Here is a 72,089-nt window from a genome sequence, read left to right on the forward strand (position 1 = left end):
TTGTTTGTTCAGAAAAGGCTCTATTTTTGTCTCAAAACACAGTAGGTTGATTTGAAGGAATTTTCCCTTGAAATAACTCATCTAAATCATATGACAAAATACAGTTTGAAACAAACCCTGGTTTTTCAGCCCCCACTGTTCTTCTAAGAACTAGAAACTTGGCCAACATGTCCTGCAAACGTTAGGTTCTGTTCCTACTCCACTGCTAATTTTTCCTCACTGGAATCAAGGGAAGTGCTAAAAACATCTTCAAGCAATACATGGAGTCAACTTCTGCTGAGGATTCTGCAGAAAGCTTTTTGGGCTGGTTTAGAAGTGTCGTAATAAGCTATGGAGTCAGAATTCCTTATAGCATTCATTCTTCAAGCACAGATCCTAAGAATGGCAGGCTGTGATGAAGACTTAAGACTGCTTCACTTCTCTTCCCCATACCACAGGAGCTGCTTTTTCATCAGAGGAAGTTTTGGTCCCTATATCTCTGACTGAAACTGATAGCAATCTCTTATACATGCATGTACTTTTGTACCTATATCCACATACTTGTATAGTGTTTGATCTTGCAAACACTTATCCATCCAAACAGTGCCATTTGCATCCGTAGGGAAACATCTGTAACCAAAAGTAAGCACATTTGCAGGGTCCTATTTGTGTATATATTGTGGTGAGTATATATAGAAGAGAATACAAATAGCTTATTTTTTGTTCTGTTAAGATGTGAAAGATATTTGACAGCATGTATGTAAACAGAGCTTGAGGTGCCTCCTGCATGATAACATATTGAGCATTATTTAAACAGCACAGGTACTTGTGCTGCTACAAAATTATTCTATCTGCTCACACATCAAAAGACCTGAGGCTTTTCCTCAGCAGGAGGAATAGTCAAGGAACAGATTTCCACTTCAAACCCCCAATGCCAGACCTCTCCATTTTCAGCTGCACCAGTGATGCATTACTAATGCTGAACAGCCTCAGAAGACTGTCTGCCATGTTGAAAAGAAATTGTACTAGAAAGAAGTAGAAAGCAGAGGACACTGTTTTCTCTCCAAAGCCAGGGAAGTTTTTAGGTCTGAAATGAAAACTGCAAATTGAAGAAAAATAAAGTCAGCTCGGGTGTATGTCATTTCTTGTCCCAGAGCTTGCTGCTAGCAAAGTTTGCAATACAGAAGTGATGATGTTTTAGCGCTGGATAAGGACAGCTCCTGGAAAACTGCTAATATTGCCTGTGGTCAGGCCTAAGCCATGTCAGGTGAAATCATGACCTTACTGTTCCAGGTGCTCTACAAACCTTTCTTCAAGGACAGTGGCTATCATGGTCCCTACTGACAACCTTGCCCAGTATTAATTCACTGAATTTCATAGTCCTGAAATGACCTTTTTATTGGAAGTGTGGTTTGCTTCAAATTACAGAATCACTGAATTATTGAGGCTGGAAAAGACCTCTGAAATCATCAAGTCCAGCCTATGACCTAATACCATGATATCATCTAAACCAGGCCACCAAGTGCCACATCCAGTCTTTTCTTAAAGACCTCCAGTGATGGTGACTCCACCACCTCCCTGGGCAGTCCATTCATCAGCTTCCTTCACCTCCATTCACCACCTTCCTTCACTCTCCCAACACTAGTCATGAAAATAGACCCCCAAACCCCACCAAACCTGTCACCAACGTTAGTTAGCTCAACCTGGCCAGAGAAAAGCTGGGTTTGAGTAATATTAATAACAACAGTGAAAAGGGCAAGTTCATCTGAGATAGTTCTCAGTATTTTCAAAGAGCAGGACAGGTACTGTGGCTGAAACAATCCTCAAGGCATTCACAGAAGCAATCCTAGCTATTTATTCTGAAGGGCAACCATTTTCTGCTTTCTGCCAGCACACCTCACCCACCTTTACATACTGCCAGTGACAACAGCATCACCTTTAGAATAGGATCTATTATTGGTAACTCCTGAATTTCAGCCCTCTCTGGTATGTGAGCTTACGAAAAGCCAAACAAAGGCATTGGGAGCTTGGATATTACTCTAGCAAGTGTTTACATTACAGCAACACCTGGAACTGTGACCATGACTACACAAAGGTAGGTGCTCCATACACAGTAAAAAGATAGTCTTTGCCAAAACCAATTTAAAACCCTGGGTCCTGGTTAAGCCTATTCATGTACTGCTAACATCTCCAAGGGTCACACACCTGATTCTCCTTCTGCCAAGACTGGCTTCAGTGAACGCAGAGTCCTCTTAAGGGCCAGATTCCTTCACTACACCCAGCTAAGGAGCATGTGAAGGAGGCAGTAGCTGACAACAGGCTGCTACAACTCTTCCTTCTCAAAGCAAAGCCTGAACAGAGTGTAGGAATGGTAGATGCTTTAGCACACTTCCATCACGTTAGAGAGGAAACACTCAAAGTAAAGGCACATCTTTAATACACTTACCCACTTTGAAGACTGCCTGGACAATTCCATAGCTAAACCAGTAGATGTAAAAACTACAGCTACTGTGTAGAGATCTTCTGCATCCAAGGTATCAAGCATGTTTGCAAGGACCAGCTGGTAGCACAGGGATCTCACCAAACAGGAGCCCATCCAAGACACCCAAGCAAAGCAGGCCTTGCAAGTTTCTGCAGCCTCCTCCTTGCTGGTTGCCCATCTTATTAATCAATCCTAGAGAGAAGCTTATGCAGCTGTGGCTTGAACAAGTACGCAGTTGCCTCTGTAAGGTAGTGAAAGCTCAAAGAAATTACTAGAAAGCTCTTTTCCAGTGATTTGAGTGGACTTTGAATCATCACGCAACAACACATCAACACCTATTGTGCTGAAAGCCATAGGAACATCATGTGCTGAAGAAATCATTCCCACCACTCGACTAGGTGCTGGGTTAAAGGTTTAATTCACCCCTGCTTTGCTCTCCAGAGTCCTCACTTCAGTAGTTTCACACATGTTGCCCATTAGCTCCATCACTAGCAATGCTCCAGACATCTCTCAGTTGGTAAACACATGGGAAAACAGCTCTGATTTATTTTGTTTCCAAATCATTTACCTAAAATGGTATACACTTTTTTTCCTGGTTGATTTCAGATGGAATTTGTTTATGCTTTCAAATGCAAAATGAGATTAGATACCAATATCCTGACGTGTTGTTGAAGTGCCATGTAGAGATGTGCTAGGTACAAAGGTCTCCCTGTCTACGCTCCCGTTAGATATTGTGAAATTTGAATTCAGGTGAAGGCAAGGCAAGTTTGCTTTGAAACAAAACAGTGCTCTTGATTCTGGAAATTAAAAATAATGTTGGAACATGAAGGGATAATTTTTGTGATGGCACTGCCAGAGCAAAGCAAAACTGACTCTTCAAGCCAAGAAGAAATTTTTGGCAACACCCTCAGCCTTTGGGGAATTTATGTCACACATCAGCTTTCAAGTGGGAGAGTATATCTATACCTTCACAGGCTTGATACATATAGAGACAGCAGTGACATCTTGTTGGTGTGCTGGCACTGGTATCTCAGTGCCTGCATGTGTGTGTACACAGCAAGTCAGATTTCCATGAGATTCTGATTGTGCTCCTTTTTTTTTTCCAGTGAAACACCTCTCTCTGACATAATCCAAAAGAATTTAGAAAGTGGGAAATGGAGGAGGAGATGTGTGGCAATGCAACTAAAAACCATTTCACCACGAAGATGCAGGGTAGAATGTGGACCTGACTTACAGAGGATTACTACCATTCTTTAATTTTTATTTTCATATTGAAAGAATCACAGAATTTTTGATATGGGTTTTCTTGTTTCCTCTTGGTAAAAATGTTTCTTGCTTCCTCAGTATACCTACAACACCATTTTTTTTTAAATGCTCTAAAGCCAAGTGTGGTGACTTTTACTCAATCCCCTATTATACCAGCCAAAAAAACCAAGTCAGAATTCACAGGATCACAGGATGTCAGGGGCTAGAAGGGACCCAAATAGATCATCAAGTCCAACCCCCCCTGCCAGAGCAGGACCATACAATCTAGCTCAGGTCACAGAGGAATGCATCCAGATGGGCCTTGACAGTCTCCCGAGAAGGAGACTCCAATTCTGTTGCGTTTGATGCAGTATGAACACACTCCAAGAGCTGTAAAAGCTGGAAGAGGTGAGCTACATAAAGGAATGGCTTATAGAATAAATCAGAGGGAAGATGCTGTACAGTGTATTTCCTATTGGCAAAAGTGAGTGTGGTATCCAGCAGTCTGAGGGCTGACAGCTGAATTGCTGGGACCATCTGCTCTCAGAGAGACAGATCCTATTTAATTATATCCCTTTTGTTTCTTGTTTTGTCTGTATTCATCTTCATAGGGCTTCTCCAGGGTGAGTCTTTATGTGAGGTAGTACAGAGTGTTCTTAACAAAATGGAACACAAACGATCAGGGGGTTGGAGCACCTCTGCTGCAAGGACAGGCTGAGGGAGCTGGGCTTGTTCAGCCTGGAGAAGGGGAGGCTCTGGGGAGACCTAATAGCAGCCTTCCAGTACCTGAAGGGGACCTACAAGAAGGATGGAGAGAGACTATTTACAAAGGTCTGTGGTGATATGACAAGTGGCAGTGGCTCCAAACTAGAGAAGAGCAGATTTAGACTGGATGTTAGGAACAGGTTCATTACTATGAGGATGGTGGAACATTGGAACAGGTTGCCAAAGGAGGTGGGTGGGGCCCCACCCTTGGAGATATTCAAGATGAGGCTCGGCAGGGGTCTGGGCAACCTGATCTAGTTGAGGATGTCCCTGCTGACTGCAGAGGGGGTTGGACTAGATGATCTTCAGAGGTCCTTTCCTATCCAGACCATTCTATGATTCTCAGAGAGGCTTCAGTCTGCCTGCCTAAGCACATCATCCTGCTCATAGCAGTGGTCACCACTCTTCATCATTAGCAAAAGAAAGCGTGTGGGAGCAATGCTGTGGAGAACCTAGGGTCAGAGAAGGAAAGCCATTCTTAAAAGCATTTGGAGAATGAGGACATGGAAAATAGCCATGAACAATTTCCAGAAATGTCTCAGGAGATCCTTGCCTTTTTCAATGCCTCTCATTTCTGCCAGCCTATTTTTGCCTCAGCCCTGTATGTGTCCATCTCAGTTCTATGTAGCTAACTTGGTAATTTTTAACTCATGGCACTAATTGAATTGTTATTGAATGTGATTAATTAGAACTGGAACAAGCCTTTAACAAAGAATTTATCAGATCCCTTTCTGCTCCCTCCAATGACTCACTGCTTCTCAATGGCTTCGAAACTTGCAAATTGGACATGCTTATACAATCCTTGGCAGGTTCCAGGTACCTGAGCTCCACTGGAACCTGCTGCCTCGTGGGCCTGATGCCACTGTAGGCAGCCTGGTCCTCCTCCACCCACATATGAGCCACCTGGTGAGCAAGGTTTTTAGCTTATGCATTTTCATCTCCAAGAGCACCAAGACTGGCTCAGCAGACCTCTACTGGGAGCTGCAGCACTCAGGTCAGATTAAGTGAGCTGGAACAATACACACATCATAGCACCAAGACTGGCTCAGCAGACCACTACTGGGAGCTGCAGCACTCAGGTCAGATTAAGTGAGCTGGAACAATACACACATCATAGCAGAGGGATTTGGAAAACACCCTATCTAGGCTCCTAGGTTTCAATGAGAACATAGACCCTAAAGACAAAATAGGGTCTGAATATCTTTGTGGCACAAACCTAGTAGCAGAAGGTCTAATATTAATTACAAATATATTAGAATGACATCAAAACTCTGGAGATATGTGTGCATTCACATAGAGAGATACATACACCATCTCAGGTTCAAGATTTTTTTATGCTTCTTGTGATATTCTTCATCAGATCACATCATATAACACTGAATGCCTGTTGTGGTGGTTTTTTTCTTCACAAAGTTTGAGCAGAGACAGAGAAAGAGAAAGAATGTAAATAAATCACTACTGGGTGTAAGAAAGCAAAATAATGATTGTTCTAAACAATTCCATTGGAGAGAGAGAAATGTTTAAGAATCTCTACTCAGATCAAGGTTGGGGAGTTGGGCGGTCTGGGACTTGGTTTCTGTCTGCCTGCTTCTTCTTTTCTGGCTGAAGATAATACACTGATCGTGACAAGCTAAGTCTAAGAACCTCTCTGGTTCTTGACTCTCTGCCTTCTGCCAGGGGGGCCTGGGGGGATTCCTTCTGGCTGAGGAGAGAGGCCCCTTGGGGAAAGCAAAGGGGGCTTGGTTGTGCTTTGCTGTTGATTGTATATATTTGTAAATGTTGTGAATTGTGTCTATTTGTACATATCCATTGCATTTCATCACAGATTGTAGATCTGCTTGTAAATACAGCTTGCATTTGCTTTCCAGACTGAGCTAGCCTGGTTATTGTCGGTGTGGGACAGGGATTTCAGCTCCCACCCTTAAAAACATCACTCTCAGACAGATTGCACTTAGAATAGTGAATGGAACTTTAATGGGTTTTGAACTTGGCATTTTTTATTTTGTTTGCCATCTCTTCCTCTATCTATTCTCTACGAAAGCAAGCAATGAATACTTTATCTCAGAAATCCCTGGAAAACTTCTATCCTTGTCTCAGCCAGCAGCTCTTGGTAATGGGTGCCAAAGAAAGGAATAATTTGATGCCAGAAGCTGCACATCTCTTGGAATATGAACCCAGGATACAGGGTCTGCCTGCTCAGATCAAGATGATGGTTTTGATCTTGTTCCTGTAACTTCTGCTGAACATTTCTTGTACAGGAGAGGAACATGAAGGCAGATAGAAGGGAGATTTTAACTGAATTACTTGTCAACCAAAAGAGTGTTTTCATCTAGATCAAAAAACAGTGCAGCAAAGCCAAAAATAGACTGATTCTTTCCTAAACCGTTAAAACACTTTTAAAAAGTGTAATGCTTCTGTTTTTTATTTCAAAATTATCTTTCAAAATGAAATAATAATTGTTTTTTTTCCACTTGTTTCAAGGGAAGTCAAAATCTGCTTTTATTCTGGAATTCAAAATATACCAAAATTATGACTTCTCCTGAAATGTTTCATTCTGATGTGTGACAGCTTCAGGCCAAAATCAGTCACAAATTAGAGAATTTTCAGACTGTTCTACACTGGAAGTCACACAAATCATGAGAAATTAGCATTCCATAGAAATTATTTCAAGTATTAATTGAGCTATCTCTTCTGCATGTATAAAATTAAGTTTTCTTTTAGAGGTCTGCATGAAACTGAGGCTCCAAATAAACCTAGTTAGGAAAATTCTTCCATCTTCTCTGAATGCAGATGGAAGAATTCAGGTCCTGCTTCCAGCAAAACCAAATTTATTAAGCTAACTCCAAAATATTCCCAGGCAGTTGCTAACTCACAGGGAATTACAGCAGTCTTGAAATAAATTAAAACAAAACAAAACAAAAACAAGCACAAACTCATGGCACAGCTTTTCTGTCAGTTTAGTGCCCAAGCAAGACACTAAATCCAGATATGTTCTAGCCCTGGCTCAGCCATGAAGAGGCAGAGTGCTGGGTGAAGGGTGGTGCAATGGAAGCTTTGGATAACACCAGACTTAAACTCCCATCCTGTTTCTCTTAGCTGAGTACACGCTGCATAGGTATCTTGAGTGAAGAGAGATGCAGCACGGCATCAGCTCTACTTAAGTATTATTTTAAAACAAGAGGCATAGTACACTTAGACAATTGGCCTGGAAAACCAAACAGCAGTAGTTTGATAGCTGTTTACACTAGACTTAGCCTTCCCTTTTATATAATGTGTCAACTCCAGAATAAAATACACATATTTAATTCTAATTTTCCAAGACCTTCATGTATTCATCATCACAGTAACGTGCTTTGGCACCTGAGGACAAAAGAAAAGAAAGGAGGACAGAACAAATATATACTAAGAAAGCTCAGTCCTACCCACTTATTTGAGGTAATCATCCCATCTGTACACTGCTCAGCAAACAAAAGGCAATCCAAACCTGCTGTCCTCCCTGATTTGCCTGGGGAATGTAGAGCAGCTAGAGCATGTCACCTGGCTGGTAAACTCATTGCTACTTCTCCTGCCAGAAGTTCTTCTCACCAGAAGTCCTATTTTGGAAATGTTGGGATCAAATGTGGATCCAAGGGGGGAAAAGGAAAGACAGGCAGACAAGAAAGGCAGAAAGGCAGAGAGAGAGAAAGGCAGAAAGGCAGAGAGAGAGCAGAAAGACAGAGAGAGAGAAAGGCAGAAAGACAGAGAGAAAGAGCAGAAAGGCAGACAGAGAGAAAGACAGAGAGACAGAGAGAAAGACAGAGAGAGAGAAAGCCAGAGAGAAAGAGAGAAAGCCAGAAAGAAAGCAAGCCAGAAAGACAGAGAGAAAGACAGACAGACAGACGGGCAGACAGAGAGAGAGAGAGAAAGGCAGAGAGAGAGAGAAAGGCGAAAGGCAGAGAGAGAGAGCAGAAAGGCAGAGAGAGAAAGCAGAAAGGCAGAGAGAGAGAGGCAGAAAGGCAGAGAGAGAGAAGCAGAAAGGCAGAGAGAGAGAGAAAGGCAGAGAGAGAGAGAAAGGCAGAGAGAGAGAGAAAGGCAGAGAGAAAGAGAAAGGCAGAGAGAGAGAGAAAGGCAGAGAGAGAGAGAGAAAGGCAGAGAGAGAGAGAGAAAGGCAGAGAGAGAGAGAAAGGCAGAGAGAGAGAGAAAGGCAGAGAGAGAGAGAAAGGCAGAGAGAGAGAGAAAGGCAGAGAGAGAGAGAAAGGCAGAGAGAAAGGCAGAAAGGCAGAGAGAAAGGCAGAAAGGCAGAGAGAAAGGCAGAAAGGCAGAAAGACAGAGAGAAAGGCAGAAAGACAGAGAGAAAGGCAGAAAGAAAGCCAGAAAGACAGAAAGAAAGCCAGAAAGACAGAAAGAAACCTAACATTCATTTACCAGGTTTAGAATGGAAAAAAAAAATCCTCCTGGTTTTTCATCAGTGGTAATTTCAGTCAGTGTTGTGGAGCAACTTGTAACACAAACTGGCAGCAATATTTGAGCTGTCTCCAGTTCTCTCATTCTGAGCTTCAGGTCCCCATCTGTACACAGGAAATATTAGCATTTTCTCTGAACCAAACAGGTTTTGAGAAGAAAAAGAGGTCAAAGCAGGGGAAATAGGAAGGGGATTTTATCAGATTAAACAATTTTCACTGCTGCTCCACACGTAGATACAGCACACTTCAAACAGCTAGGAATTGCCTTGCCTTGCAGACCTCTGTGCCACAAGAAGCTCAGGTTCCTGCCCAGGCATGGGGACAGATGCTGAGTCAGCCAGCCCTCACCATCATCTCTGTGGCATTGTCACATTCTCAAGTGTGAACTTACCCATCTCTGGATGTGTGTCTGAAAGTTTTTGGGGGTGTTTGATTTTGCAATGCTCTGCCAAAAGCCTTAGCTCTCTTCTAAGGTTGCAAGATACAACTCCTGTCCAGCATGGTCAAGATCTGCCATTATGCTCAACACATTTTGACCAGGCAGGGGTGAAACTTTTGCTTTCTACCAACTACTTAAATTCCCTTTTTCTTTCCACCCAACAAATATTTCCTGATTCCAAACACAAAGAGTTATGTTGTACACAGTCTTTGAAATGTACACTTAAATTTTCAAGGAGGTTGCTTCAAGCAGGGCAGCATACTTGTAGGTGTTTTGAACTAGTAAAAGAAAAGGAAAAGGGTAATGCAGTGGTGGGGAATTGAAGCATGACTTTTCTGATGTTTGTTTTGTTGGTTGTTTTTTTCTTTTTCTTTTTTTTTTTTCTTTCTGTGTCCGCAAAGATTCAATAGTTGGCAGGATTTGCCTGCAAAGTCATTCTTTGCCTTCCCTCCCTTTCCATTTCACCCTCTCTCAGTTGTAGTAGTTCTTTACCCTCATGATAGTTCATGAAATGCCTCATTTGCAAAATAAAGTATCACCAGCACCTGTTAGGTAAAGGCAATCAGGGCCAGCCTGATGCTGTAACCTCTCCACAGGATAAAAAGAGATTAGTGAGGTGCTTAGGTGGAAAAGTACCCAGCCTGCAGGAGCTGGTGGGTGTTGAAAGATGTATTTCTTCTTTCAGTCAATTATAAACCACTATGTTTGCAGAAGCCCTACGTAAGCTGCTGTGGCTATTCACATGCACTGAATTGCTTATTTTTTGCTAAGTTCAAATATGCCTTTAAATCCCAAGGCTGTACACTCAGTTTCAAGGTCTGTGTTTGTAAAGAATTTCCACGTGCAGATCTCATGTCTATAAGGAAGGTTGGCTGCTTAATTCTTGCCCTATCAGTTTTCCTTCCATGAAATCTCTGTCCACAAATGCCTGGGAAAACAATGGGCAAGAAGAGGGCAAGGCTTCTGCTGAGGCTGTCTGAAAAAGGTTAGAACCCCAAAGTCAGATGTCTGCCAAAAACCAACTGCAATTACACGTGCCAGGCTCTGCAGATTACAGAGGGTAGAGGATGGGTTTCCTGGGTGCTGATGGCACACCACTTCAAGGTATCACACCTCACGGATTTAAAAATGGGATAGAACAAGGTAGATCAAATAAATTACTACATTCTCAGAGTCACTTACAGTCTTCTGTATTTTCATTACCAATAATTTCCTTAAAAGTCTTACAAAACGAACATAGAAAACATTGGGTTATTGAAGAACTAACATGTCTTAGCTGAAAGCAAACTTTCAGCCAAAGAGGTTTTTGGCTAAAGATTAGAACTATTGACCCTTTTCAGACAGAATTTACTTACTCTATTTTATTTTTAATGATAAAATATTTTAATAAAAAATATGTAGCAGAGCTAGACATAAAATTTTGTTCTCATTTTCAGCACCATCAAGAATCCCCTTTTTAAATATTCATGGTGGCTTACAAGTAAAAAGTTGAGGATAAAGTGATTCTCTCTTATTACTGAAATGGTGGTTGATACCAGATGGGTACCTCTGTGTGTGTGTACAAGAGAGAGACGTAGAGGAAGGTGTTTGCATTCAATAATTTTATGGAAAGTCCCAAGGAAGAAATCAAGAAATCTTTCACAATCTGCCATTGTAAACTCGGAATCACAGAACAGTCTGGGTTGGAAGGGACCTCCAAAGATCATCTAGTCCAGCTCCCTGTGCAGTAAGCAGGGGCATGATCTTGCCAATGCTTGCAAAAAAGAATGATCCCCCAGCTCCCTTCTGGAGGATATTAACTTCTTGGGAGTAGTGAGGTGATAGAAATAGTACCTGCCTTTTTACCTCCACATCCTCTGACTCAGCTCAGAGGACATGCTGCCTGGCAGTCACTACCTCTCTACCAGCCTGCACAGCAGTTTTGGGAGGATCAGACGTATGTCAGCCTATCTCTTCTCTCCCTCTCAAAAGAATCAGTCTCAGTTGATTGGGCTTGATCTCTTTGTCACCACAAAAAAGGCAAAGTGTGTACATCAGATCAGAGCGTGGGACTGGTGCGCAGGCATCCAGATGCAACGGTGAGGAACACTTAATCCCGCTCCCAACAGCACAGCCTCCCTCACAATACACCCCTCGGCCCCTGTAATGCTACAGTTGCTGTACCTTAGACAGCTCTGACAAATGAAGGATTTCATCACAGTCCTCTGAAGGAACAGTGGAGGTGAAGGGAACGGCAGATGAGGAGATGTAGGGATTCGCACTCATGCGATGCTCAGTGGGTTGTTGTCCCCGAGGCTGAAGGACAAGTCATCATCAGTGCTGGGATGCTGGTGCTACAGGTGGGCAGGATCACACCCCAAAGGTGAAATGCCTTCATGATAAATGGTTTTACGTATGTGTAGAAAATGTTCTGGCATGAAATTTTATACAATGCAAAGCTGCTCTTCAACTCCCATGGCACACAGAGGTCTATCAGAAGAAACACAGGTTTGCTTCCCAGGGTTTCCCAACCCCAACAATTCAACATACTGTACAAATGAGAATTTTCCTTACACAGAAATAAAAAAGACCACTCATATTTTAAACAATTCCTATCTGTCACAACATGAAAAGTTGCATTTCAAATGACTTGTGGGCACATGGGTGACAGACAGCACACACCTGGCCTCTGGCTCATTTCATTTCTTATGGTTATTTTGTGTTTTATGCTGGAATTGCATAGCCATGAAGCCTTCAAATTCACTGAGCATAATCTGTGGATTTTCTAAGATTATGTCTGCATCACCAAGTAGGATGGACTAAGAGAGAAGCAGAGCCACGGACCAGGAAAATCTTTGCTGAGAGCTTGACATCCACAATAAAGGCATTTCATGGCTGAATCATTTCAGGATTTAGTTGTTGATTTTTTTTCCCCCTCTCTTTTTACTTGCTGCTATCCACAGTCTGGAACTAGAGATTGACTTCCCCGTACTGACTCAAAAGCATTAGGGGAACATTTATTCCAGATAAATGGAATCTAAAGGGACACTGATCCAAGCATCCTTAAGATGGCACCACAATGCAAACCAACCTTCCAAGGAGAGCTTCTGATCTGAACTGGAACACTAATGCAGACATATACTCAGGTCTTCCCAGTTTTTATTAATGGATCTATAATCTCAGTCCAGACTTAGTAAGAAAATCACAGGCAGCAATGCTAAGAGAAGGACTCAGTATTCATTGAATATTTGTGTTCTCTGGGACCACAGCAGATGAGGTGGTATGGCTACTAACAATATGAGACAAATAATGTTTGCTTTGCCTTGATCTCCAAGGTCATTGATTTCTGACTTTTATCAGCCCTCCAGGCATATGTAAATCTAATGTAAGAAACATCCCATCTTGTTGATGGGCCTGTTTCTCTTTCAGTTAATCTCACCTGACTTTGGAAAGAGTAGAGGTGGGGAAAAAGGCAGGGGGGAAGAGAGGGAAACGACTCAGAAATGACAAAAATAAACAAGAAATTAAGCATGGGATAAGATCAACACAACTATTCATTTGTCTTAAGTGCAGGAGATAAATTAAAGAATAGAGATCTCTATCTGGGCAAAATGTGCATCCAGCACCCTTCTTCCCCTCCACTGAAGTAGGAAATATGTAGTTTATGACCAGCTGGGACAATCTCTACTGAATGGCTTTGAGGCAATAAATCACAAAAGCTGGTTTGTCCACATTTCTTTCTTTTCTTCAGACTGTTTGGCTAAATCTCCCACAGAGAAGGTTACGCCATGCAGGGGATTCAGCAAAACACATGAAAAATGTACTCGGGTCACCTACAAATTCTCCAACTCTGGCCAAGGTCCAGTTGTGGCTTTTATACAAGACAATGCCTTTCTGCTCTCCTTCCCCAAATCCTATGAGGGCAGCTGTTTAAACATTTATCATTAAATGTTGCAAAAAAGAGAGCTCACTGTAGCACAATGATGCTATTTGAGCCCTCAGCTTTGTTTCCGGGACCTATAGAACACATGTGGGTTTGGGTGGGGTCATCCCATAGTCCCACAGTTGGCTTATTTTGCTCACATTCATGCTAAATACCTCACTAACACTTTTTCCCCCCCTCCCCCATATGTTCCTGATTCTTCACAAACATTAATCAAATCCAAAGCCACAGCAAAGGCCCACCATGTTGGGAAAGGTCTCCTTCTCCTGCATCAATGAGAAACTGAGTCAGAAAAAAAGCTGATTTGCTTTCTCATGCTGCTTTCCAATTGTTCCTCATATCCATTCTCTCTAATTCCTTTCTTAGATTCATTCACAGAACCACAGAATCACAGAACATCAGAGGCGAGAAGGGACCCCCAGAGATCAGTCTAACCCCCCTGCCAAAGCAGGATCACCTAGGGTAGTCTGCACGGGAGCGCATCCAGGTGGGCTTTGAATGTCTCCAGAAAAGGAGACTCCTCACTGGGCAGCCTGTTCCAATGCTCTGTCACCCTCACAGCCTATCCCTGTCTGAGGGTGCTGTGGATGCTGAAAGTCTGCATGAGACCAAGGACAGAGAGACTTTCTGTAAGTGAAATGCATTGGGTTGCTAAAGACAGAGGAACCTACTTCTGGTTCTTCTGGCAGTTCCTGAGCAGCAAATAGTTGTATTTGAGAGAGTCGCGTGTCCTTGCCAAGGTCTTACATATTTTCCTGTGGATTGCTTTTGTCACTGCTGTAGACAGCACAGGGATAGATGAATCCTTAGGCTGAGGCAGTACAACCATTCTGATGTTCACAGGAGACTGCTTACGTGAGGAATCAGGGTTTTTCACCTGTGGACAGGCAAGCTCCAAAGGGGACAGCAGTCAGCTCATTTCACAGCAGGATACCAAGAACCAGGCATGGATCAATGATCTAAAAATATGAAACTGATTGCCGCTTGCAGAAGACCTCTGGGGCTGTGGATCTCCTCTGTGTTCTGGAAACACAGTTTCATGAAGGTTTTGCCCCCTGAGAAAGTGGATTATTAACTGCCAGTGTGGACTTCTTACTATGCGACTGGAGGCTCTGCTAATTGCCTGCACTGCTGTGGTGCAGCAGGAAACAACAGCATGGGCAGCATTGCTGCACCCAGACCTAATCTGAGTCTCTGCTTGCCTCCCAATAGCCAAATTTCTTCAGCCTGGGTGGCTGAAATGAGGCAGCTAATGCTATACATAATGACCTATTTAATGGCCCATTTTCCAGAAGTGATGAGAATTTACAGTTATCCCTGTGCTCAGTGTGAGCTGTGGCTGCTTAGCAATCAAAAAGTCCAGCCTAGGCATTCAGATGCCTCAATTTAAGTCAGTGAAAGTAAAGAAATGCAGCCTTAGATCCTTGTTCTTCCTGCAGTAAGGTCAAATGTAAATACACCAAAATAAAATACAACCTCCCATTGACTTTCATGGCACTCTCAGTGTGAGTTGAGAGAGTTGGCCGTTCCCAAAAGCAGAGTAGCTCAGCAAATACTGCATGCTCTGGTGCCACTACATCATGTGGGCCATGTGTACTGCCCACAGATAGTTCACCAGGCTCTCCTGAGACTGTCAGTAAGAGCTGATTACCTGCTGATGTAAATCCCTGCACCTTTTGCCTGGAAAGTCCTGGGCTTTCCAGCCTCCTTCACCTTGTGATAGACCTCCCTGACCATTACATGCACTCTGCTCACTTCAGGGATTTCAAGGTAATAAAATCTCAGATAAATGCCTCTATCTGGGACGCTCACACAACTCAAAAAGCAATTATCAATTCTATCAGCAAGGCCTCAGCACAGGTGTTTTTGGCTCAGGGTTTGTTGTCTTAATTTGCCTGAGGTGCTATTTTTGACCTGACTCTCTTACCTCAGAATACAGTTCTATGGACTGAAAAGCTTTTCCCATGCAAGAAAAATATGCTGGCACTTTGGAAAAGGAAACCTTGCTGCTTGTATGAAATTCCTTGTCAGCCCAGTCCAAGCTCTTTCCATCTGGAGCTCAAGCTACCTCCATGGTACCAGGTACACCTACTGACAGACAAACTCTTTCTGCCATGTAAACTGGCCCATAGCGACCACCACTCTCCACATGAGCAGGACTTAGTAAGTAGCAGAATATGGAGTGATGGAGCAGACATTTATTTGAAATTTGTTACTCAAAACCTTCTAGCTGAATTGGCCGAGAAATGAGGTTTTCAGTCTGTGAAGAGCAGTAGAAGTTCTTTTAAATGTTTCACCCAAAATTGGAACACTTTAGATTGAAGTCACTTTTGGTCAGCAGATCCTGAAGCAGAACACCCAAATATTTCTGCTCTTAATTTCAGGAGCTTTAATGTTCACCAAGATGCTGAGAATCAGGTAGCTCAGTAGTTTGAAGAGTCAGGGCTTCTTGTTGCATAAGCACTCTCCAAAGGCATTTTAGTGCATGCCAATATGAAAGAAACTTACTTTTAGAGCAGTATCAACTGATTTCACCACTACACACGAGACACCTAGGATTCTACTGGCAACTTGAGTGGGTTTTCTCAATATGTTAAGGATGCAGCCATGCCAAGAAAAATGTTGTTTTCCTGGATTTGTCATCTGTAGGTTTCACTCTCCCAGTTGTCTCCACTGCCTTCTCATCCAACTTTTCCCTGGCTAGCTTCACACTGACTTTCTCGTCAGCCACACAGGATGAATGACTTAGCAAATTTCCAAACCACTGCATACATTAGGAGTTTTCACTCTGGAAGAGAAAAGAATAGGCAAGAACATGACAGAGCTACTTTAACTCACAATGAACTTGTTGAGGATGAAAAGGTGGCTTCAGCCTCTGTAATCAACATGAGGGGACATTGTGTGAAACAACCAAGCAGTGTGTTCAAGAGAGACAAAAGGAGGTGTTTGCTTTCACACAATGCCCAGGTAAAGTCTGGGCCTTCTGTGCAAGAGCACTGTAGATCCCTAAGGGCTACTGGGGTGCAAAATGCAATGAGAAATCCAAGAAGAAATCTGCATGCTACCTACAAAGGGCCAAGCTCTTCATCCCGAATTATCTGACCATGGTTGGCTGGGAAGATATTCTGGGGAAAACAGCTCAATGTGTTTCTCCCTTGGCATCTCCTAGCAGCAAGACACATGTCTGGATGGATGCTGGACTAGAAGAATCCTTGCCCTGACCTTCTAATGTACTCTTATATAAGCAAAATGAAGTTATAGATGTTAACATCGTGTTTCAAAACCAGAAACACACAAGAATTGCTGCCTCTAGGCAAACTTGACTATGTCCCAAACCAGGTAAATCAGAAGGCAGGCTGGGACTGGTCCAGTTTGAGGCATAGGAAGTTCTATGGAAACAGGAAGAAGAACTATTTCACTGTGAGGGCGACAGAACAAGCTCCCTCTCTGGAGATACTCCAGACCTGCCTGGGTGAGTTCCTGTGTGATCTGGTATTAGGTGATCCTGCTCTGGCAGGGGGGTTGGACTAGATGATCTCTCGAGGTTCCTTCCAGCCCCTAACATTCTGTGAGTCTGTCCCTACAGATAGAAGCCCACACCAGAGTCAAAGGCAACAGCCAGGTGACCTCCCTTTGGGCTGCGGGATTGCCTTATGGAGACCTGCTTCGCCCTCTAGTGAGTGTTAAGCATAAAACAGGGATTTTTGCATAAAAATCGGGTCCTGCTACATCTGCTCGCTGCTAGACAAGCAGTGAGGTTGCTCTGACTTTGTTTGGCCTAATTGAGACTACTCCTCTCCCGAGCTAGCCTGGTCACCGCTGTGCGGAAGGCAGGCAGGATGGAGCAAGGGAAGGAGGTGCTCTTCTGAAAAGCTGAGAACAGACACCCTACATTGGGGAATGAATGCCCAAGTGAATTGTAAAGGAAAATCCTCCAGGGCTGATTCTATTTCGAGTCTGCACGTCTTGGAACTGAAAAGAGGCTATTTGGGGGTAAAAGGAAGGGATGAATAGTGGAAGCAAAAATAGTCGCCCCACATTCCTTTCCAAAGCCGTGTTGCCTACAAACTCTTTGGAAACAACTGACAATTCATCAGAACATGAGCTTGTATTCTGTGCTCTACAGGGTTATAGACTTTGTGATCTATAGTCTGTGTAAGTGACTATTAAAAGAGTACTTAGTTCAAATAACGACACTGATCTTTGCTTAAATGGTAGGAAAGGAAGAGAAGGCGTCTAGAGAGTTGCAATTGCTGAGCTGTATGGAAAGCAAACTCTTTGAAAACACTGTATAGCAAAACATTGTATGGAAAACTATTTTCCTTTAAACTTAAGAATAAATACTAATATTCTAGATTTTGAAAATGCCAGAAAGACTTTTGCTACAATCCAAGATAGTCCAAGAAAGTAAATGGAATTAGATTCCTTACTATCACTGAAATTAAAAGAAATAAAATTTAGATTTGGAAACCTCTCACAGAGCTAACTTCTTGTGGCCAGAAAATAGGGTGTGATCATGTGATGGAAAAAGACTTTTTTGTGTGTCTCTATACATAAACTATCTCATTTATAGCAACTCATACACACTCCAGATGTTTTGATGGGTAAATATTAGTATTTTCTCAAATACTCAATTAGAACATTAAAAAAAGGCACTTTGAGTACTAGTAGTCTATAAAGGAAAACAAACAAACAAAAAATTGGGGAACATAAATGAATTTTAGTGGAAAACCTAAACCCAGAAAATAGTCTTGAGCTTTTATGCAGAGACTGATAGGAATATTCCAGGCAGGCTGGAAGCCATCCTCTCACACCACTAACTGGAACGAATGGAAAAACACAACACACAAACCACCACCACAACAACAAATCCCAAACCAAAACCCCCAGACTTCATCCCAACTAATTTGTGAAAGAAAGAGGAGAGGCTGCATTGGACAACTTCCTCTGTGGCTAATTTCAAAACATCTTGCCTTTGGGTATTAAAATATCTGCAGTTGCACCTAAGAATTCAGTCTTAACTAGAATTTCCTGCAAACCAGTGCCATCAGCTAGGATACTCCTGGAAGCAGAGAAATGCTTGGTTGGCTCTGGGTGTTAAAACACTTAGATCTACAGCAGAAAGATTTGGAAGAAACTGGAAAAGACTCACATGAAATCTGCAACCATGCTTTAAATGGTTGTCTGGCTGTTGGCTCCATACCCATGCTGGATACCCAGAGCCAGGCATTAGCATTTGCTTTTTTAAGGATGCTGTTTTTCTACACAGAATTCACTTTCACAAATTTTTTTTTTTAATGGGCTTTTCTAGGCTGCAGCTGGCCAGACAATGCTGAGCCATGTCTGTGCCGGGCTCTGCCATGGATTTTTGGATTGATTAATGCCAGCAGATGATTAGGAGCGGGCTCATGACTGCAAGAATTCACTTTACAAAACCGGATTGTTCTACAAATGTGCTCTCTTGTCTAAGAGCTCCTAGCTCCAGCAGCCACTAGATGGCATCAAGCAAGGCAAATCGGAAGATGCTCCGTCCCAGCACGTCCCTGATCTTGACAAGTTGGATTTAAGATGAGTAGATAAACTCAGAAGGGAGACAGACATGGGATGATCTTACATGGGAAAACTCTGTTCATCTGCATTCATTGTCAACCACAGTGCGTGTGGACGCCTGTCCAAGCTTAGCTTTACCATCCCCCAGGACTTAATGCAGACTGGCCCTCTTCTAAAATCAGATCAGGCTGAAAATACTGATTGGCTAAAACAATTATTTTGATCCTTTAAAACAATCTCTTTTTGTTATTTGACCCTTTAAAGTCAAATGAGTGACTGCTTGATAACCAAATGTTCACGATCTTGTTTCTGATAATGACAAAGTGCTTCACGGGAAGGGAAACCACAGCAGCAGATGTTTGGTAGGCACTTGTACATCAGTGTGCTACTGATCTTAGTAGCTCATAACTGATTTAGACCTGGAAAGCTAGAACTGAATCACTTGATTTTCACTGTTTGTGGTTTTAGCACTTCTTACAGCTGCAAGAGGTAGAAAAGCATCAGGAAAAGAAATCTGTAGTTCTCTGAACGGTGGCAGCTGGCAGCCATCCCACAGAACAACTCAGGAATGCCAGGAAGCCATAGAAAAGCTTAATCAGAAGTAGTTTTCCTCTGAGTTCCCATATATGTACCTAAATGACTCAGTTTCATGTCCATTTCATGTAGAGATGTGTCCTCAATAGCAAAACACAGGTAGTGCTGGACCAACTCTACAGAGCTACAGGACAGACTTGGACACACAGCTAAGGCAGCATGAAGTTCTTCTGGCTCCTTGGTGGGAGCTCTGAGGATGCCATTCTTCTCAGCCTGGGGAACCCAGATAACACACAGGGACAGGTTCAGTTAAACTGCTCAAATCTACCCAAGGTAGATCTAACAGCACTAAATTTAGCAAATGCCTAAAGGGACACAAACTCCTTCAGAGTTGACCCAGGTGTTTCTGGCAAAGTCCCATGGTTCAATGGAGGCTTTTCCAAGAACAGATAGGTGTTACCAGCATGTACATGCCATTTAATTCACCATCTCTGAAGGTTTCTTTGTGTTCCTTTTTCTTTGAAGAGTCCTGAGAAGGCAACACTTTGGCCTGGCCATCTACAAGAAGGGAGGTGAAGGTGCAAGGGAAAGGGAACAGGCTGCGATAAATGATGCCCAATACTTACTGGGGGAAAAGAGCAGAGAAATAAACAAACCAAACCAACACATCCCCACCTCCCAAAAAACCCAAACAAACAAACAAACAAAAGCCCCCAACAAACCTAAACAACATCAACTGAAGAACTCAAAATATATTTTGTTCTAATTTTCACAAACAAATAAATTCAGGTGGTTAATTGTATTAAGGGAACAGGCTATGCTGAAGGAGCATAGTGGAAGAATGATTTAAAACAATATCCAGACTTAAACCCCCTTGTATTCAAGCAGGAGAATGTTGAAATGCTTTAAGGAATTAGCTAGACTAAACCTCTGAACCATTAGTAATTGCTTTTGAGGAGGCAAAGATGACAACAGAAGCCTCAAAGGAGTGGAAAAGGCCAAGTGTATGTAATACTTATCTGAAAAAGAGGGCAGGGAGGGGCACTGAGGACTAGTCATTCCAGGAGCAGGGGCCTGCAAGTGATTGCTGAGCATCCCATCATTAGTACTGAACAGATAATGAAATGATAATGACCTGTCACCAGGGATCTGATGAAAACAAGTGTGTCGAACCAATCTGAATTCCTTGAGAAGGTGAGTGACCTGATGGGTTCAGAGAAAGCCAATGTGTGTGATCCTAATTTGACAGCAGTAAGGCTTTCAATGACTTTTTCCCCTCTGCCATCTCATAAATTGAGGAATTAAGTTCTACCAGCTACTGATTCATGGGCACTGATACTGAACAGCTGAGCAGGGAAGTGCTAATATTCCTGTCATTCCCCTAGTAGATTTGCATCCCAGCAAGGTCATTATATCTAGTACCTAATGCATTCTTTTCAGCATAAGCTCATTTCCCATGTCCTTACTGCAATAGGTGAGGATGAAAGTTTTATTATAGATCTTTAATAATTTTGTGAGACCACTGCAGATCATAAACGTAATCAAAAAAGCTATATGAAGGTGGAGATAGCCCAGAACAAAAGGCTGGGTCTCCCTTGCAGTTTATGTTGACTAATTTTTATTTTATTTTTTTAATAAGGGGTTTATGAGATCCATGTACTTTTAATAGAGTTTGAGCCAAAAGCCACCTGGACCAGAAATGCATTCAAGCAGTGAAGAGCATTTGTGAGCCAGGACCAATTTTCTGTGCCCAGACCTGTGGGTATGGGCCCAGGATCCGCCAAGGGGTAAACCTCCTTCTCCTTCCACAGGATATTGGAACACTTTCTACAACATATATATAGAGAAAATAATCCTAATTTTGAACTACAACCCAGCTATGCCTGCCCCCAGCTTTTATGCAGAAAGATATCACACCTCAGGGTGGTGCAGTGTTTTCTGATCCTCTCTGCAATAACTCCCTTTGAATAGGGAGGCATGCTTAGCTTGGCAGAGACTGCTTGACAAGATTTGACATCTAAATTGAATGTCCAGGCCTCAAATTCCTAGGATTTTATTGAAAAGTCATTAGGATTGCCCCTTGGTAACTTGTGGGTTGTAGAAGTGCCTGTGTGCTCCTCCAGATAAGGGCTGCTTTGTGCAGCGTCGTGTAACAGCTGCCACAGGGTTGATGTGGGGCAGGCCATAAATAACTTCTGCATGAATTTTTTTAGCAAATACTTTCCACTCTCTTGAGATACACTGGGCAGTTCGAAGTGTGTGCATCTGTGCGTGAAGTAGGTGGGGGGGAAGCTAGAAGGGCTCCCATCACGAACGCAGGAGCAAATATCACAGTGCTCCTGATACACACCTTGAAGCAACAGAAGCTGACACCTCCATGCAAGAGCATCCAGAGCAAGCAAGACATCTCAAAAGAACTGCCTTATTGGAGTGGCAAGAAGGGTTGTCCTGGGGTAAGAAATGTGACTGAACCCAGGGCTTGTGAGAGGTGGATGCCAGCAGGAGAGCTCCAAGCAGGATGATCCACTGCCAGGCCCCCTGCTGCCATCCTGCCCGAGAGGCACCCTGCCAGCCATCTACTGACCTTTCTGGGGTGTGCTTAATGCAGGGGGAAGTGCAAATGGCTGGTTGCATTTCCTTGTGAGGATAACCTGCACCTGAAGGGCACTGTCTAACTCCATCTACAGAAAACACCACTAATCTCTGTAGATGGTTGTCCAACCCTGAAAACACAGCAAGGGTTAATGGGGAAGTGCAGTTGCTAGAAGGCTACAGCTATGACGAAAAAAACAAACCCTTCACCCTCAGATCTGAAGCCATATATCAGGAGCTCAGACATCTCTGAAAATGCAGAACAGGATAAAATAACCTACTCACAATTCCCCCCACATTCCACAGGCACTTCAGAAAGGTGTGATAAACTCCCAGTGTGTTCATCAGCCTGTACTATCCACAGCTGACGGCACGGTGCAAAAGGTACAAACCAGTTATGGATTTCACATGTATTTATCCTTCCTGATTATCTGACTGCTGCTGTGCAGAGCAAGCCATGGACACAATATTGGGCTTTTGCAAGATTCTGTGCGTCTCTTATGAGCCCTATGAGGGGAGGCTGAGGGAGCTGGGACTGTTTAGCCTGGAGAAGAGGAGGCTCAGGGGTGACCTCATTGCTGTCTACAACTACCTGAAGGGAGGTTGTAGCCAGGAGGGGTTTGGTCTCTTCTCCCAGGCAACCAGTGACAGAAGGAGAGGACACAGTCTCAAGCTGCGCCAGGGGAGGTTTAGGCTGGAGGTGAGGAGAAAGTTCTTCACAGAGAGAGTGGTTGGCCATTGGAATGTGCTGCCCAGGGAGGTGGTGGAGTCACCATCCCTGGAGGTGTTCAAGAGGGGATTGGATGTGGCACTTGCCATGGTTTAGATAGTCATGAGGTTTAGGGTGACAGGTTGGACTCGATGATCTTTGAGGTCTCTTCCAGCCTTCTTGATTCTATGATTCTATGATTCTTAAAAACCAAATGAGCCAGCATATAAGGAACAGTAAATAAACAGAAAGAAAGAAAAAATTTTAAAAGGGATTAAAAAAAAAAAAAAAAAAAAAAAAAGAGTAGTTTGGGTTCATCCAAATGGGAATTGTCCAGGCTAGCCTGTGCATTGCCACAGCTAGTCTAGGGGAGCTTCATGAAAATAACAAATTTCACAAAAACATGGAGAAGGAGAGAGAATCACAGAATCATAGAATGTCTTGAGCTGGAAGGGACCTTCAAGATCATCTAGTTCTAACACCCTTGCCATGGGCAGGGACTCCTCCCACTAGAGCAGGGTGCTCAAAGCCACATTCAGCCTGGTCTTAAACACTCCCAGGGATGAGATGTCCACAACTTCTCTGAGCAACATGTTCCAATGTCTCACCACCCTCATAGTAATGGACTTCTTCCCAATGTCTAACCTGAATCTACCCTGCTCTACTCCTAAGCTCACCAGTCAAAACATCTATTTAGCACGCAACTGGACATGAGGATGAACAGAGCACAGCAATATTATCTAGTCAGCTTTGCAAATACAAGGAATCTGGAACCCCAAAACTCAAAGGAGCTCATTTTGAGCTCAAAGTGGCAGGGAAGCATCAGCATGTTTGCCTTTAATTTTTCCATACAGACAATGCAGAAGCAGTATTTCAACTGAACAAACTGAGCTTAACAGGTGCAAAATTTATCTATCATCTGCTTTGCAATGCAGTCTCTGTGCAATCTAGGACAATTATCTAGAGTAAGGTACCTGGAAGTACTTTGATGTCCACCTGTCAGTGTTTCTTCTTAGAGGAGAGAAGTCTGTAGTGAGCCACAGGAAAAGTGATCTTGGGTGACCTTCACTCCACCTCCTACTTCCAAAACAGGCATATGGTGATGTACCTAAACTCAGTCTTGCTTCCCAGTAATTTCTGTGAGGGCTTGCTTGCCTGGCTATATTCTTCAGACACACCTGAAGCAACTAATGAGCACTGACTGATTAGTTAACAGGGTGACCCATACAGGAGTTGTTTGAGGCAGTAAAAGGAGTTGCTGCAGGTGGGGCTTGTTGCAAGGATTCTTTCTGTCACCTGCTAGCAATGTTACTTAATCATTTGGTGCTTTCTATCTCTCAAAGATGAAGGAAAATACTAAAGCAATTAGTCTAGCATTAATCCTGCCTGCTCTGCTTTTACAGCCAGGGATGAGAGGTAGCAGGAACTTCTAACTATCATCAAATACAGGGGGAGGGAGGTTACAGCATATGGTATTTAAAAAGAAAGGCTAAGTGACAACCTGAGAGCAAAGCAATGAAAATCAAATAATGCAGTAGCTATTCCAAATAAGTCATAAAGGTGACAGCAGCTAAGGGGATGTGCTGCTAAGGTGTCTGTCAGGCAGCTGTGGGTTCTCAACAATAGCCCTAGAGCTTGCTTTTAGGCAAGGTGCTCTTCATATTCTTCTTATTCTAGTGTTTCTAGTGTAAAAGCATTGCCTAAACAGAGACTAATATAAGTTACCTTTAGCCTGTGAAATGAGTAGTCACAGTTTCACTTTGTAGTGCTCTAATGGAGAGCTGCTGACTTCCTGACCAGTACTGTATTTCCAAAAATTATATTAATAATAATAGTAAAAAAAGATCCATCATAAATAAAAGCACAATTGAAAATGCCAGGATGAACACAGGTTTGTTGTGGGGGTTTTTTTCTTCTTTTTTTTTAACTGGAATGATGTGTTCTCTTTTCACTGCCACATCTTCCTTTGTTCCACCTCCTTTCATAACATCACCTATTAGAAACTAAATATAATCTGCCCACTGAACTGAAAGAGCTGGTGACAGGAGGTGACACCCTGCCAGCTGCTCAGATCTGGATGGTCTGGCATTATGCTGGTAAGTGGCAGACAAGCATCTGCGCACAGATTTGGACCACACTTGCTGATGAAGTCACTGCTCAAAAGCATCTGTTGTATTAACCTCTTTGCTTGTGTGCTGGGCCAAACTGGGGAGACTTGGTGTACCTTCAGGAAGTTTGCTATCAGGTGATGTGTGGCAGCTGGGACCAAACAAAGCAAGAACAGAACCTCTTTGGAGCAGGAGGTGTCTCCTGACATCTGTGTAGCACCTGACACACACTCCCTTACTTGTGGAGGATGGATAGAAAGGACATCCTAGAGACTGAGTTGCCCAGATGCTGCTACAGCAGAGGGGTGTAAGGCAGGAGGCATGCTGCTACATTTCAGTGAGGAATAAGTGAGAGAAAACAAGCAAGCAGGTAGGCTGGAGTATAGCCAGACACTGAGTCCAAACCACTTGCTAAGTCTGTCTCCCTCTAATAGTCAGGCTGGTATGCAGAGCAGCTGGAAATACCTGGATGCTGCTTGTGTGCATGACAATGGTTATCAGGAAGCTTCAGATACAGACAGGCAACTAAGAGGAGCAGCTAGATTAGGAGTGAGAGTGGAAAGCTAAATCACCTTGGTAGAGCTTACAAGGTGGTGACCTTGGGCCCCCCTTTGTCATAACATTCACATAAGACAAATTGCATGCTGTTGAGCTGCACTGAGCAAAGTGTGATGTTTGGAGTGAGCTCTGGGCATCTTCCCAATGATGTTTGTGTGTAGGAGCTTGGCAGCAATGAGAGAGGTTGTGGGAGAGAAGTCTGGCTCACTGATACGAGCAAAGCAAAAGAGAGATGCAACGTCCCAGGGGAAAAAAAAAAGAAAGAAAGAAGAGGTAACTTAGCCTGGTTTCTTGGGTCTGTTTTGATATGAACCAACAATAATTACTTAAAATTAGAGTGATATGAATGGATTCTGCTGACACTATTGGCATTTATTAAAACTGTATCCTTGAAGACCTGAAGAGAAAAGGGAACACAAAGCCAAGCAAGCAAAAAACTAGCACTCAGCATTAATACAGCAACCCTGTATGGGGGCTGATGTTTATGTGAGGAGCTGGGTAGTATCTATATGTTGACATAAACCAGATGCCCTCACTTTTCTCCATTCAGGTCCAGCTTTGTGCCAAATGCTAGGCAAAAGTAGACCCACTGAGCATTTACTGTTGTTTGGTTGAATCAGGACACTGGCAGGATTGTGCTGCTGGAGTGGATGAAACCAGTCTAAACAGATGCAGCTATCTGGGGACAATAGCCAGACATTTGTTGTTTGTTTGGGTTGGATTTTTTCATGTGTACAAATCTGAAGGGTATAGTGAGTGAGTTTGAAATGCTGTTTGACTCCATCAGGATGTTAAATGCAGGTAAATGAACATGTGCCAGTGAGGCTGGCACTGAATGGGAGCAAGCAGCTGCTCTTTCATGAATCACCACAAGTGGAGCAGATGCTTTTGAGGCAGAGATGCGAAATAAAATGATAGATGTTACTCTTGCCTGCCTCCAGAAGGGAGCATGCAATTAAAATGTAAGCATGAATGGAGAAGAATTTTCTTTCACTAGCAACTGAAAGAGTGTGAGCAAATCAGAAGGCATAGATTACTGACCTCAGAGACATCTCCATTTGTCTTGGCATGAGGTAGTAAGACATTATCCACAACCAGGTTCTTGGACCTAATACTCAAACATGAGTGAGATTTGAGGAGCTGATATGATCTGATATGCAAGCAGATTATTTTTTTTCTGGCTAGCTGTAAGAATGCAGTTGGAGGCTTTACAATTGCCAGAGGGCTGGTTGAGGAGCTCATGGCATCACAGACCTAATTCTTTAGCAAATGTTAGAAGTCTGGGAAACTGCAAACTGAGAATGCTTGGATGGGATGCAAAAAAAGGGCAAGTTTGAGAACCAATGCAGATCTGATGGTGTTTAAAATGGAAGCTGCTTTTCAAAGGAAAATGCTGTTTTGATTTAAGTTGAAATGTTTTAAAAGGGACTAGTCTCAACAAAGCATGCTGTAAGCAAAACAGAAGTGGAATACCAACGTGTTTCTGACACTCTTGGATAGCACATTTTGAGCTGTGCTTAAAAAACAAAATCTTAAAATTACTTCTATGTTAAAGAGAAGTTTAAATGTGATTCAGATGTTTTCCATTTGCTGTGAAAAATACATTGCTATGAAAATTTCTTGGAAAAATTCGATGTCATCATGTGCTATTGTGTGCTGTTTGACGACAGGAGAGGAGGAGGGGAAAGTGCAAAGCAATGGAATTTCTTGTGAGCAGGAAAGCCAAATTCTTTGTGAATCTGCATGGACCAGTGATGGCCCATTCCCAGCCCCATCAATATGGAATTGCCTACATAGGTAACTTCAAGGTGTCAGTGGAATTAATTAGTAGCCAATGAACATGGCTCAATGGGAGCAGATATTCCTAAATGACCTTTTTGCACCAGCAGTATTTCCAGCCTGGCTGGTGACTATGGGTACATAGCTGTGGTATTGCTTTGTAAGCATCTCCTTGTGCACAGTAACAGCAGGTTTGTAGTTCTTTATCCATTAACCTATAGATCTCAACAAAGGAGGACTTGTCATGAAACTTGTTTCTAAAGGGAGTCACTGTCTTCATGGCTGATCTGGAGATAAATAAAACATCATTTGCTAATAATTGTGACAGATGGCACAAAGATTGTCTGTCATTGCTATTTCCTGCTTCACCGAGCATGCAATGTGATCTGGTTTGCTTGAGGAGCTGGACCCAAAGAGATACTGTGCAGCATAGCAAACAAATTCACCTCCTATCATGCCAGTAGAGTGCCAGGGAACACCTCAGCCATAACACCTCCTTGGAAAAGGTGTTGGAGTGGACAAGCAGTGAAGTCAGGTTTCCCACTGAGATATAGTGGCATGAAGGGAAGAGTCAGTGGGAAGCAGTGAGTAACTGTGAGTCAGGAACTTCATCTCCTTGTACAGCCCAGACAACATAAGAGAGGTCTCTGGTGTGGTCTGGAAATGATTAAACAGCAATGGTAAGGAAGAACACCTTTTGGAAAACTTGAGAACAAATCTTTTATGGGCAATGGATTGCCAGATGATTTGACAACAGCATGCAAATACCCCCATGGACAGAAATATCTCTGGGTAGTCTCTTTGCTGCAGCAGAAGAAGGTAGACCATGAACCCTGTCCAGAAATAAAATGTAGGCAAACCAACAATCAGGCATGATATTAAGGGTGAGGCTGATTATTCACTTGAACAAATACTGATGAGCTGCAAAACTCTCTGAAGTTTTCAAGCCAAATGATTTTGTAGCAGATACGTTTCAGTCAAGGACAAATCATTAGCCTAATTGCAGTGTAAATGTTGTGTCCCCTGATGTCTGACCATTACTCTGTCTGGTATTATGAAGAATTAAAGTCATATTCTTCCATAAACCATTCTGCAACATTTATGTCTCATTAGCACCTTTGCAAAAGAGACCTAAGTGGTGCATTTATTACATCATTTTAGAGCCTTTCCTCAGGATGACCAGCAATGGTATGTAGCATGAACATCCACACGAATAAGAGTCAAACCTTGCCTCTTTCACATGCATTTGGGCAGGCAGCTACAGGGCTGGTCATTAGTGGTTCTCTCTCCTTCTGCCACAGTGTTTTAACTCATGCATTTCCAGAATAGTACCACACTTTCCTGGGTGCCAGGTGAGGCTGAGGGTCAGTGTGGTGAGCAGAGCATACCTCTGCCCCTTAGGCTACAGCTCTATACTATGAATGCACTCTCATGTATGTCCTCATATAGAATCACAGAATTGTTAGGGTTGGAAGGGACCTCAAGGATCATCCATTTCCAACCCCCCTGCCATGGGCAGGGACACCTCACACCACAGCAGGTTGCCCAGAGCCACATCCAGCCTGGCCTTAAAAACCTCCAGGGATGAGGCTTCTACCACCTCCCTGGGCAACCTGTTCCAGTGTCTCACCACCCTCATGGTGAAAAACTTCTTCCTAACATCCAATCTGAATCTCAGGACATAGTCTCCCTTCAGCTGTTTGATATGGCTCTGGATTATACCTTTACAATGGGTATGTTGCTCTGAGCAAACACAATCTCAGACACGGTGCAGGCCTTCACAGAGACTTGTGGTAGACCAACAGTAGGAAAAAACATACAAATAAAGAGCAAGGATTAAAGATTTGATGCACACACTGCAATCCACCCTGCCCCAGTATTTGTTACAAGAGCAACCAAACCCCTGGATCCATTTGGTGAGTAGGAAAAAGGGTGGTAAAATTGCACTAGCTCTGTTGAGGCAGCAGGAGAAGCAATGGTACTTATTCACATTTGTTCCTTCATGGAGAGATGACAGTTTGCCCCAAAAGGCAGGAGCTGGCTATTTTATACATTTACTACAAGCTCCAGCTCTTGTTTCTTGTGTTTTTGGATTGCTGTAGTTGACCCACAATCAAATAAGGGCAAAGTCTGTAAATAAAAGCAGTTTAAATGACAACAAATAACAGATACACTGACTCTGGAGGTTGACTGATGGCTGATTGTTTGTATTTTGCAGCTTGTGTTTTCAGCTCTACCAGGTTCATTGACAATACCATCCCACATCTAGTTGTAAGCAACTGGAACCATTTAACCATGTAATGGTATTTTAATTATTTCTCACAAAGCATTCTGCAATTTATCATCTTGCTTTCCAAATACCTTATTCCTGCTCCTCCTTTTTAATCACTGAGAATGGCTACATATGGACAAAACTTTCTGAAGCATTTAGAATGTGTCTACTTGAAATTACAGAGAAATCTGTGCCTGGAGAATTTTCTGGAGTCTGAATTTCTAATTCCTATGAGCTGGTAGCGGGGGCTTTGCCCTTATTTTATTTACATTGACTCAGCTCCATGTTTTTTTGTTTCTATTTTCCTGGTCTGTTGCAGCAGGGCTGTTAAGATTCAGCTCACAGAGTGTTGTAGCAGGAGAGCTGCCAGCTGTGCTTGATCTCAGAAGGATCAAAAAAGTCAGGGCAATACTGAGAAGAGGGGCTGCTGAGGGAAGGTGAGTGATGTGTGAATTATAACTGGGCTTCAGCACCATTGAAATGGATGAGAGGTCTCCCCTTCCTTCCTCACAGATGCAGCAATTTCACTAGGGCTGCACTTGAGGTCGTGAGATAAGGGTCTGTCCTAAAGGTCACAGACTCTGCACCCCAAAGGTTCATATTTTCAAGGCAGACAAAAAAATAATGACTTGCCAACTTGAGAAGCAATAACTAGACTGACCAGAGAGGTGAAGGAGACCTTTTTTGTCTCGGGGAAAGAAAACAAATGCAGTATATTACCCAGTCTGGAGTGCCCAGCTGAAGAAGAGTGGCCAGCTCCCAGCATTAGCACATTTTCTCAGGGTGGAGAGAAGTCATTACATGCAGCAGAGTGAGGCAAATTAGGTTCTCATTGTGGGTGAAGAGTTAGAAACACTGCTGACAGCCAGCTCAGCCGACTGTTGAAACGGCAGCCCCAGGAAGACTTTTCAAAGGCTCTTTTGGTTATTTAATGAAGTGTGGTTGAGTTTTGACCCCTGAGCTCTAGTGCCTGGGGTTTTCTGTGAATGTTTTAGGTCTTGCTCCCATCCCTGAGCTCATTGACTACTCAGAGAATCTTTTTAAATCATATTTCCCTACATTTGTAATGGTTTTCTTTCTTGCTGCATGAAAGGCCATGCAACTGACAGAACAAATTCATCACCTGGTAAAGCTGAGAGAGGGCCTGAGCCCAGGAGCACCCACTGGAAGCATTTGGAACACGAGGGGATCTCAGCTAGCTTGGTCAAACCACCTCCCCAGGCACTGCCTGGTGAATGAGGCTCCAGCATTTACCAGTTCCCATGGCACTTATAACAACAGCAGATTAAAGAAATCAGTTTTATTTAGAGAGAAGGGTCTTGTGTTAAAACTTTTGATCAGGCTCTTTTAAACCACAGTAGATGAAAGCACCACACTGCACAGTGCACTCCTTCACTGGCTGAGGCTCCTTGTTGCTCTCATTAGCAAAGTTTTATCCTTTGCAAAATGCAGACTTGCTGTCCCTTCTCCAGAGCTTGCTGCCAGGAGCACAGCTTCTCCAGCCTCTCTCCCTCCCACTCTCCAGCTGGGGTCCTGCCCTCCCACACCCAACCTTAGCAGCAGCCCTGTGGCAAAGACAACCACATGTGGAGAAGAGCATCACCAGAGAAATCCATTCTCAGCTCCATTTTGCAATTTAAATGAACGAGAAGGACCCAGGCAGGCAGCCCCTAGTCACTTCTCTGTCCCTGCAGGTCGCTGGCTCAGACCACCAGCACCAGTGATATTGCTGCAGTCCTCCACGCTGGCATGGGACTGAGAGTGAGAAACACCACATCAGCCTCTGATATTCTACAAATATCTTGGCTGAGGCTGCAGTGAGCTTCTTTTGCTGGCCCAGCACCTGCGGTGCCATCAGCCTCTTGGTTAGAGTACGTAGAAGTCATTGTTGTTGGACAGGTCGCTGTAATGGCAGAGGGCAAGAGCAGGAGCCTGTGCTGGTGGGGGCTCGGGTCGGCTTCTGCCCTGAATCCCCTGCGCTGCAGCTCTGCCTGCGCCTGACTTGCAGAGGTGAGCGTCCCACCTGGGCTCAGCCACGGCTCCGTGCTTGCGCTTGAGTCTGCTGCCGTCATTGCAGTAGGTCCCACAACACCGGCAGGTCAAGAAGTGCTTGGCTCGGTGTTTGGCCCTCGATTCGGAGACCGGGGCCGTCCCTCCGGGAGCAAAAGTCATCGCCGCGACTCCCCGTGGGTCAGGCTGCCCTTTCAATCGGCTCCTTCTCCTCTGGACGGGGTCCAGGCTGATGTCTGACTGGGAGGAGCAGCTCTCGTTCCAGCCAGCGCCGGCACTCAGGCTGCGCAGTGGCAGGGCAAGCCGCAACGCCTTCCAGAACTGGGAGCCGGAGCGCTTGGACTTCTCCCCCTTCCAGGTGACAAAGGAGACAGACTCCTTCAGCTGGAGGATGCTGGGGTGGGTGCACTGCAGTGGCCTGTACTCCACCACAATGAGCTTGGTGGCAATGGCGTTCTGGCACATGATGCCCAGCTTGAATTCCAGGAGACTGATGCTCTTCTCCGTCAAGTAATCAGGACTCAGGACCACGATCATCCTGCGGCTCCTCTGGATGAAGTCGAACACAGCTTCGGTGGTATCTAAGAGTGCAAGAGCAGAGGAGTTGGGGTGCACAAAGGGGAGGGAGCAGGGAGAGAAAAGCTGAAGGAAGCTGGTGGCGTATCTGCACAGATTCCCGCTTCCCACAGAGGGAAACCTGGCACAAACCCAATGACTTTCAACTTGCCCATGCTCCTGCCAGCAGGGACTGTGGGAGCAACAGCAGCAGTTTTGCTTTGCAGTTGATTTTTGTGAAGGCTGAAGTGGTAAATGAGAAGCCAGGATAGCTGGGTAAGCCAGGACTGGACTCTGCCTTCTGCACTGCACAGCATCACTGCTGCCTGGGCAAGTGAAGGCATTTGTAAAGGGCAGGTCTTGTTCAGGAATCACCTGCCCACAGCTCTGGCACCCCTTAGCATGAGGGAACAAAGAGAAGCAATTATGTAATTGTGCAAAGCTCCCACTGCCCAGGCTGAAACCCATCTCCCTCCCTCCCTCTCATTCTCTCTCATCTAGAAATGGAAGCCTTCAAACTTAGAAAGCAAAAATGTCAGCATTAAACCTCTCCATCAGTTTCCCTAGCCATGATGGGAGAGAGGATATACTGCCCTTCAAGGCACTTCTTGGGACTAATTGTAGTTTGTAAAGCTCAGCAAGATGCTTAGGTGGAACAGTGCCAGGCAAAGGCAGCATCTCCTTTATTAGGAATGTTGAAAAGCAGCAAACCTGAAGGATGCCCTTGAACTTCTATCTATGGTTTGGGATGCAGTAAGCATATTGAAAGTGTCATGGCTAAGGTGTGAGCAGTGGAAAGGATAGGTATCAACAGGACTGTGGCAAATTAACCCAAGCTGATTAACAGAACTGTACAAACTTTAAAAAATCCTCCCCACTTACTGCATGCTGGTGTCTGAGATGGCAGGAGACCTGAGGACAAGGTGGTGTTCAAGCAGGACAGGGAGTACAAGAGTAAGAGCTCTTGCACACTCAGTGAGGAAAAAAAACCTTGTGGGAATGTTGTGCTATGAGCTGTTCCGGGGAGAAGAGCTACCTGCTGCTTCCAGTAACTTCTACACTGCTAAAGCCTTGATTTCTCAGTTTGGAGACTTCTCTCCCTCCCTGCCAGTGGAACTCTGGTCTTTTATATAAATAAAATGCCCTGCACTGGCAATGCCTCTTACTCTTCCAGCCTTTGTCTGTCTCTTTCCTTACCTCATGGCAGAAGGTGCAATATGTTGCACCTGAATTTATCTTATTTTAATACTGTAGAGAGCAATACTTTTTTCTGTGAAGATATATGACTAGCTGTAAAAACTCATTATTGCTGGATTGTCTGGGGACCAAGAACATGGGACAGGAAAAATGATTGAACAGTAATTGCTAATAGAGAAAGCAAGAAATAATACTGGAACTTAAATCAAACCACTTGGAGTATTTTTTTTTTCTTGTATATAAGGGCTGGAGGGATTTCCCCTCACAATACACACAGGAAAACACTGATTCATTGAAACCAAAAGCAGATGATAAAGAATTGTCACTTAATGCCATAAAACATTCTTACCACCCTTTTTCAAAGGCACAAAGAATTGGCAGCCATCTCTCAATTTACTCAGTCCAGACCTCATTCAAACCTTTCTATAACTGATTGAGATCTATTTTGAAACCAGCCAAGCTTCAACATTTTGTCAAAGAAAAAGCTCTCTTGCTGGTTTGAAATGTCTTTCTCTTTGAAACTGGAATCACAGCAAAATGTAGGCAGGAGCAGTACCTGAGAGGTCACCCATTCTACCTGCCTGCTCAGAAAGCACAGGATCAATTCACAGGAATGATTCCAACACTGCTGAAAGGAAATGCTTTGAGTCAACAGTGATGTTTTTCTTTTAAAAATTCTGAACTCATAATACTAATTTTTTTTTTTTTTGGCAGGGAAAATGCACAAATTCCTGAAGATAAGTTTGATTTCTGAGAACGGGATGCATTTAATTTGGCTGTCCAGGATACCTTGGGATGTCCACTGTACAACGTAGTCCCAGCTCATAAAAAAATCCTAAGTGGCTGCTTCACAGTGTGCAAACAGGACGGATCTTGCCAGGGACACCAACAGCACAGGATAGGGCAGCCAGCAATGAGGCTGTGGGGTTTGGTACCAACAGAGCTAGGAAGTTGGTACTCTTGGACATCAGCTTTACGCTAAACCCCCGCAATCTTTATGACAGCGTTACAAAGGACACTGCATGTTTTTGTTGGTTTACTTGTGTCTCCCCTAATACACCCCAGAGGTATAACAGAGGATTGTTAAGAGCCATATATTTGTTCCAGCCCAGTAAAAGCTGAGAAGTCATAGATCTCATAGTCTGTAGACCCCAAAACCAGAGACTGTCACAAGTGTTCATTTTCCAAGTGGCCTGGAAGGGTTAGACTCTCTCTCAACTTACCTGCTAGCATGCAAACAAGGGGAAAGGCCCAAAACAAATGATGTGGATGTCAAAATAGGAAGCTGAATGAGCACTTTCTACCCAGCTACCTGGAAGGTGATAAGTAAAGCAGCCTCAGAGTGAGTTTGATTTCTGTGGTTAGGGAAGATCTCTAAGATTTCTGCTTAGTCTCTCAAGGAAAGGGCTGATGTTTCCTTCCCATCTGTCTTGTGCTTGCTGAGTAGGCACTCTTTGAGCCAAAGATTTTCTATGTGTGCATGTCCACTAGTGGGTGACATTTGAATGTTGCATTTCTGCTTACATGGCCCTGGTAGAGTGGGTGACATTTGAATGCTGTGTTTCTGTTTACATGGCTCTGGTAGCAGTGGTGGTGCCTCAGGTTTTCTGTGGGCATACCAAGAAAACAGCCAAGAACACACCTCCCTCTAAGGAAGTGTTCCCAGATGATCTTGATGCTTGGACTCCACACATCCTTCTTTCTTTTAAAAGCCTCTCACAGACGTAATGGGAAGGAAAATGATAACTATGAGAAATGCACAAGGATTGAAATGCAAAAGTAAAAATGTTTTATTGAAAAGCAAAATAAAATAATACTGACACTTCACAGACCAAATAACACAAACGGCAAAAACATACAGAAAAGAGAAGGGAAAACTCTGGAACAGCTGTACAACATCAAACAGCATGGGAAGACATTTTTTGCAATTTGTGCCATGCTGTTTCCCCATGAAATAACAACGAGGAACTCTGTATGAGCTGCATGTTGATAAATGTTAGGTTAGAGCAGGGAAACTCAAATTAATCGACTGAACTAGACAGATGCTGTGACAGAACCCCACAATGGAAACCATACATAGCACAGGATGAAATGGCACAGCTGAGGTGCTTTGCAGCTCTGCATTACAGCTGGAACTGAGCTTTACCTTGGGCCTGACAGCTCTCACAGAGCTCCTGGGAGAGCAAACCTACTGCAGTGCTACTCCTTCCATGCTGCTCTCTAGACCTCTTGGGCCTGCTTCAGACCACTGCACCATTTGCCTTGTGGGTGCTCTGCTGATGTCTCTCACTAATCCTGTCCTGGGGTTGCAACAACATCAAGGGCCACTGCAATGTATGCCAGAGCAAAGTCCTAGTCTGATTTTACTCTGAAAACTCTGAATAAAATCAGCAAAATAAATGAGGTGAATTGAACTTCCTAAAATAATAAGACACACTAAAATATCAGCAGAAGTCAGACAAAAGTGAGATGTGATGTGGTGAGATCTGGGATATTAATTACATTTATGTGCATTTTTAAGTTAATCTAAGAGAAAAAAAAAGGGGGAGGGATGGAATCTAACACAGTTCTGCTTTGGCCTGGAGGCTTTCCCTCTGCCTGCAGATCTGGCAGTCAATTACAGAGATGCTGAAAACACAAACAAAAAGGTGAAGCTGGGCAAAATGACAGGGTTACAATAGCTTCATAAAGTTGAGCCTGGTTTTGGGTGCTGTCTGACATAAATGAAGCTTTATGGAGCATGAGAAGCAGCTCTGTCCCTCCACAGACAGCCACAACAGAAAACCTCGTAACAGCAGAGCTTTTAGGCACCCCTCAGCAGATGAGGAGCTCCCCTGCCCTCAGTGAAGCTGACTATGCTTTCACCTGCTTAAAACAAAGCTTTCATGGGGCAAGGAGAATGAAGAGGAAGGTGAGAAAGAAGCTCTAATTGTTCCACTTTTTTACAGTACCTGCCCAATGGCATGGGTGGCTACAGCTCCCCACTGCCCTGGAATAACATTATTAATTGTAACATGCTTAGTGTAAGGGCATTTGCTGATGCCAGGATTCAACCCCACACCTTGAAAGCTGAGCTGTTTGCTGGGACACCCTCAAACCTCTTTGCTCAGCTAGGTGCCTAGTGCATAGACTCCAGATTGTAGTGCTTCTTTAATGTCATTATGAATGGATATGCCTTACTCACTGGACACCAACTGAGCAAAAGCATGAGTCAGAGGTAACTCAGGAGCAGCCATTATCAACAAACACAAGCAGGGATTTAGTGTGAGTAATACTGAATTCTGCAGGTGGGAAGGCACTGCACTGGGAGCTACAAGAGTAAGGCAACACCCTGGTTTGTTTGTAAAACCTTTTAGCTGTATGTGAAAACATTGTGAACAACAGCAGCAGTCAATGCTAGGGTCCTGCTGTGCTTTGGTCTGTCCTACAAGGGAAGGGACACTTGGCTCAGTCTGAAAAGCCTGAGGAAAGCCTGCTGAGGATTAACTCAACAGATCCTCTCCTCTGCCTGCTGCCTCCCATTGAAGCATGGAGTTGTGCTCAGTGGTTTTTTAATATTTCCACTTTGTGCAAAGGTTGCAGACACTGAGATAGATCCTCTGTTCTGCAGTTCTGGGCTGGAAATAAGATGGGAGGAGACTTGCTTTGTAAAGCCAAGGGATAGCTTAAACCTGAGCCCTGAACCATGAATGGTGATGTTCTTCATACCCAGGCAGAAAATCTTGAGTTTTCACAGAATCATAGAATGGTTTGGGTTGGAAGGGACCTTTACAGGTCAGCTACTCCAACCCCACTGCAGTCAGCAGGGACATCCTCATAGTCTTACCTAGAAGCAAACAGTTATAAGTTCCAATAAGTCTGTAGGTTCCCCTGGGGAGTTAGACATGACTATCCAGTGTCATCCCAGAGGCCTCAGCAGCACCTTGCATAATGCTTTCCCCCAGCCAGCAGTACAGATACAGTAGGTGGATAGAGTAGTGAGTAGTGAATTGTGCAGTGCTTGTGAAGTCCTTTGAGTTTACTTTACACAGATGCATATCTCAGCTATGCTCCACAGCCCTGAAGGATCTGGCGTACCTGGGAGACTAACAGAGTCCTAGAAACTGACCACTTATTAGTAGAAATGCTACAATACAAATATCACCTAGTAGAAGGCTTTTTTTTTTTTAATAGAAATGCTCTTGTAACAGCCATTTCACGTTGCCAAAGTGAATGCACTGCTCCTACAGAAATGTGGGGAGCAAAGATGAGGAGCCTCGAGAGTGTACACTCCTACCACTGAAGGAGAAATGTGATCCCACAGTGCTCAGGACTATAGAGCTGGGACAGGTATGAAAGGCTCTGTCCTGGAGCCACCTTTCAAACTGTTCTCCAGCTTCTGCAACACAGAGCAGTGACCAGGAAGAGAGGAAAGGAGCTCTATCCTGGATGCTAATGAAGGTCCCATAGGAACTGGATCTAGGAGTACTGGCCTACAGAAACACCATTGCTGTCACAAAGTGCTGACTGCATCCCACCCGGATAGCCCAAATCTAGACTCTGGGGCCAGAGCTTGTGTGGCTCCTGACAAGGATGTGCATTTGCAGAAAGGACACGTGTGCATCTTTGGTCCCTCTACTGCCAGGGCAGTAGAACAGCTGCAGGGAGGCCTGACTGCCCTCTGAAACGCCTGGGGGACAGTGCTTCATGGCAAAAACTCCAAGTTCCTTCCCATGTCCTGGCTTAACCTGTAGAATCCTGGGGTTGGCTTTGTTTTGTTTTCTGATGACGTCAAACACTTTTCAGGGATACAAATGAGCCCATCAAGGCTCAAACTCCTGCTAATTTTTTTCACTGGCATTTCCACCTGCAGCTGCTTCCAGAACCTGCCCTTTGGGAACTTCGATTTCTCGCCTTTCCATTTAATGACAGTCAGTGCCGCCTGGGCCTGCTTCAGCTCCTTCACTTTGCTCTTCTTGATGGCTTTGTACTGCACTAGAATGACTTTGATGTTGCCCTTGGAGGCCATATTCTCTAGACCAGCCTTGAGCTCCAGCAGGGCCTGTGTCCCCTGCAAGACGTAGTTGGGGCTCAGGACAACAAGCAGACGTCGGCTTTTCTGGATGAAGCTCAGGGTTTCGTCTGTGACAACTGGGAGAAAGAAACATTCAGGTGGTTAGTGATGGCCAAGAGCATGCTGCTGAGCTACTGGTGTGACACCAGCTGTCTGCTGAAGGGAACAACACAATCCCCTGGAAGCCCTCTCTAAAGATGATACTGGTTCTTCGCAACCTTGCAAGTGATTCCAGGCCTCCTACACCATCACTGATACTCACTGCCCCATATAGTGACATCTTCTATGCCCAGCCCCAGGCTGCCTGCAGATGTAATTCCTCCTCTCCATGCTACACAGAGATGCCTGAGGTAGCTGCATCTATAAGGCACTGTACTACATGGCAGGAACACCACCCAACACTTTGAGGATGCCATGTAGCCAAAAGAGATAATCTGTTAAGCTTAGATTTAGCTTCCTCCTAGTGAGAGTGGAAAAAGAAGCTCTTTGGAGCAAAGCAGGGGAACTTCCAGCTGGACATGACCTCAAGGAAAGACAGCCTGATGAGGCAGTGGGAAGCCTGAACGCCTGCACTTGCATCCCCCTCTGGTAGATGTCTAGAATGACTCTGGGTAACCCCTTCACTCCTTTTACCTCAGTTTCCCCACCACAAACACACACAATAAGTATCTACACCTCTGAGTGTCCTCGTGGGTGACTTTGCTTTGGAAATGCTACCATCCTGACTCCTGTTACTCCTCCAGCTGTTCCCAGTGCTGTCACTGACGAAAGTAGATTGGAGCATTTTCTAGAAGTGACGAGTAAACCAACCTGAGGACTTTTAATAAAGTGCCCCAAAAGTGACACCCTTCAAGCTGGGGATGTGTCATGGTAACTGGGGATCCTCTTTGATTTTCTAACATCTGCAGATAGGCTGTCCTTAGGCACTTTTCTATAATGAATGTGAAAACTCCTCCTAAGTATGAATCCCAATGCTTGCATTCTGCTGCAGGATCTCCCACACTTACTGACAAGGGAATGCTCTTGACTGGCCAGAAAATACAATGGAGAATAAAATAATGCTGACTGGCAACTTCATTTAGTTGTGAAGCATGTTTGGTTAGCTCCTGTCAGCAAACCCACAGGATAATCCATCTCCCACTGTTTCTTCATCAAGTATAACATTAACTCTCTACCCATGACACAGATGTGTAGTCTGGAGGCATGACATCAGCTGCCTAAAGCTATCCCCTGGCCTGCTGTGCTTCCCCAGGAAGGAAACTAGTCAAATCTTAGCTAAGAAGCCATGGAGAAGCCCCAGTAGTGTTGCAAACAGCAGTGGGATGGTAGTGACTGCCACAGCAATCAGGGATGGGAGTGCTCTGGGGATAAGGGTGTAGGGCAGGGAGCACAGCACAGCTGTGTTGGAAGGAAAATGAGATGCTCCAAAGGGGGAGGAAAGAAGTGGCAGAGGCAACAGGAAGGAGATGCATATCTGGAGGAACAACTGGTGAGAACACAGCAAACCTGCTCTCAGCCTGGCTCTGATATCAAGCAAATAAGGCCTGGAGAGGGCCCTATCCTGTCATCCAGGCTCTCTGTAGAATGAACAGCACCAGGACTGCAGCTGTCTCCCTGTCCCCTGAGGCACTTGTATTTATTTGTCCTCAGACTTAAAAGATGCTGTGTGCTGGCAACAATCTATGAGACAAAGATCACAGATCCCAGGCTAATCCTGCTCTGTCACACAACTGACCTGGGAACTCCAGGAGTACCTCCTGTGCTACCCAAAATGGACTCCAGCTCCAATGGACTTTATCAGCACAGGTTCTGTCATCAGTGGGGTCCTGACCCAAAGCCCATGAATTCAAAGCAGGGAGGTTTGCCCTAGCAAAAGTTCAGGCTTTAAACTTTTAGTAGGTATCAGGAATGATACAGCCAAGTCAGGACACTGGAAATTGAGAGTGTTTGTTAGATTTGTGTCCTGGCTGTATCACATATGTGACTATGCATATCTGAAGAGCAGACATCTCTCCAGCAGACACTGTGTCCAGAACCTTGCATGATTTAGTTCGAAACAGTGAAAAAAAAAAATTTACATCTTAGTAAAGAGATGAGTCTCACTACCTGAAACAAAGTACTCTTAATCACAGCAACTTAATTATATGCCATGTTAGACACAGACTGTAATTAAAAGGGGTGAGTGGGAGGCCTTCTGGGAGGACACATTATCTTCTCACTGATGTTGGCACGGTGTTCTCCACACCTCCCTGAAGCAGATATTCCTGGTTTTATAGGCACTCACCGTTACCCTCTGTAGTAAGTTACAAGTCTGGTCCAGTATCACACTCTGCCTCTTTTCTTTCTAGCCTTGACTTTCTCCCTGTTTTTCAAATTCAATTCAGAGGGTTTGTATGAAGGTCAGTGGTCTGGTTCCCTCATGTTCACAGATCAATCATTCCTGCACATCACTCCTGAGATGAAAGCAACTGAAATGACCATCAAACACCACTTGCCCACTGTAGCCTTTTTGGTGCCCAGAAGCATCTGCAACGTTGTCACATGAAGCAAAAACATCAGAAGACACCAACAAGAGATCATCAATGGAGGTGGGTTAAAAAACAAAGGCTAAAGTTAATCTGGACAGCCAGTTCCTATCAATTATCAGTACCAAAGAAAGAGAGGATGCCCATGGAGCACAGCCCCCTGTGAAATACTCACTTCCCCCTGGGAGGCTGTCTCTGTCAAAGATACACAGCTTGTACCCAAATTCATTCTCCAGGACTCCTCGCAGCGTCAGCAGCACAAATTCCTCCTCCTCCGCGTTGCGCGCGTAGGACACGTACACATCATACTCCTTCCCGTCTGACCACGGGCAGCACAGGGGAACAGAAACAGCAGAAGACACTCTTGTGATACTGCACCTGCTGAGCCTTTGACTTGCTTCACAAGAAAAGCAGATAGGAAGCTCGGAGCCACCTGGAGCCCAGGCACTTCAGGTTTAGACACATCTATTTCCATAGCTACAAGACAGCAGCACTGCCTCTTCAACTGCCCAGCCTGAATGTGCAGGCACCCAGAAAACTGCTGGGTCTCTGAAGGCATGGGACTGCTGCAAGACAACCAGCCCAGTCTGTCCAGGGTTCTTTTGTCTTACCACATCTCTGTTTACCCACCTGAGCAGTCCCACCAGAGACTTGCACCCTGCTTACACCCTCCAAGAGCCACCACACCCTGCTTGGCAGGTTCACACCACAAGCTGAGAGGGTTCAGACACCCTCCTCATCCTACAGAGAAAGAAATCTCAGCTCAGAGTCTCAAGAGATGAGCCCCCACTAACACAGGGAAGCTGTGAAAGAACTGGGGACAGAAGGGTGATTTACAGATCTGTCCTTTTATATGCCTTCCCACATTTTAAAGCAAGTCACCCTATGTTTGTGAAACCTTACAGTCACCAGAGAAACCAGGTAATTCCTGAAATTTGATGACGTATCTTGACCATCTAGATCAGATGAAACAGCCAGCCATCAATAGGGAAATGCCCCAGGAAGCCTGACACATCCATGCTTCACCTCTGCAGAGAATACAGAGAACTTCTCTATCCTCTGACCCAAGCCTGACTCCTCTTGCTCTAAAAAAGACCCAATACAACTGAATACAGATACAGAAACGGAATGTTGAACTCTTATTATGCTGTGAAGAGGGTTAAAAATATCTTCTATCAAAATTCCTGTATGGAAACGAAGGCTCTGGCCTGCAGCAAGATTAAATATATAATAAGCCCTTTAACTTCTTACCTAGAATGGTTTCATCTGTTCCAAAATGAGCTCGATAGAAGAGGACCATTTCAAGCCAATAAACATGATAGATGACTATCAGCACCACAATGAGCAGGATGGTTGCCCCCAGTCCACAGGCCAGCTCCACAGTGTACTTCGGTGCGACAACTGGGTTTGAAGAGAAATAGGTGGTCTGGTTTACAGAACAGGTTGGACTTTCAGCTAGGCAGAAACAAGTTTGTGTCACATGCAGGCAAACACCTCAGAGGAACAGTCAAGAGCCAATCAGGCCCTTCAGAGGAAGGTGGCCAAGCCAAGGCTTTTCTGGCAGGACATGTGCTGGCTGGCCACCCTGGAGTCCCCATTCTGGGTTATTAGGTCTGGTAGGGCTGGCAGAGCAAGTCAGAGCACAGGCTGGACTTCTGTTTTTGAGCAAGGCTCTGGGAGCAGCCAGATGGTAGAATGCCTTGTGCATTCCTTGTGCAGGAAACCACCTGCACAGTCCAAAGCCAGCTTATGAACATCACCCTTTCAGCAGCATACACAGACACTTGGAGAAACACAACAGCATGCAACCAAAGAAGCCAACCAAAGCTCACCTGCAGCAAAATAAAGGCAATGGCCACCATTTCCCCTCCCCATTAAACACACACAGTTCTTGTGGCTTGTCTCAGACAGACAGCAGGGATATATCTAGCCATGGCCTCTTTCCTCTCAGGAAAGAATTACAGAAAATCTGAAATGCTAATAGGACAAACTATAGAAAACAAGCCAGAACATCACAGGCTCCCATCCAACTCATACACTATCTGTCACACCACTGCTGCTTATTCACATTAAGGACAGAACTCTTCTGACTGGATTCCTGGGCAGCTCTGGTGTTATGGTGATTCCAGTGGCAGCTGACACAGACACCAGCAAACTGCATGCTAAAAGAACAGCAGTGAGTGGAAACATCACCAAATAAGTTTTATTAAAAACTGAATTACAAAAAAGAAAATGGAAGGAATTTAACAACTTTCATTGTGTGATGAACAGCAGAAGTACATAAGGAGGAGAGAGAAGTCATCCAGAAAAAGCAGATGTATATAAGCTAATGTAATGAAGGAGTTGGAGCCAGCATATATAGCTACTTGCTAAAAGCTGGAAGACAAGTGTTGAGGAGTTAGGTTCTTGAATGCTTGATATTCCTATGCACAGTGGGATGGTCTGCAGTGAGCTTAGCTTAAGGTTGCTTTGCCAGCAGTGGTTGGGGACGGTTCTTGCATTTTGCTGTGGAACAGAGCAGAAAGGAGGGGTGGTGAGTAACCAGGTCTGCTCAGAGCAAACCCATTTAGCTGCCCAGGAGGAGATGGGGAAGGAAGACAGAAGATAGTACGGATCAGTCCACTAGACAACAGGCACGGCTGTATAGGAAAAGAACCTGAAGATTTTAGATTTGCTTCTGCTAAATGTATCAACATTCTCATCCCAGAAGAGTTATGTATGTGGGATGAACATACTGGCAGATGATTTCAGCCTTTCTCAGTTGTGTATTTGGCCTATTGTTCCATTCTAATGATCCAATAAAGGTTTCTCTCAAATGAATAGGACTACAAAAGGAGGACAAGTGCCAAGAAAGAAGGAGCTGTTCCAGCAAAAACCTCTGTCAGCCTCTTCATGCTAATAATAGAGCAGAGTTGGTGGAAGAAGTGTCTGGCATGACCTACAACAAGGCAGGGCAGCATCCCTTATGGGAGAAGGACCAGCCTACAGCAAGCAGGTGTGAAGTTCTAGTTGAGGTTGATAAAGAGGCAGAAAAAGCCACCTTATTGAAGAAAATTCACGTATCTATAGTGAAGGCTCAGTTCTTACTACTGAGTGGTAGGTCTGGGAAACAAGAACAAAATCCTTGAAGAAAGACAGGAAAAAACCTACACTGAAAAGATCTGGGTCAGTCCATACCATCCACGCTGAGATGGCTGTGTCTAGACTGGAACATCCTCACAGCAAGGAGGAAAACCACAGTGTCATGGCTAGACTGTCTCACTCAACGTCAGCAAGTGCAGCCCGCCTTCTGGAGGATGCCAACTGGTAGCTGCTGAGTGACGCAAAACCCTCACACAATCAAGTAACTTGAAATCATTTCAAGCAGCCTGTCCCTTCAGGTCTGCTTCAGCTGTGGACATGAATGGGATCAGAACAGGTCTACCCCACCCCTTCTCCTCCTGAGGCACCTGACTGTGGTAGGGTACACGTGACACACATCCTTTGCTCCTGCCTCCAAGAAGTGGCGCAGTATAGCAGCAATAACGCAGCAGTGCGTACAGAACAGCGTGTGCTGGGGAAAGAGCCTGATGGAATTATTTGTTCCCCTACTGTTTTGCAGGGGAAAACTCACAGCAGAACTGACAGCCTTCTCTGAGCATGCCTCATTTATGCCTCATTTCACGCTCATGCTGTGCAAGTATTTTACCTTTCATGTGTACTATGGCCTGGCCATGGTCCTCGCCCTTGGCGTTCCTGGCATAGCAAGTGTAATTCCGTTTCAACTCCTCTGGTGTGGCTTTGGAAACTGTTAGAGTCCTGATGACAGTTTTGTCTTCAAACTCTCTAGTAGTTTCACTGCAAGAGAACAACTAGAACATTACATATGTAAAACTGCAGCAAAATCTTAGAGACAAAGACTCCTTTTCTTGCTGTAATCCAACTCTTTCTTTAAAGAAACAAAAGCACCTAAGCTGGCATTTATAAATTGATATACGCTTCAGATTTTAGCATAGCTGCAGCTGTTCCTTTATCTGATTTTTCTTAATATTTATTTTCCCACTCATATTTTTTTTTTTCATTGCAGCTGTGTCACATTACACTTCAGAGATAAAAGAAGTTCTTGTCTACAAAGCAGCAAGATCTCATGAACTCAGGATTCAGAGCCCCAGTTACATTTCCTATGCAATCCTGGATGAATCACTTTGTCTTTGCCTGAATTGATCACCTGCAAAATGGGGATAGTGGTGTTTCCTATTTCTACTAAGGTTTGCAAACCAACCAAGACAGTGCCTGCCTCCCACCCAGCAAATGGGACTCTGAACATTATTTGGGTTTTTCATATAACTGAATCTCTATCCCTCCTAATCAATACCATGCAATACAATAACAATCAATGCAATCATCAATTACATTTTTGGTTTCAGCCTTTGCTTTGTCACTTATGCTATCTGGGAACATTCTTCTAAATAAAATTGTGTCTGGCCCTGTGTTAAAAGTCCCACAACAGCACCAGCTACTGGCTCCTCTACCAGGACCTGAACAGGTGATAATGCAAATTGGTAAACAAAGCTCCCTCAAATCTTTGTGTAAACAAGACACTGTCCAGGTCTGCAGGCCTCCTCCCTGGAGCTCCTGGTGCTCATTACGACATGGTGCAGACACATGGGTTTCTGATTAACAAGAAAGGAGGGAATTCTATGCTCCCTTGCAAGGGGAAAAGGGACTATCCTGTCTGTACCTTTTGCAGGACCCAAAGGAGGGTTAGATACAAATGAAGGTTCGTATTTCTATGTTACCTTTGTGTAACTTTTATCTTGGAGTCCGTGATGTCGTCTGTGTTTTTCCCATCTATGGTCCACCACACTTCAGTCCGAGAGTCCTTCAGGAAAGTGAAGAAGACCTCACAGAACAGAACAAGGTCATCTCCTAGGAAGGACAGATCACAGTGAGGTATTACAAAGACCCTTGACCTGACTTTTGTGCTTTCCAGTGATCCTACCAGCCTAAGCTCTGCCTGACTTCAAGAGGGAATTAGCCCAGCATCTACCTTCAGACATTTAAGAACAGTTTAACATCCCAGTCATATCGACTTAGGACAGGAAAGAAAATTGGAAAATAATCTCCTGCTTTCTGAAATGTGTTACAAATTCTCTGACTGCATGAAGTGACCCACCCAAAGGCAGACACTCCATGCCAACCATTCCTTAGAAAGCCAGGCAGTATTAATCATCCCCACTGCACAGATGTCATGAAGTGAAGGATTCAGACCCACAGCATTTTGGTGTGGGGAGGTTTGTTCAGGCACTTCACTTCGCCTGGAGAAGTTTGGGAATTTAAATATCTTTGTGATCAGTCTGTAAGTGATTTTATCTTATAGTGTGACTATGGAAGAAGCTAAGCCAAAAACCCCTGTGCTTTAAAGCAAAAATTCTGCTGCTGCTCATCATCATTGCCACCATATTTTTTACAGCAATGTAATGGGACATGATCTGTTCAATATAGGGAACTGGTCCAAAGAACTATCAGTCTAAACAGATGGAGTGGAGGGAAGGGGTGTGTTACCCTGCTAATCAATGCTGTGAGGCCAGCAAAAGAAAAGCTGTCATTATTTAGGAAGTAATCAGCCAAAAAGGGAGAGGAGATGAGCAAGAAGGCTGAAGACACTTAATATGAGGGAGGGTGGGAGCAAACCAGAACTAGGAACAGGGGTGAGATAAAGTCCTACAGGAATTTCTCTAAACAGCTCTGAGTCTCCTCTTCATCTGCTTCTGCAGCTGCAGTCCTGCATCTCCATGCCTGAATATCCATCTTCACTTGTATCTAACTGTGCTTTCAGAAGTAAACTTTTAAAGCTGGCATCAAGAACTAGCGCTCCACGCTGTCTGCCAGGCAATTTGTGGCAGCTCATGTGCTCTGTGACAGAAAGCAATGGGGATGCAGTGGAAGAGGAGAGCTTCTGTGCCTGGCTGGGTCTCCCCATCCCAACAGACAGGCTGCCAGGTCAGTGAGAGCAAGAAGCACTGTAGTTTACCTGCTTCCACTTCGTAGACAACTTTCTCATTTGGAGAGATGAACTGTGGCGGCAAGGCCTTGTTTGGAGATCCTGCAGGAGCAAACAGAGAGAACCCACATGGAGACCCAGACTTCATGAGAACCTGGGCTCCTTGCAGCCTTGCTCATTATGTCCTCATGCCCCAATTCACGGGTCCCAGTCTAACTTGTGATACAATCCTGCTGCAGAGTTCCAAGTGAAGAGAAATCTAATCCTAGACCCCAAACCCAGGGCTAGATGCAGATTTTGAGGTAAGTCTAGATACAAGTTTTTTGGCCCCTCCCATTGGAAGAGCTCCATATCCCTCTCATTCCCTGATCAACATCTCCCATAGGGCACAATCTGTGCCAATTTTCTTTGTATTGATGCCTTTAAAAAAAAACAAATACAAACATAATTTCTTGTCACAACTAAATGCAGCTCTGAAAGCAGCAGTTGCCACAGGACTCCGCATGTGTGCTACTGCTCGCTAGTTTAAGCTCTCACTACAAATCCTTAGCAGAAAGACTGAGTCCTTGTGCCTAGGACAGACCTGTCAAACCACCAGGCTGGGTAACTGGAGCCCTGCCTGGCCAATAACAGTCTCAAGGATTTGAGACTGGAAGAAGACCAAAGCAATGTGGCTATGATAATGACAAGCAAAGGGCGCTGGAGACAAAAATGGCAGGAGTACCAGGGTTATGCAGTCACATGCCAGCAGAGGGTACCCCTGGCCACCTCATGGGCTTCATATCATCACCCTAAGCCCAGTCACAATTTGTGATGCTAGGAGCATTTGACATGGTGGTGGCTAGGATCTCCAGTGCAACATGTTCTAGGCAGTCACAGGAACCCAACTCCAGCAAGCAAAAATGTACCAGGTCAGTCAGCTACTGCAGGCTGAGCACAACCACAGACGGGTCCTCTGACAGACTCTTCTTCTAGATGTTTTTACCCCTTCTGCAGCTATATACCTGAATTTTACACATTTTAAAGTCATTCTTACCCACCACCTTCATCTTTACGGTTCTGGTGAGATTATAGGTTCTTCCATGGTCCTTGAATGTCACAATACAAGTGTAATTGCCTTTGTACGTGCTGCGGACAATGTGAATGACAAGCCTGGGCCCTTGAGGGTATCGCTCATGGAAGCCATCCACCAAGTTGCAGTTCTGGAGCCAGAAAAACACTTAAGTTTTGGAATTCAGAAGTAAAGATAATGGTTTGAATACTACTACAAAGATCTGTTCTTAAAATATGAACATGATATTTGGGATTGTGATGTAGGTTGGACCTAAATACTATGAACTCTGAGCATGCTGGAATACAAACTGCTACGCTCGCCTTGAAAACGAGGTGATGAAGCAGAGGAACCCAATAGTTTTACCCCACCTTAAAAGCAGACAATTTTATAAAAGAGAGATCTCTGATTCAGAAATAAATTTGCAATCAAGGTGAGCACCTCAGCAGAGTGAAGAGTACATGTAAAAAGAGACAGGAAGAAAATGATGATGTACTGACAAATGGATACCAGGCATATCCCATGTTGATGTCACCACAATTCACTCTCTCGGGACTAATCAAACTACCCTGAGTGACTTCAGCTGGGGATGAAAGCCCAAAATTGGCAACTGGCAAATGAGAATCTGTAGTACAGCAACCTTAATAAACTCTTCTCTTTCTGTCAGGCTAGGCAGAAAACCTCTGCCAAGGACCAAACTAGAGATCTCTTTTCAGAATGGGGTTATGCAGATGACATCTTGATTGTCATAAAACCCAAAGATGTGCACATTTTCTAGGAGACTGTTTCTGAATGGTACATTTACAAACCAGACACAACCCAATGGGGCAGTTTAAGACAGTGGTCATATACCATTTTTACTGATTTTTATTAGGCATGGGATGACTTGCTGCCTGAAAAATTACTTCCACGGGGCTTTTTGTTTCATTCTGCTAATTAATTGTTGAGATGAGAATTTCAATGAATGGTACAAGTAAAGCATTTCAACTACTGGAGTTAAACTGCTCCACTTGGATACAAAAGTAAGTTTTTCCTGAAGGGTTTTAAAGTTGGATTTTTTTCTTTTGGGGCAGCATTTGTTTTCCTTTTTTTTTTTTTTTTTTAATTTGTTTGGGGTTGGTTTGTTTTTTGTTTGGATTTTTTCGGATCAGCAGATACATTTGTTGACAGCTTTCTTTATATTAAATCTACTCATACAGAACCTCCTGCCTAGAAATCCAAAAGCACTTTATAAGCAGTTAGAGAACTCACTCTCAAAACCCTCTAGCTACACATCCACTGAGGATTCTTATGCTCTCTTGACTTGAATAATGAGCATCCACCTGGAGAAAAATACCAAGGTCAAAATTTAATAAAATTGAGCAGTAATTCTGTAGGGAAGAGCCTGAGGATGGCTGGAAACAGCCTAATTATCAGAGCAGTTTGGAAGGTGGGTTAGGAATGTCTCCACCTTCAGAGAAGAGGTTTGTGGAACTGTGTCAAACAGGGCGCCCAGGGTCCTTACAGAGGCCTGACATACAGCTTCATTTCCCGACCTCAAAGGGTCTTGGAAAGCATGCTCTGTTCATTAGCAGGTGAGGTTGTTTTGGTTTAGGGGTTTTGTTTGTTTGTTAGGGTTTTTTAACTGTTGTGTTTTCTGGTTTGGGATTTCTATTTTTTGGGGGGCAGGGGGAAGTGGCTTTGGTTTGTTTTGGTGTTTGTTTTTTTAACAGAAGTGGGGGAATATGAATCACAGTTTCCTTTATAGTGATAGTGAATGGCTTACACAGCAGGTCAGGTATACTGCCCATTAATGAGCTGAAGTTGCTAAACCCCTGCTAGAGTACTTGTGCCCACTGGTCAAAAAGATTTCAGTGTTAGCTCTCAATTCTCTTCCAAGAACAGTAGTTTTACCCTTGAACCGAATGGAAATAAAGCTGTTAAAAATCAATAAAGCTTCACTAACAGTTTCATCACTGGGGAGACTGAAACATAGCCCCATGGTTCTCATGCAAACCATGGCTTTTTCAGATACAACACTGTGTTCCTCCACTGCCAAAACAAGTCCATCTTACCAAGTACCACTTGACAGTTGGTGTTACACTAGCAGGGTAAAATCCATCAATATCTGGACATACAATCTTCTCATTGGCGTGCTCCAAGTAGAACATCTCCTCAGTGGGTTTTATCAAATGGCTCACACAAGAGTGTGGGTCTTTTGGAACAACCTCCAAGGGAAATGCAACTTTGCTGCAGTAGGTAGTATTTCTAAGGAGAGAGGATAGGACTGATTAGTTGACAGTTGTTTACTCCTATAACAGTGGAATTAAATAAAAATCACATCTGCAATAATGAGCATCATAGCACTGATGAGGTATATACAGCCTTAGTTGACTCATTTATAAATGGGAATGAAAATGCCATCAGAGATGGCCACAATGGCTAAGAAAAGCCTATAAAGATGACTAACAAGCCACATCTACTCCCCTGCTGGTAAAGCAGATATTAGGGTCAAAGACACAATGAACAAGAAACACGGGGAGGATCAAAAAGAGCCTGTGCTCAGTGCATAGCAGATGCTATATTCATTTCATACCACACTCAGAGACACTTTTAATTTCCTAGAAGTCTTAATCTCATGAATCTTTGCCAAATTAGCATGCAGTCAAAACATTACCCCTGCATCTCAAGTTATTTTTACACTAGACATACAGATCACTTCTTAATGGTGAGTGCCTGTGGATTTTGCCATGGGCTCAGCAATAATATTTTCACGGACACTTGCAGCTAGCAAGGAGAGGCATGCTCATTAAAGTTTGCAAGGCTCCAAGCATTATTACGATGTAAATTGGCTCAGCACTGAGTGGTCTTATAATTGTAACATTCTTTTCCCAGTAATGCTTATGTAAATGGTCTTCTCCCTGCAGAAATAACCAGTGCTAACAGCCTCGTTTCCCCACTTGCATGAAAGTCCTTCAGTCACACTGAAGACACACAGAATCTGCACTGCAAAACCCACCTCAGCATGCACGTGTAATTCCCAGTGTCATTGAGAAGAGCAGGCCAGAACCAAAGGGTGTCTTTCTCCTTACTGATGTGATTGTCTGGCAGTCGAAAATTGATGGGCTCCTCCAGATCCCGGTCCTGCCCGATCCTGTACCAGATCAGGGTTAGTCCAGCAGAATGAGCTGTGCTGTAGTTATACTTCAAGAAGGTCTCAAAAAGTGGGCACTTGATCTTGGCGGGTTCCCCATCATAAATCTGGATCTGCTTCATGGTGTCCACACCCCAGTCATCACAACGTTCTGCAACAAGGAGAACAAGGTACCTTATCTTGCATGTCTGCAGGAGGAAAGCACTTCTGCCCATGTTCCCCACAGCCCTTGGTCCTATCCCCACTAAAATCAGGCAAAAATGTTGCAGTTTTGGGTGAAGAAAACTGGGCTTTCATGCAGCAAAGCAAGAATACGGCCTCCACTTCTAGAGAATTTGCAAACCTCTACTTTGACTTGTACACCTCCTAAATTTCTTCCAAGTTATTTATACCTCATCAAGAGGACAGGATATTCCTGTGTAACATTCCAAGGAAATTCAACCCTGAACTCTAACGTGGAAAATATGGATGAAAACAATGCTAGAGGTGTATGTGCATCCATACACAGTGGTAAGATGGAAATGGAGGTATTGAAACAAGAGGAAAAAAACCCCCAAAAGCAGTGTAAACATCAACCTTCCCTCAGAGCAGGCCACTGGCCCTGCCAGAAGTTGGACTGTAGGTTCTGGGAGCAAGGACTGTGTAGATATGATAACACAAAGAGTACAAGCAGTAATAAGTGACAGGTAGCAACTGTTTGTAGTGAAGCTTGGGAAAAGAGACTGAGAGGCAGAAGGAACAGTATAGCATCAGTTTCTCTTGGCGATCCCCACACAGCCCCCAGGTGAAATCCCCAAGTACAGTGCAGCAAGCTCAGCGTGGCCCATCACAGACTCAGGCTGACATAGAAACCAGGCAGCACTGAAAAAGTGGTTCAGTACCTTCTTTAAAAATATTTATTCTTATCATTAGCAAATGGCTTCAGGACAAACAGCGCAGTCTAAACTCATTTCTCTCTTAAGCCCTCTTTTCCACTCCATTCCTCCTACCCATCAGGATGCCCAGTCCTGAAGAGGCTTGCTGCAAGTAAGACAGTAGCAAGACGTCACAAACCTGAGCGCAGCTTGCGCTGCTGGCGCCAGCTGAGGCACAGGGAAGAGCTGCTGTCACTGCATCTCCTGTCTGCCCGTGCTGAGGAGGCACAGCATGGCACTGCCATGTCCCAGCACATCTCTTGTAGCTGCTGGGAGGCATTAGCTAGGGCAGCCTGACATCTGAGAGTCCAAAATGAGCTGGAACAGGAGGGGTGTGCTGCCTGCAGCAGCCCCCAGGAGCGGTGTCTCAGCCTATTGCAGGCACACCAGAGAAGACACCGCAAAGCCTTTCTGGTCTGCAGACAGCAGAAAAAACTCAGAGCAAGAGGGAAAACAGAAGACAATATGCTTGTTGAGCCTAATTCTTCTGAAATGGCTTCACAGGCCCAAAAGCAGGATTTCTGGCATTTTACCTTCCTTAAATAGACAGTGGGATGTAGCTTGGCCCCAAATTCATACTTAATTTAAAAAACCAAACAGATAAACCTTTGAGAAGACAGCCCCACAATGCTTCAAGGAATGATGTGAACGCCTGTGGCTCAGCAATGTTTAGTCACAGTGAGGAGGAATCTGGGCCAGTAAGAATAGAAACGTTTTCTGGTGGGTTTACACATAAATGAAATGCAAACTGCACTGCTCCTCCTGTGGTATGCCAAACACCCATATGACAGAGTGCTGCTTCTGGAGAAAAAGAATGAATTGGGCTAGGAAAAGGCAGTGAAGCTACCCAGAGTACAAGTATTTGTTACTAGGAACTGGAATGCCAAACCCAAATGGCTGGGAAGTGCCATCACTTATCATCTAAGAAACACACAAATATTTCTTTCACAACAGCACAGCATCAGAATCATGAGTATGGCTGCTGCTATGGCCAGCACTAAGGCTTGTTGGAAGCCTAATTCCATGGGAAGGTGCATAGTCTCTAGTCACCACTATGTTCAAGGCCAAATGGAAGCAGTATGCTGCTTTATGCTGGTGGGGTCGAGCTACTGGACTTGGCACGGTCAAATGAGCATTCCAGGGACAGTGTGCTAACTGCATGATAAAGCACTGAATCATGGAGGGGGGGCATTTGGTCTTATAAAGAAAGGCTGTCTCTCTGAAAGGAGCAGACCAGGGGTCTGTAAATCAAGACCCTCGAGTTCTTTTCCTGGCAATTGACCTCACTGTCTCCTCCTGGGCTGCAGAGAGGCAAATTGTCCTTATTACTTCAAATGGCAGGACTGGAGAGGAAGAAAGCTATATAAAACATTACAGCATTGAAATTCTTGGAGTCAAGATCAATAACATTTGCAATCATGAACAGCTCTTGCAACAGCTCATAAATCCTCATTGTGTAACTACTTACCCATTCTACTGGAATGAGTTATTGAATATAAATTTACCACTATTTTATTTTTTTTCTGTCAAGATTACTGGAAAGCAATGCATGGGCCTTGTCTTTTTGGCTGGAGAAGAAGCAACTTTTACTGCTCTTTACCAGAAGAGCTGTACCCAGAGATTTTGTCTCCAAGCTGGCTAATTCACACAGCTTCAAGAAAAATGCTACACTGGGCTTCCAGTCCTAAGGCTCCCCACATGCATCCTGCCTTGGGGTGTTTCATGCTCTGAGCAGAACCCCAACACCACACATAACCATGCTGGTAATGAGCAGATACATCACCAGCCACAGGAGCAGCTGTGTGGCTTGAGACTGCAGGCTCTGCTTGCTACCCTGCTGGCAAGGACTCCAGGGCACAGCCAGCCCAGCATGGCTCTGAGGGCTCAGTGAGCAAAGTCACAACCCATCACTCACAGCAGAAAAGGCAGAAGGACAGAAGCTGTGGCACTTCACACAACTTCCCTCCTCCCTGCCATGCTGACATACTGCTATTTGATGTTTCAGGATACTTTGCACCTGAGATATCTAGGCTTTGCCTGACGTGACATGGCATGTGAGGAGACTGCAGGGCAACCCTCAAACTATCTTTGTGAGCCTCTTCCTCCTCAGCTGTCACATAGCTCTTCTCCCTGTGCCACCAACATCTTTTGCTATGGTTGCACTCTGGCAGCAGACCCCAGCAGACAGGTCAAGCCCAGGCAGCTGGCTGCACTCCCTAGGCACATATAAAGTGGAGGGCATGATCACATTTTTACTGCCAGGACATTATTTGCATCTAACAGCTCCCTACAACGTATGTGCCCCTTCCACTATTTTAACCTTTATTGTACAGTCAGATCCTATTTGCTGCTAACACCAGCATGCAGCGACTTGGGTGACAGTGTGTGCAAGAGGCCATGAAGATGATTAGGGAACTTGAGCATCTCCCCTATGAAGAGAGACTGAGAGCCCTGGGGCTGTTTAGTCTGGAGAAGAGAAACTGAGAGGGGATCTGATCAATGTCTATCAATATCTGAGGGGTGGGTGTCAAGTGGAGGGGGCCAGGCTCTTTTCAGTGGTTCACAGTGATAAGACAAGGAACAATGGGTTCAAACTAGAACATAGAAGGTTTCACCTCAACATGAGGAGAAACTTCTTTACAGTGAGGGTGACAGAGCACTGGAACAGGCTGCCCAGGGGGGTTGTGGAGTCTCCTTCTCTGGAGACTTTCAAAACCCACCTGGATGCATTCCTGTGCAGACTACCCTAAGTGATCCTGCTCTGGCAGGGGAGTTGGACCTGATGATCTGTTGAGGTCCCTTCCAACCTCTGATATACTGTGAGACTGTGAAGAGATTGCCTGAAAAAAATGGCATGACTTCATGACTTCACACTCAATCACTGCCATAAGGCAGCTCCCACTATAAAAAAATAAACCCAAACAACCAAACCACAAGAAAAACAAATTAAAAAACCCAAACCACACAAAACCCAAACAAACACAAACCTAAAACAAACCACAACAAAACACAACCAAAAAACCCCAGTATATATCTATTGAGAGATATATATGTATCTATATCACATATGTATTGATATATCTTGACTCCAGTAGCAATATTTCTGGGGGCACTGTATAAAAGAAGATGCAAGGACCCAGCTCTAATTGCGAGAAACAGCACTAACTTCCACAGTGCTGTGCCCCTTTGCAGCAACTCACACTTGTTTTCCCTGGATATGCCTAGGAAGTGAGTTTATTCTCTCTTGAACAGCTTCCTGCACAAAAGAGCCACTTTTGAATAAATCAAGCAGGATCAGCATTCATGACTCCAGAGGTTCACTAACAAATGGGAACAAGTGAAGAGATGTGGGAGTGATATGCAACTCCATGGTCCCTTCCATGCTGCAGCAAATGGACCACTACACACATTAACAGAGGCATACAATAAACTTCTTTAAAGTTCCAGCATCCCACAAATGCATCTTCCTAGAAACACCTCTGCAAAATGCTTTTGAAAGGAATCATCTTTTTTTTCATTACTGATGAGGTGTACTGCAGATGCCTCAACTAACCCCTCTTACTGCTGGGTGCTCTGTAATCACACAGCAAGGCAGTCTATGACCCATAATACCTACTTGTGACAGACAGTGCAGAAAAAAGACAAGAAAGCAGAAAAAAAGGCAATAAATGGTCCTGTTTCCTCAAGCCCTGCTTGAGAAAAGGGATGATGATTACACAGGCTGGAGGGATGCTGCATTGTAGAAACACCTATCTCCAGCACTGGAAAAGAAAGTGTAGACAGAAAGGTCAGGGTAAGGATGCCCAAGTTGATTATATGTGACTTGAGATAAAAATAGGAGCAGGCTGCTGTACTACTGCTCCTCCCTAATGCACACTGGGAACCAGGTGAACCGGTAAAGTTAGCTCCAAATGACTTCATTTCTTGGGCTGTACATTGCAATCCCTGTACCTTGGGGTTCATCTACCACTGATACAAGGGACAGAAACCTGTTACAGAAATAATCAGAACTGTTCTCTTTCAGAATCTGGTGCTACAATGCCCTTGAACACGATGTATCCCAAAACAGTCTCCTCCTCAGAAGCCAAACAAGCTGAAGAAAATGGCTTCTCCAGAGGACAAAAAAAAAGTTATTCAGCTGCAGAAAGGTGAAAAGAGACATTTCTGGAAACCTTTCCCAATCTTTTACTTACTGCACTGATTTACCCCCTTCAGAACAGTGCTTTGAATACACACACCTGAAATGCTCCCAAAATGACTCTGCAGCACCCATTACAAGTTCCCACATAGTCAAAACAGAGAAGCAATTGGTGCAATTATTTGGATTTCTCAAGGAGAGACAAACTGATTAACTCATAGACCAAAAAAGAAAACCAGAGTAAGGCCACATCAAAAAATGCCATCCCACTTTGTCCACAGTTTGACATTTCCATGCAGTCATTTTATGTACCTCTGTCTAAAAAAAAAAAAAAAAAAAAGTACCTCTACCACCAAAACTCTACCAGTTCAACATTACCTCCACTCCTTCCTTCCCTAGGGCTATGAAAGCTTCCCCTAGATAAAATATCTGTGAAGAAATAATAAGGAGCCATCCTTATGAAAGGCAATCTATCATGCCAGCACAAATTACCCTGCCATTTGCCAAACTGATCTGTCCTTCTTAATCACCTCTAATTTTGGGAGGGGGCCTGCCTTGCATGCAGATTGGGACCATGTAGTGGCAGCAGGACATGAAACCATCAAGGCTGCCAGCTGAGTGGTACAGCAGACCCATCTTCTCCACACCATTTTAGCAGCAGCAGTAGATAGGACTTTTGTACCTCAACATTTTGGCTGCCTCTGCTGAATTATCTTAAAGCAAAGAAGAAATGAGTCAGCCTCCAGCTGGGGAGCGCAGCCAGGCTACAGGTTAGCTAGATGCAAGTATCAGCATTAATAAGGCAGAAAAAGCTGTTCAGGCAGAGTGATTAAATGAGAAATAATCATTACGACCTTAAAATATTTTACCACCACCACCCTCTTTCAAGCTCACAACAGTCATTGAGAAGTAAACTGAAGAAGCTGGGCTGAATGGAGGAGCTGCACTGTGAACACAGGAGCTATCAGCTGTGGCCAGCACCCACATGTGGCTGCACTTGACAGCTATGCCAGCAACAAGACTACTGCATCTAGGTGTTTCCTTTCCCAGGCATATCCTACACAAGATCATCCCATGCCTGCTGGCTCTGTCCTCTGCTCAGCAGCTGAGCAAGTAGGCAGCATGTCAGGGCAGCATTTCCCTCATGGTCTGTATCCCATCAGACCATACACGGGTAGCAAGGAACAAATCAAATGAGAGTATCTTCCCTGAACCGGGAGAAGAGGCAGATCTGAATACACTGAAATTGATGATGACAGACACTTTAGGTTAGCCCTAGCCAAGAGCAGATAGCTCTCACCATTTGCTCCCACTATCTCCACAGCAGCAACAGTGGTCAGAGAATGCCTTAAAAACTGGTTGTAGCTCAGCGCTGCTTTGGAGGTTCAGCCTGGAAGCTGCACAAACTCTGCAGGAATTTATAATCGGACTTCCAGTAGAAGCACATAAAAAAAATGACCTATCATAACCTCCCTGCCTTCCTTTCACAGCCTCTCCAACAGAACAAGCAAGTGGAAGTGTCTTGGCACAAATCTCCCAATGACTGGCTCCAACTGCATAGATGGGGTATAGAATATAGCTCAGCCCCATCCATGCTGTTCTGTAGTTCACCAGCAATGCAGTTTTGCACTTCTCCTAGGTCTCACCATAGCCACCCTGTGATGCCACCATGGAAGCAGTTCCACTGGATGCTGGACATGAGAACGGAGTTCCTTTCTCCTCAACCACTTTTATCATTTAAATAGATGGGACAGTTGAGAAAGGAAGAAGGGAAAGGACTTTCTGTTGCAGAACAGCTCCCCATGTCCAAAACCACTCATACATTGTGGTTGTTTAACTGTAGATCCTGAAAGTCTACTTTTAACAGGGGTGATGGTCTGCCTCTGACAAATTCATGAAAAATATGGTAACTGCAAAACCTCTGTTACCTTCAGAGGAAGCAACCAAAGCACGGCATCCAAAAAACAATGTAATGAGCCCATAGCTCCTGACTGAGTTTCCTCAAATAATCAAGCACAACCTATAACCTGAGGAGGGGTACTCAAGTCTTTTAAAACTCCTCCACTGTGAGCTCCATGCTTTACTCTGTGTGTAAAGCTGTGTTTACTGTATGTGGCACAGAGTATGTTGGTTACCTCCAGCAACTGGGGAGAGCGGGGGGAGGAAGAAAAAAGTTTTGGTTTTGATATGCTTTCCTGAAGGGTTATTTTAAAACTTGAGATCAAAACAGTAAAGGCAGGGGTATGAACTGCTTCAAATCCTGAAGGAGAAAAGGAGTAAATAGCTACTTTCCACGCACTTCATTGAGGAAACTGCTGCCTGAAGGAAAGCAGAGCAGCACGAGATAAGAGAGAGAAAGGAAACAGAGCAGCCCGTTGCAAAATCATCTGTAGGAAAGGCAGCATGAAAAGGAGGTTTACCTGATTAGCATTATCACAGAGCTGTGCTCAAGCTGACAGAGTCTCATCTGTGTGCCTGGGACATCAGACTGGGATTTGACAATGCCTGGTTCTGCCACAGGCTTGCTTAGTTAAATACGTACATCCCAGTTATTGCAATTATCCAGGGTCCCTGTTGCCTGCTTTAAAATGCAGTCAACAAATCTGCACCGCCTACCACAAACATCCACAGGGATAGCTACACCAAAAATAAAAAAAAAAAAAGAAAAAAGAAAAAGCTGCAGCCACTGTCCTCAGATGAGGACAGGAACTGGAAAAATGCAGCAGGCAGTAAAAGGAACCTTAGGGGTCTATGAGCCTAGCAGAAATCACTTGTGTACAATAAAATGTATGAGGCTGAGCACTCAGCTATGCGGCTGCAGCAGGAGGCATGATGGATAAGAAGGGTAGCAGACAGGTCTCCAATGTCCACTGTTTGATAGACACAGAGGATCAAAAGCAACTGTCCAATAAACACATCAGTGACATCTAAACCAGGCTGCTTTCCACCACCTGCTTCTGTTCTTCAATGTAGATGAGCTGTGTCACATCACACTGATCACCAGCACAAAAGTCACCCTTCACAACCTCTTCCCTCAACTGACAAGAAGTGAGGTCTTATTTCCTTGGTGGGCACAACTCTGGCTGGTGTGGAAGAAGGCTGGAAGCTGTGGTTACCTGTCTGCACTCAGGCCAGCTCTCCTCTGCAGGTATTATCTCCATCCAATTCAGGGCTACACACCTTTCAACACTCACAGTGTTGAATAACTTCATGGCTGCAAGCACCATAAACTTCTACAATGGCAGTAACTCACAGATGGGTATGGATGGTTATAAAATCATGTCCTAAATTAGGAGAGCAAGAAGCTGTGATTGGAAGAGTAGGAGGAAATCAGGAAATCCCAGGAGAAGATGGTGGGGGAGGGATTCAGTCTCTTTAGAAAACAATAAAGCAGTTTAATCTATTTTTCTTTTGACTTTAAACACTAAAATAAGCTTCTCAGCTTCTGGGGCTGTCACAAATCACAAGGAAAATAAGGCCACTGGAACCCCCTCAGTAGAATAAGAGCCATATAGTAATAATCCTGAGGAGCTGCACAGGGCTTTCCATCTTCAAAGTGTTTTACAGACAGTAATTTATTAATCTGCAAATTTCCCATGGCCATAAGTAACTGCTCTGCCTCTCTGGTAAGCGCAACAGAGACATGCAGGGTAGATCAGCACTCAGGAGAGAAGGTGCAGGCCAGTTTCTGGATTGCTGTGGTCGGAACTTTGCTGCTCCAACCACCACCTGCAGCACTGGTGACATCTGGCACTTTGGAGCCAATTTCAGAGGGGACAAAACTATTGCCTGAGAGCCTCTAGTATAAGTGAGCCTAAGAGACAGCAAATAACAGGAAACCCCAAAATAACACTACCAGGACAGAGGCTCCTGGCTGCTTTACAGCCACTGCCTACCATGCTGGGATGTCACTATATGCAGAAGCTGGCCTGAGACCTGGGCTTATCCTACCAGGCAGTCTGTCTGATAGCCCCCAAGGGAGCTGTCAGAGCAGTTTGCTATGCAAACACAATGCTTCCTCCCACCAAAAGACAATTTATGCACAGCATTTACCTGCTCACACTAGATAGACCCTTGAAATAATCAGCACAAGGCTTCTCCTCCTCTCCTGGCAGCAATATTCTTCTGCTTTTCTAATTCCCCAAGACAATGATCTTAACTGTGATCCTCTCCATAGCTTTCACCCTGCAAACGCAGGGAGCTCTTGGAGAATGTGAGAGCAGCCTGGTTATCAGAGAGAGAAAAATGGAACAAGGAGCATAACTACAGCTTCTAAATAACTCGGTATCTAAATAGGCCAGCTTTGGAAACAAGATGACATTATTCTGTGTTCAGACTGGCAGTTCTTTGTCCCACTGGTTTTTCATCTCTTTTAAGCCAGTGTATATTTATATGACTTCAGTGGTGCCAAAGAAATCATTGTGAGACCAAAACTGGGTTCCATTGGTTTTTGCTATCCTTCTCTGGATATCAGAACATCTGGATTCATTAAGCACCCTGCAACACAAGTTCAGAGATCTAAACTTTATTTTTATCTTCAGGATGGCTTAGCTGAGGCAAGGAAAGCAGAAGACCCGAGTACCATTGCAAACAACGTAGCAAAGGTCATGAGTAAAGAACTGAAACCCAGGCATGGCAGATCATGTATATTCTCAAAACCAGAAGAGATTTGGTCACACAGCATGAGTGAGTAGCTGACTCAAGCACAAATTCAGCCTCAGACTCCCAAGTCTTTACACGACTTGGATCACACTTCCTTCCTCTTCCAGCTTGCGTCTGGAAGCAGAACCAGCAGAGCCCAAAGAACAGATGTTTATAGCCTTAGTGCTGCTGGCACAATCAGGGAGGGGGAAACAAAGTTTGCAGGTTTGTCTCTTCAGCAAGAAGGAGGGTGAAATACAATGCTTCTGACACTGCCAGGGAGGCTGTTGGCTGTACTGGCTGAAAAGCCCATCTGCAGTATAGCCAGAGCAGTGCTAGTGTTTATAGCTGAAATGCAGTAATTGTTGGCTCCTCATCCCCTCTACAAGCTCTTAGAGCTGGGGACTCAGCAGGGCCAGTACCTTGGGCAGTCTTTGGTCAGTGTTGCTGACCATGCCGCTCCCTGGGGAAGGACTGCAGAGGCAGGCAGGAAAAGTGGCAGCAAACCACGACAGGAGTCCTGACTCTGCCGGCACCCTGCCAGCCTGGCCTTGAGTGAGAGCTGGTCCCAACAGTACAGCATTACATGACTGTTATAGCAAAGCACAGAAAGAGATCCAGCTGAAATGACAAATCCCTTACACCTTAAAATATCCCAGGAGCTAGATTCCTCAGTGAGAGCCATGGCTTTGCCTGGTGTTAGAAGACCACTGGGGCAGCTGCAGACTGTGCACAGCCCTTCCTCAGTCACTCCAGCTAACCTCTGCTCCTTGCACCTATACTCCCTGCTCTGAGAAGAAAAGTGAGCCCAAATGCTGTAACATCACCAGAGCATTTCTGGACTCCCACACTGCTCTGTATTTACGACTTCACAAGGGTGAGACAAGCCTCAGTTGCCTTTTGGTGCCAGTCCCAGGAAACCCCACAGTGTAACAGAGGGCTGCACAGAGGGCTGCACAGACGGCTGCCCCTCCATCCAAGTACAAACAGCCATCCAAGTACAAACAGCCATCCAAGACCATCATGAATAACAAAAAAATGTTTTGACAGTCCAAGTGGTTTATGATGTCTATGGAACAAAAAGGGAGCTCTGAAATGAAGAGGGGGGTCTGTCACCTTACCCATCGACCTGCAGAAAATCAAACATACACTATAGTAGATCTGCAGAAGAAATGTATTTTAACCCTTGACACTTATGTTCTTCCAGCATTCTACAAGGGCTCTAACCATCCTGCACAGAAAGCCTCTGCTAAAGGAGGAATATTTAAATAACACTGAATACCTTGCAGAAATGCATGGAGGGTTCTGCCAGATCAGTTGGCACAAGCCTGTGACCTGAACACCAGGGTGCTCGTTTCATGTCTCCCAGCTGACAGCCTCAGCTTTCAGAGGTACTCTAACATTTCCTGGTCAATCCAGATCAGTTGCACCTATCTCCCGTTTCTGGTAAAGCCCAGGATGACTGCACGTTGGGTGTTGTAATGCTGTCTCAGCAGGAGGAGGATATTGTGTTGGTGGAGAGCAGAGCAACACGTACAGAAATGCATGCAAAGCAGGGATTTTCCCAGTGAGCAGCAGCAATCCGTGCCACTGGATCCCTCCTTCCTCAAAACACTTCTACTACCCAGGGCTTAGCAGAGGAGACCTGGGCTACACACTCTTTCTCCTTGGCTGTTTCCCCACTGCTCACCACTTCCATGAGGCATCTGTCACCCAGGATGGCACATCTCTGCCCTGGTGAGACCTTATCTTGAGTACTGCATTCAGTTTTGGGCTCCCCAGTTTAGGAGGGACAGGGACCAGCTGGAGAGGGTCCAGCTACGAGGATGATTAGGGGACTGGAGCAAATGCCTTATGAGGAGAGGCTGAGGGACCTGGGGCTTTTTATTCTGGAAAAGAGAAGACTTAGAGGGAATTTAATAAATGTTTATAAATATCTGAGGGCTGGGTGTCAGGAGGGAGGGGAAAGGCTCTTCTCACTTGCTCCCTGTGATAGGACAAGGAGCAACGGATGTAAGCTGCAGCACAGGAGGTTCCACCTCAACACAAGGGGGAATTTCTTTACTGTAAGGGTCACAGACCACTGGAACAGGCTCCCCAGAGAGGTTGTGGAGTCTCCTTCTCTGGAGAATTTCAAGGTCCGTCTGAACGCGTTCCTCTGTGACCTGAGCTGGACTGTATGGTCCTGCTCTGGCTCTCTTTGGGTCCCGTCCAATCCCTGACATCCTGTGATCCCCTGCTGAAGACTATAGCCTGCAGCCCTTAGGCAACCCAAGGAGACAAATCTCTCAGTCTTCAGCCACTGCAATGAACCTTGCACCAAGATGAAACTTGATGAGGTGTGAATCTGGCCCTGATAATTCAGTGTAGTCCAGAGATAACGATACAAGAGTTGTTCATCTGCTCAGGGTATTATAACTGCTTGCTTGCCATCCCTGCAGAGGGGCAAGGGCTCACGGGGAGACTTGTCAATCCCCTGCACAGCCCTTATGTCTGAACATTTCCCTGTATAAAGCCAGTGCCTGTTCTTTCCTCCCTCCCCCTTTCCACTCGCCTCCTGCAAATCATGCTGTCTCCTTCCACCCCCAAATAGGAAGTCCGGAGCCGAGACACACACAATCTGCCTCTTCACAAGAGCTGGGCTGAACATGTGCCAGTGGAGCTGAAAGCATGACAACATCTTTCCTGTCAGGAAAGTGACTCAGTGAGATGGGTATGAGAGCTTCTCTTACTCAAGAAGTTTCCCTCTTTCCTCGCATTGCTGAGGCATGAGTCAGAACCCAAGAGCCGGAAGCTCAACCCCTCCGGATCCAACCAGGAATAGCAGAGTTCAGGTTCAAGCCCAGGTCCCGTTTGCAACTCAGTGCCAACTTAGTGCCATGTGCCAAGCCCTGGTTTCACCCCTCACAGAAAGGGGGTAGCAACACTGACCAAGTGGGCAGCTTCAATTTGCAAAGCACTTTTAGGTCAAGGTGTTGCTCACTGCTCTTTGCTAATGCACCTGTTTACATTTTACATACCCACACCGAACTAACATGACATGCATGCATTTTGCTGAAGTATTTCACATATTGTACCCCTGCAGTCAGTTTTCTTTCTCCAGCCTCAGATCAGCTCTTGCTGTGATAAGCAGGTAGACCCATCACGTGCCATGACCTTACCCGAGCCACTGCCAAGGGTGAGCATGCACAGCCAGAGCGTAACCAGCAGGGCACCATCCATCTTCATCCTGCTGAGGCAAAGCACACACAAAGGTTCTGGTTATGTTACACAGTTTCATCACTGCAGACAATTTTTTAACTCTGAGCATATGTGTTTATTCCTCCTCCCACCTAGAGATCCTTTAATTCTGGTATGCTCTTTTTAATTTTTTTTTCCTTAAGAACAGCATCTGTGTGGCAGCATTGTTCTGCCTGTGGGCAGCTGCAAGAGCTCTCCAAGCCTGGGAGGTGATGGCTCAGAAGAGAACAGAGCAGCTCGTATCTGTGAGGACAAGGGGTAAGGCTTGCAGACCAGAAATCCCAAGCTGTGACTCCCAAAACACCAAAGTCCTTTACCAAGACCTCATTCTGTTCATTTCTAAGAAGGAGTGCAGAAAGCAGTTCCAATGGCAAGTGGTGGCTGAAGCATGAACATTTGTTAAGCAGTTCAGCGTAACAACCATGATGGTGTGGTCCAAATTTGCAAGGTCTGCTGCTGGTGACCTGTGAAGAGGACAGCTGCTGCAGTCCTGACTGCTTCACCCCATTCCTGCAGGCAGGTCAAGGCAGGACAAGGCTCCACCAACTCTTTGCAGTCAAATTCTCTTTGAACAGCCACCTTGCAGAAGCAAACAAGCGCCCGGTTTGTACCCTTTTCTCAAATGATCTGAACAAAGCTTTATACTTTCAAAGCAGCAGATAGGCAAAACAATCCTAGGCTTCTCCATTCTCACTACAGAGCACAATTTCCTGTAATTTAAGATAAATGTACACTGCCAGAGTTCCACCTGCCACCTGCTTCAGTATCTGGCATTCATCTCAGAGCTGTTCACTCACTGGAATTGAATTTCCCTGCATTTCTAGGTTTGCCAGGATGCAACTTATAAGCTGATAGTCACGAAAGCTGACATTTACTAGATGCCCTCATTAATGGGGTGAAGGTTCCTGGGTGCTGTCAGATCACAAAGGGAAAAGAGATGGTTAAAAGGCTGAACTTCATCAAAAGACTTCAGCCCCACTGGACAGATGCAGTAATGAGCGTGATGATACTGTCAAGAGCACACTTAGAAGATGACAAGGAAATCTGCTCCATCAGGGTGGTCTAAAAGGGTGTGGATAGGAGTCACAGAGTTCCCTTAAACACATCACTGGAAAACCTGTCCATAATATATACACTACACAGAAGAGCTCTGAACATAACCAAAGAGCATCTAAGATTGTACAGACTGCAGAGGTTAACAAGAATGGGACCATGTGAACTGTACTACTCAAAACCCAGCAGCAGATATCGAGTCCTTCCTTTTCAACGTTTGCATTTGAAAAGCCTTTGTTAGAAGCTTTCCCTTGCTGGGCTCATCTCAAACAGACAAAGGAACTCCAGAGAAAGCCTGCTCTTCCCTGCACAGTCCCTGCAAAGAGCTGCAGGATGCCTCAGAAGCCATAAGGCCTTCAGATATTGGCAAGAAACTGGGAAGAAGGTGAATTTTCTTCCCTGGGGTCCAGCTGAGAGCACTGGTCGTCCCTTATGTTCTTCATCTAAACTAAAATGCCAGCTGCTAATCACATCCTTCCCTCCTGCCATCTACAACCAGCTTCCAATGTCACTTAACTATGTAGGGAGAAGACTAAATCAAGTACTCCTACCCTCTTGAAATGCCAAGGAAAGATAAAACATCTTGACACCATCAGACTGGACAGAAAGAACCAACATGTTCCACTTCCACTAGGAATTTAGAAACTTGGGAATGCAGATGCTGGAAGAGAGGGAGTGTAAACCCTGGGTGGGATCATTCCCATAAAGATCCCTCATGATTCCCACTCCATTTGTCATTAGATAAATGCACAGTGTGTCCTAACTTACCCTCATTTTACAGTGATTCTCTGCTGCATTTTGCACAAATCAGACTGAATTCAGCCCTGAAGCAAGCAGGAACAGCTACTGACTTTGGATGAGTTTCTCTCCTTTAGAGCAAGGCCATTTACGTGGCCCGAGGCCAAAATAAACTACTACATTTCACTCAGTGATACATGAACTCTGCAGTGAGCTAATATTTACATCCATTAACCATGCTTATAGAAACATGCTCCTTTCAACTGTCTCAGCCATCAGGTTTCTGCTCCCACAAGCAAGGTATCTAAGATTTCCATGCTCTGCCTGCTAGTAGAAAATTCTTGTTTCTTGCTCTACCCAGCTATAAAATCAAAAGTTCTGCACAGCATGATTTACTTCTGGTTCATTCCAGGGTCTCCCAAGATCTTATCAGTGGAGACAGACAGACACAGAGCCTGTCAGATTACAGCAATTTCTCCATTATGGGAAGGGGAATCAGTTGACCACAGCCCCGGCTGCTCTCACAAAATACAAGGGGTTGTGGAAAGCACATGCACAGAGCTAAGGGCTGGTCAAGCTGAACCATCACAACCTCCTGGATGCCCTGACCATGCCAGTACTTGACACTTGGGATGAAGGAACACAATTTTGTTCTCCTCTAGTAAAGAAGTGGAGAGCTTGCACACACAATGAAGATGATAAAGGGGACTGTAGGGTACGATAGCTTCCAGTCTAGTTCCATTCCCATGGCACATGATTATTAAATAGAAATATCAAATCAATTAATGCCAAAGGATCTGATGTTTTGTTCTACTAATGCAGCACAGGGACCAATTCTTATGCCATACTGCTGCAAGCACCGTGAGGCCTTTTTTTTAAGTGGCCCAAAATTCGTGACACACCCAAAAGAGAAAGGTCTTCCCACAGCAATCTTGTGGTGACACAATGTCATCATTTCTCCCTGGGGAGGGGAACACAATTGTGGCAGTGACACCAGCAGAACATTGCATCCATTCACCCACAGAGAGAGAGAGGGGTTTGCAATGCTGTAAGAACCTGACGCCACAGGACTGCAACCCTCCCTGGCCTTGCCAGGAACAGAAGAGTTCTCTCAGGTTTTTCCAGCAACCTTCTTCTCTGTTTCATTATTTCAGAAATCATGCTGCCATTTTGAGTGTATATGATGCAATTCCAGCTGTTTCTGGTTAGCTTCTTGCACAATTTGGTAGCACTGCACTGAAACACCAGCATCTCTGGCTGCAATCAAAGGAGCCACAGCTCAGAAAGTACAAACCCCAGGCTGCAGCAGAGGGGTTCATCCAACTGTCTCCACTCAAAAAAGGTCACAGACCTCACCTCTAGTAAACAAACAAAATAAAAAGCAAACCTCAAAAGGAGGCAGGAATAAAATCAGTGATCAGAAGAGTATACCAGCTCAGAAATCACACCACAGCTAGAAAGCAGGCAATTGGAGTGGCCAGAAGGCAGCTGAAGAGCAATGATACATCCTAAGCACTTCAGGAACTTCTCCAGAGACTAGTATGCTCTGAGATGTTCCTAGTGTCTCCATAAATTAACATTTTAATAATAACAATTCACAAGGCAGTTGGAGCAAAACAATCCATCACTGTGGTTGCTAGAATTTTTTTTAAGGTGAGTACTGAAATGATCAATTTGTTTCAGACCAGAAACTCTTTCCTTTTAGTTCCTGAGATTTTTCTTCCTCAAACTTCCACCTTCTGTCTACTGAGAAGCAAAGAAAAGCAGGCTGGGGGAAAACACAGCAGTAGAAATGTCTCTCGTTCCTTAAAGCAGAGGTGGTAGAAAGGTTTTGGTTTTCATTTGATAGTGGCCGGAATTTGCCTTTATGCCTGAAAAAAGCATAAATATTTTCATGGAACACACTTATTAATACAACACCCTCCCCAAGCACACCTAGGTAAAAAAATCATTCACTCTGACCTTTAGCAGCAGGGACCCTACAAAGCTTATGCACTCCCCAAATGATTATAAACCCCAAAATAGATGTCAAATAATTAACAAAGAATGCTGAAGTCAAAGCAACAACTGCATGCCTCTTCTCAAAGACATTGTACCAATTCTACAGAACAATGCTGCATTTTCCAAGAAAATCCCTTTGTCCCTCTTAACCACAGGCACCTAGGGAGAGCTGACAGGTTTTTTGCTTTTCACTGAGAAGTCACACTATGGCATGCAGAACAAAAGCAACCTTCAAACCCCTGCTACGAAGTGCTCCGGTTAAAAGGACATTTAAAATAAAACAGTTTCATAAAGAGGAAAAAAATAACAGTGGCCAGAGCAGGGTTTACATATTATTTTCCTTCTGTAATTCTGTCCCAAGCCCCTCTGAGTCGGAAGTATTTGAGACTGAAGGACTGACCCCAGGAAAAGTGATGTGGACACAGGAAGGGTAGCAAAACCAGGGCAAGCTGCCACATGGACTTGCAGCTGAAGGCTGAGGGGCTGCAGAGCAGGGCTGGCACTCAGGAGAGGGGCACAGCTCCTCTGCCCCCACATCACTGTGTGCCCATGAGCTCTGGACCTGTGCATCATCACATGGCAGCACTGGGAAGGCTGCTCAATAAGCTTGCTGGGTTTTATTACAGGAAGGATAGATATACAGTCCAAATAAATTCAAAGAATCCAAAAGGCAGACAAAGGGCAGCCTGCAAAAGCAGCTGCAGACAAGTAATAGCAAAAACACTAATGGAAAGTGGGAAAAGGCCCTTTGGCCCTCCAGGAAACACTTTTGCTTTTCAGTACGTGCCCGAGTAGGTCATACAAAGGGGAAAATTACTGTAGCATAAACCATCTTGGTACCACTTAGCTAGGATTTGTGCAGCATCTCTGACCCTGCCTGTTCTCCAGAGGCCATCTGGGTACTGCACAGCACTGCTCTTTGCTATGGCGTCAGCACTCTCACACCCATCCCAGCCCAGAGAGCTGCTCCTGCAGTGAGCTGGCCCATGCTGCAGACAGCCCTCCTGAGCAACCTTACATTGCACTGAGGTCCCTGGAGACAGGCAGCAGGTTTCAGAAGTCCAGCATTTTCTCCTCAGAACAAATTAGCATGGTCATTAATTTTTTCTTTGCCAGCCAGCAGCAGTTTGCTGCAGCTCAGAGAACCTTCCCTGCTCTCAGGCACGCTGTGCCACACTTGTCCCTTCAAACCCAGGGACTGTGACCATCAAAGGGCCCCCAGTGCTGTCCTCAGAAAAACATTCACATCTCTCCTAAGGGCAAGGAGCCCAATTTGTCTTGGCAGCAGCTCCCTAACAGCCAGGCATATATCAGCAGGAATTGGTCAGGGCTGAAGCTTGGCCTGCAATCCGGGATATCGCAGGAGCAGTGAATTGTAACCCAATCAGTGCATCTTAAGGTGATGCATCCAAGGCAGAGGACCTGTGAGACTAATGCTAGAAGTCCCACTTTTGTCAAGGTAGCTGCACTCACCAGGCTACCACATGCCTGGCAACAGAGGGGGCTGAAAGAATTTTGTTCTGAAATGTTTCAATTATAAAAGCAATTTATATCATCAGAACCAAAGGAAACATTTAGATTTGGATCAGGCAAACTTTAATACCAGCAGATATTTAACACTTGCTTTTGCAGAGGGGAAAAAAATATTAAAACTAGAGTGAGTCAGATGGGAAGCTGCCCTGGTTAGAGGTCTCCCCCACTGCTAGCTCAAAGAACCTTCTGTCTTCCTTGGCTAGACCTGGTCACCGTCATACAGGATGTAGAAGCACAGGCTCCTTGCATTGGGGAGCTACAGTGCTCACACAGAACTTTTACACCCAGGTCTATTGAGTACCCAGAGGAGAGAAAAACCAAAACAAAACACAAAAATCAACAACAACCACAAAAATCTGGAAACAGTCTTCTCAGTCAGCGGCTCAGCCAGTTCTTTCCCAGCTGAGGACATGACACTAGGCATCACATTTGAGGTGGCTCCCTTTGCCCATCACCACTCCCTGGCTGCAGTCCACTGGGTTTTCAATAATTACTTTTTACTAAATCCCCAACATGGAGATGAACAAACTCAGCAGTATTTCATTCCAGGGTCACCCTGGGAAGTGGTCTCAACCTGCTTCTCTTTGAACACAGCAGCACATGCTGCACGAGCAAGGTCGACCTTCAAAGCCCACCACGAGCTCCCAGGGGCAGAGCAAGGCATCAGAGCTCAGAGGCTCAGGGGAAAGAGGGGAGATGTTCATTTGCAGCTAATCATTTCTTGGTAGTGCAAGACTTGCCTCTGTCTGCAAGATTTGCCTCTGCCAGTGCCAGCATTTGGGACACAGAGATGATTGCCAGGCAGGGAATTTGTGATCTGCTATTGGCTTTTGGATACCTTCTCCTGGTGTCCCTTTTGACTCAACAAATTTAACACTGATCATCAGAATTCATAGGAATTCCTCCTCAAGAGAAAAGGAAAAATATTCAATCTAGACTTGTAGAGAGAGGGCTTGAAAACAGATCTGAAGAAAGTCAAGATCCTCTCCTCCTTCCCTTTGCAGTTCTCCTGGGGTCTTCTCAGGGCTTGGCAAAGCAGAAATGCTACAGATCTTGCACACTGCTCTGCTGGAGCCCAGGGTGCTGCTGATTACATGTTGGCAGCTGTTTGGCAGGCTGAGCACACTGCATTTCATACATTTAAAATAAACTGTCTCAATAATCTGTCGCCTCTTTGAAATCTATGCACACCTGGACAAGACAAATAAACAGCTGGGACTATCACCAAGAGATCTATGGAGTGGGCTGAAGAAGGGCAAGAGCCACAGCTATGAAATCAAAGAGCACAGGTTACAAATTCATACATGCTGGCCACTGAGCAGTTCAAACACCAACCTACAAGAGCACTTCTCTGCTCAAGCAAAAGGTATCCTGCCAAGACAGTCTATTTTTTAAGTCTGAATAGCCAGGGAATGAAAAGCTTCCAACTGAGCTTCAAAGAGCTGAGACCTTCCATGAAGCCAGACACAATGCTTCTATTTTGGATGGCAATGTTACACTGAAAGGAGAGCACTGAGAAATGGTCACATATTGTGCTACCAGAAAATAAACTGACAAACTAATCTTTGCACAGAAAAAAACCCAAGAAATCTGCAATAAATATGGCTCAAAGACCTGAGGAGACATCAGAATCCAGAGCAAGATTCCTCCTTTACTGGAAGAGCTCTGATTAGCTCTCATGAAGCATGTGGAGAGCCCTGAAAGTGTGCATTTAATTTATACATTCTGCCCCCTGACCTTTTTAATGGCTTTTAGATGTAAGCAACTTTACTGCCTCCTCTAAGAGCTTATTCCACAGTCCCTGTGGATATAGCAGCACATCCACATCATGCAACAGATTGCAGTGCAGCAACCCCAAGCTAGCTCAGCCCAAGTCTCTAAACCCAGAGAACATGACATAAACTCAAGCAGGTTTATCAGCTGGGCTTACTGCCTTTCAAAGGATCACTCTAGAACTCTTGATCCCCAGGGCAGCTCCCCCAGAAGAAACATCTCTTCACAGGACCAGTGTGGCACAGCCAATGTTCCTCAGCCCCAATGCACCTAGCTCTGATGAGCACTTGCTAAAGAAGGCTCTCAGTCTCAAAAAACACACCACAAATTTCTTTTCTTCAGTTCAAGTCCTTACTGCCAGCTACATACCTGCTCTTTCACTTTATCTCTTCCCCTTATAGCCCTCGGTGCTTGCAGATCAGATTCCCAGGGTGGTTGCTCTATATTCAGCCAACACCTTCCTCTTGTTCCCCCCAAGAGAGACACGGCAGGCAAAAACCCCTCCAAGCACCACCATGCTCCTGAGTACAAAATTACTGTTTCATTCCCCTTTGCAAGCATCTCTTTCAGTGGGACCCTTTGCCCACAAAAAATCCATGTGGCAGGGGCTCCCAATTGTTTCCGAGCACCACTGGGCGAGTTTATGAGCTGCGCCATGGGGCTGCATGCCGGGGGGACCTGATTTCCGCCACTTGCACGAGGAAGATTTTGTGTTCATAAGTGGGGGGGCTGGTGGGGTATCCCTGGGATGTGAGTAAGCAATGATGAAGGGGGGAAAGAATATCAGGCTTTATGTTTATAATTTTGGGCACCTCAATAGTGTTTGGGCACCAACTAAGGGCACTTGTAGGTTTATTTTGGTTATAATGGATGGATTATATTTAGATTAATTTTAGTTGTTGTAAAAATAAGCAAAGTAGCGAGCGAGTAATTAAGGAACGTGGAAGGATGCTTCATATCTCCATTCGGGTTTTGGGTCGAGCAGGGCTGCACTGTATGCATTTTACCAACCACCAAATAACCACAAGGCAAAAAATTTTTTAAAATAGCAATCGATGGGAAGAAAGCAAAGGCACTGAAAAAAACCCAGGGACCATCCAGACTTAAGGATAAGTACTTCACTTACAAAAGCCGTTTCTCACCAAGAGGGTCCTTTCCAAAGTCCCCTCCCCCAC

At 44.6% G+C, this 72,089-nt stretch overlaps 1 protein-coding gene across 1 annotated transcript; it reads right to left on the reverse strand.

Annotated features, from left to right (window-relative positions):
* Positions 1-31,242: 31,242 nt before the first annotated feature.
* Positions 31,243-51,098, reverse strand: IL1RAP (interleukin 1 receptor accessory protein). Its single transcript, XM_054385735.1, has 9 exons — positions 50,749-51,098; positions 49,805-49,997; positions 47,736-47,901; positions 46,730-46,801; positions 45,495-45,624; positions 44,405-44,553; positions 41,968-42,117; positions 40,892-41,035; positions 31,243-31,967 (listed from the first exon to the last, which is right to left on the reverse strand). The coding sequence occupies exons 1-9, from the start codon at positions 51,096-51,098 to the stop codon at positions 31,243-31,245; spliced, it is 2,079 nt and encodes a 692-aa protein (XP_054241710.1).
* Positions 51,099-72,089: the final 20,991 nt, after the last annotated feature.

Source organism: Indicator indicator, chromosome 13 (genome assembly GCF_027791375.1).
Source record: "Indicator indicator isolate 239-I01 chromosome 13, UM_Iind_1.1, whole genome shotgun sequence".
In the NCBI taxonomy this organism is placed as follows: domain Eukaryota; kingdom Metazoa; phylum Chordata; class Aves; order Piciformes; family Indicatoridae; genus Indicator; species Indicator indicator.

Coding starts and splice junctions, on each gene's coding strand:
- IL1RAP (XM_054385735.1), bottom strand. CDS start 51,098: ATGGGCAGAAGTGCTTTCCTCCTGCAGACATGCAAGATAAGGTACCTT. Junction 47,902..49,804: donor CAACTGTCAAGTGGTACTTG/GTAAGATGGACT, acceptor TTCTGGCTCCAG/AACTGCAACTTGGTGGATGG. Junction 41,036..41,967: donor AACAGATGAAACCATTCTAG/GTAAGAAGTTAA, acceptor GCCCGTGGTCAG/ACGGGAAGGAGTATGATGTG.